Here is a 72089-nt window from a genome sequence, read left to right as displayed (position 1 = left end):
ATAATCTAAGCAAAGTTTTCACTATTGAATTTTGGGGGAGAAGGAGAAACTCTTGAATTATTTTCTGTTGACTCTATGTTTGATCAACTCTATGGCTGGATTCAACGCTTCTGAGCAACACTGAAGGGCGTTTCAAGGCTAGTACCTTTCCAGGCCAACTTATCCAGAGAGCCGGAGGAGCAATGGCTCTTGTTCACCCCAGCCATGAATTCCTGGACACCCAAGCTGAGAAGTAAAATAGGCCAGACGTTGCATCATTCTTCTCCTGTACTGACTTGAGCAGAGTCAGTGAAAAGACCAAGAGGTCAGTAGCACTCAGAACTGAATACTTATATTCACCTTTTTATACAGACATCAAATTCTTAGCCTTCATGCTGTCATTCTTTGTGGCACAAACCTCCACTACACATTTCCCAAGATCTTTCATCAAGTTTTTAGGCCAAGTGTTTTGCTGCCTTGTATTACTTGTTTATTCTATTTGCCTATGGTTTTTCTCATTATAATATCACAAATATGCTGTCATCATAATGGATAAGGATCCCCACATTGTATCTTGGGAGGATAACATGAGCAGCTTATCCTCAGTTGGGCTTTCTGGTTTATTAGATAAAAAATCTTGACTCACCCACTTTGGTGATTACAAACATTCTGTGGTGTAACCGTCCTTACTCTATATCTCCAGTAGGTCTTATTAACTTGACACGTAACCTCAAATTCACTCTTTTACAACATCTGTAGTGGCTAACCCCCTCCCTCCTTTATCCCTTAATGAATTCATCCTCAGATGAATGATGCCTCTGTCTGATAAATGATTTATTAGAAAGTGATCTATTCACCTTATGACTTTAAGGAGAGCTGTATTGTTCAGGGCAGGGAGAGGATTTGGAAAGGTCTGTGAGTGAGGGCAAGTAGAAGAATTTGAGTTTTTCTATCAAAATCAGATAAATGAGTACAGTTCCCCCAGGTGATTTAAAGGGTGCATTGCCACTGCCTGAGGACCTAGAATGGAAGCGTGCAACTAGCGGTTGCAAAAGTAACCTGAGATCTTTTTAAGGGAAAAAAAAAATGCTATTTTAATATGCAGCAGTATCCTCCTCTCCAAATTCTATTTATGTTTTCATATTATAAAAGGGTAAAACATGACTTTGAATTTGGGCAAAAGAGCTTCTCTTACTTATGTAGGTCAGGGCTATTTCCTACACTGGATACTTTATCATCTGACAGACTGGTTGTTCTCCGGCAGGCCCTCATTTGTTTCCTAATTTAACATGAGTCTAATCAAATATTGGTGTGTATCTATAAAAAGATCGCAAGAGAGGTTTGTAACTTGGTCACATTCAGCTTAGTAAAACAGAATTCTGTTAGCATAATTGGTTTGTTTCCTCACAATTCGATATTCTTCCAGAAATTTCCAATGTGATTTGTTGCTCATCTTTCTACTTAAAGATGGATTGATTGTCTTGTTTGAAGCTGTTTGCCTAGATATCTAGAAAACAAAGTGAAAGAATCAGGTTGTTATCATCACAATTGATGAATCACTGTTTATTGGTGTTAGTACTGTTTTCTGACATCAGGATCCTAAAAGGGCCACCACACATAATATGGGTGCTTTAAAAGAGGTGTGCTGTTTTTCACACAAAGGCAGTTGAAAATAACATTAAAAGAAAGTGCAACTTTTAGCAAAGTGTTTTATATATAGCCCCATATTTATATAGCCTTATTTTTCCTTGATGATACTAAACAATAGGTTGTATGATGTATTTTGATACCTTTGTTAAGGAGATAAATTTGAATTATCCTCTTACTAGTTCACTAAAGTCTCATAGCATAATCTTCATTAGAAAAGCTAGTTACACTTGTTATATCTTTGTCACACCAAATTCTGTTTGCTTTCATAAAATGGATTTGTATTCCTGTTGCATATTTAATTTTGTGCATATTATAAACCTAAGTTCTGCATTTTAATTGCCTATTCATAATAGCTGATTGACTAAATAAATTTCCCCCCAAAATCCATCCCACTAATTAGCTACTTTCCTGCTTGTATAACAAGTGTACACATTTATGCTGCTGTGCAATGAATATAAAAAGATTTATTTATTTTCTACTCACCTGACATAAATTTGCTATGAATATAATTGAGTGGAGATTATAATAAATGATGTTTTATTTTCTAAATCCTAAAATTTAATTTGTCGTCTGAAAAAACTTTTGAGTGGAAATGCTGGGAATGGATTTACTTATAGACTTCATCAGGGAAAATAGACCAGAACTTTTTCTGAAATGTTGAACAATAAATTAAATCTTTAAAATTGATCAGTAACAATTAATCGATAATGACTTAAGAAAACTTTTCTTTAGACTCTACAAGAAATTTTATGAATGGAAAAAATTGTCAAATTCTAATATAATATACTATAAGGCAACAAAATATATTAGAAAGAAATGTTATAATGCATGTCATATTGAAATTATATCCATAATTTTGGATATATGAGTTGAAATTGGGTTTACCAATGCAAAGCAAATCTCAAACTCAAAGACAGTATGACAGGAAACATAATAGTTTTGGTATTCCTGTTATCATTCTTTCACTAGGTCTTAGAATTTTCTGGAGGGTTTTATCAGGATGGAAGAAGAAAGGAGTAATTGCCCTTGTCACAGGTAATAAAAGATTATTTAACCCTTCTTTTAAAAAAAGAAAAGAAAAAAAAGAGCACATTGCTCTTAATCAAACCCTTTCTAATAAGATACAAACCAACATTTTCCTATTGAGGTCAGAACTGTATTTTATGTATGTATGTTAACCATGTATTTATTCTCCCAAATTAGTAAATTATAAGAGCATTCAGATGACATAAGGTAAAGTTAGAAGTAGATATGATTTTTATTTTCTCTACTTCTATACTATTTGTAAATTTAACAAGAAACAATACTTTTAGAACCAGTAAAAATAAAGATAGTAGCATTTCTTTAAAAAAAAAGGAAAGAGTAATTGCTGCTTAATAGAAAAATGGATGACCTTTAAGAACAAGTTAGCTGAACTTTCTTCCTCCTTCTGTGATGCCATGAAATAGCATAGCATTTGGGATTTTTCTTTAGAGCTAGAAAGTGGCTCCTGGACAGAGAGCAAGCACCCCTTTTGCAGCAGTGTTCATTGTAAAAAAAAGCAGAAAATATTTATTACAAATCACACATAGGTAATGTTTCGTTTCCCAGAACCGTGTAAAGGAATTGATCTCTATGTATTTTTTTAATTTGAGCAGAAAATACCACTGATGAACTCTCTGTTTTATAGTGATTAGTACTACTGTACAGATAAGCACAAATCTGTTTGTTATGATAGAAAAAGATCACCGATGAATATATGTTCTACATTATAAAATAGCTATCTCATTCTTGCTCTGTGGATTGGCATCTAGGAGTTATCATTGTCAACTAAAGACATGACAATGATTTTGATATTTTCCTCGGCAATTATTTGAATATATGGCATTTGCAGTTAGATTAGCTTGTGGAAAGATTAAACATGAATATTCTAAAATAACTGCTTTTCTTATGTATGGATTATTTTAACATTTCTTAGTCTGTTTCTGTCATGTAGCCTATGTGAATTGTCAACAATTATGGTGTGTGATTGATTTTAAGGGCTTATGTTCTGGATAAAGATTCTAATATTTTGGAAATAAGCAGATAATTAAGTATGCCAAGTCATTTCGATATTTATTGGAAATATAAAAACTTCATTATTTAAAAGCACAACTTCCTTTTAAGGAAGATGGACCCTTAAATAAAATCTGAAGGTCATTGCTGACTGAGCTGCTAATATAGGGCCTTCATGTGAACAGTGGATCATTTGTAGATATTCAAAAGTGTTCCTGGGACTGAGTTCAAAAGATGGGGCCAAAGAAAGATGAATATTACAGTGAGGAGAATTTGGCATTAGAAGCAGCCTGGGAATGATGGAATGGGTCACAGAGACAAAATGAGGGTGAAGGATGAGGTGAACAACAATTCTACAGAAGCCTGGGTGGTCCTTGGGGTCACGTAGCTAATGAAAAATTTCCAGTTATAATAGGCCAAATGAAAGGGGTTTCGGAACAAGAAAACATAGCATTCAATTTTCAGTTCGTGGCCTTGTATACATTTTTAAGTAATGACCAAGATCAAGCACCCTTTGTATTGATACAGTAAAGAAAAGCATAACACATAAGAGACAGCCAAACTCCTCTTAAAATAATTCTATAGCAGCAAGAGCTAACTAAGGTCAGAGGTAGCCGTGGAAAACGTGCTCCCTAGAAACATGCAGACATCTTTGGAGGAACACTCATCTTCCCTCAAGGCATCAATAGGGAAAGGGCTTCAGGCAATCATCCTTCCTTCTAAAAAGTCTGGGTAACTGTAGCTGACACTTGTGTTTCATAAATATTTAAAATCATAAGGAATCATGACATAGGCAGGTTGATGCAGTTTGAATTCCACTCTCTGTAGTTCTAAAAATCTAAAAAATTCTAAAAAATCCCTCATATAAGACTTCTAAGACCAATATCTTATTATATCATGCTAGCACTTTTATTAGACTATGCACTCCTTCATCTGTTTGTTAAATACTGTAATGTGCTCAGCCTCCACCAGTTTACACTGCATTAGGCCCCGGAAATACAAACATGAATAAGATCATTACTATCCTCATAAATCTCATCATCAATTTAGGAGAAAAACAAGTGCATAATTACAATTCGATGTGATAGAATAAGAATAGAGTTATATAAAAACTGTGGTAGGATTAGATGGAATAGAAAGTAATTTTTGCTGGGACCATTGGTAAAATCCTCAGAATAAAGATAAAATGTAATGGAGACTTCAAATTCAAGGTGAGGGACTGAGCACATACCTTTAATCTGTTCTCAAATCTCCTTGAAATGACATAAAGAAACCCACAGAAATCCTGAAGAACTGGGAAGGATGCCATCAACAGGTCAGAAACTGAGAAAATGAGAAACAAAGAACAGACCCATCGGGATTGACATGGGGTGGGGGGGTGCTATAGTGGTTGAAAGACCACCAAAAAATCAGTGTTGCTTTCCCTAAAAGAACACTGAGAGACTCTAAGAATAAAGTAAGCACAGCCCGATGTTAAGCACAGGAAACTTTCAAGTAAATCTCTGAAAGATTTCCAGTTAACCACTCATATTTTCCAGAACACCTAGATTAGTTTCTGCCTCCAGATTATATCTACCAAGAATAGATCTCTAAATGAAATAGAGTTTGCAAGAGTGGACTTCCAGCCAGGGCATTAGGGTTGGAGGAATAAGCAGGACTAGTAACTCTTGGCTTCTAGAATTCATGTCAAGAAAGCGTCATGAGCATGAAAGGAAGCTCGTCTGTCTGTATGTTCCATCTCCCTCCCACCATATGGCTCATGCAATTTTTGAATCATATTCACTGAAAGGAGAAGAGTGGTTTTTCACAAGTGCTGAGGAAACATAAGCTATCAAACCCATTAATTCCAGACATTCATAAGTAAAATGAAGAGATAACCAAAAGTCACTTGAAGGAAAAGAAGGCAGTAATGTGAACAAACAAAAGATCTAATCTCTGAAGAAACTGTTACTGCAGGAAACAAAATAAATTCTTCAAACAAATCTATTTAATATTCTTAGAGTGTTTTTTATGGAGATACCACACCCATAGAGAAATAGTAGGTTGTTGGGGAAAAAAAAAGAGAGAATTGAAGAATAAACAAAGTTTGGGGAAATTAAAAGCATATTATCATTTAAAGAAGTCAATAGAAAATTTGAATTGCAAAAGGAACATGACTGACAGCTAAACCCTTAATCTGGAAGCTAATGTATTGAGTACAAGTGCAATAATAAAAAATGATTAAATCATGAGAAAAGAGACAGAGAACAGATCTAAAACATCTGAAATCAGCTTAACAGAAGTTCAAGAAGAAAATGTAATTTAAAAAAATAGTTTATTAGAAGAAAATTTTCCTAAACTGAAGAAATTCAGGTCTTTCTTCACTCTAAAGAGCCCTTCAAACATTCTAAGATAATATTCTGAATCAGGAGAAAAACACAATTTTGATAAAGCTTGGTAAAATTTTTGAATTCCAAAATGCAAAGAAAATCTAGGAGAAAAGAGGATCCTTACAAATGAATTATTAGTTGTTAAGCTGGATGCTAAAGGATTGTGGAGCAGTGTTTACAACTTAATAAAAGGATTTGATTATATAATTCTATGCCAAAATATGACAACAAAATAAAATCAATATGCCACTAGGTGAGTACTAGAAAAAAATTATTTAAGGTAATGCTTCAGCAAAACAAAAAAATGAATTCAAGGGGAAGACCTCGAATGTAGAAAGCCCTGGCTAGAGAAGTATTCAGTAAAACTTCTAATTGAATGTAGGCAGTTGCTGATACTATAGTTATGAAATTTAAAATGATTGTTAAGAAGGAGCTCCTGAAATATGTGAGGGAGAATAGACAGTAAAATTACAATCAATGGGGAGTTAGAATTCTATGTGAATTTAGCACAATGGTGGAGAATGGGGGAAATGAGCTTGTTGGCGTTCCTGCCATATAAGATGGTAAGAGACTATGCATATGATTGGCTTTGCAATTAAGAGAAAACATTTTAAATATATTTTTATAAATTTAAGATGCAATATATAATGCTATAAAAATAATATAGAACTGCCCTATCACTCAAAGTAACCAGAAAGGTAAAGGAAAACTTGATCATAATCAGAAAAGTTTGGAAGGAAAAAGAGAAGCACAATGTTGATAATAAAACAAGGCAGAAAAACATCAGAGTAACCTCACCTATGAATGTAGAGGTAAAATTTTAAATAAAATGTTAAAAACACATATTAGGCATGAATTAAAATTAATAATACAGTATAATAAACCATGATTTTTATTTCAGGAATGCAAAGTCAGCTCAACAGTAGGAAATGTATTACCATAATTTCTCCCCTAAAAGATTAAAGGAGGATAGGATCATTTATGTTAACGTCTTGGATCACAAAGACTTTTATGTTTGTACTTCTGCAAAGAAACCACTAGAAAGTTACATAGTTACATTAAAAATATCTTTCTCAATAGCATCAGAACTATAATTATAAGCTTAAGAAATATTTATGACCTATATGAACAAAACTGTAAAACTATGCAAAAAGACGTTGAAGAAAGACCTTAATTAAAGCCAAATATTTTGTTCCTTAATAAATTCAATATTGTAAAGATATTATCTATCCCAAATTACCACATAAACTCAATGCAATTTCAGTTAAAATTACAATGGGACCTTTTCTGAACTTTGCAAATTGATCGTATTTTTCTGATAGTGTAAGCATTTATAATAAAAATTTAGAATTCATCAAATTGTTTATTTTAACATTATGTATAATAGCAACACCCCAAGATTGATTAGCAAATTATGAAATATGTGGAAAGAGAATATTCATCAGTTATTGGGACATATTATGAATCCTATAAGACAATGGAACATGGTAATGATTTTAATGCTACATGTGAAAGCAAAATGTCTGTACCTGATAATGGCAAACGTAAAAATATGAATACATGAGGACAAAAAAGTCAGATGGCATGAAAAGTAGTGTGTCAGAGATAAAGAGAACACTTCTTACTCTTAAAATGTCTAGTAGAGTTGATGTATCATTTTTCAATAAAACACAAATAAAAAAACAGCAAGTAGGGTCCTAAATAATTTATAAACTCAGAAAACATTAATCAAGTGTTTATTTTTCTTCTAACATCATGTATTTTAGAATGCTTTATTTTCAGTTAGAAGAAATAAAGTGATAAAAATAACCATGAGCTTATTCTCCCTTACAACCATCCCACACCCTTAGCCGAGAATCATGGAGGCCTCCCATATTTCTCTTGGGGGTGAGCTGCTTCATTACTAAGATCCTCTGGCTCTTCTATTGTATATGGAATTACAAAGGCTTAAGTTCTAAAAGAAATGCTGCAGGTATTTATGATTTAATCTTTTACCTAATGTCTCTGCTTGAAGATTTACTTTTAAGTCTGATTTGTGAGGCTGACCAATCCTTTCAGGATGGTTCTAATTACAATTTTCTTCCATGTAATGAACCAAATCTTTGCCTCTGTAATTTGTGCCCACTGGACCTAGTTTTATCCTTTTAAAACAGAGAAGAATTACTTCATGTGGCAGGCCTTTAGATGTTTGGAGCCACTTTGATATTGTCCTTTGTCTTCTTATCTCCAGTCCCAACATCCTCAACCCCTTCAACCCTTTCTCATGTAACACCTGAACTGAGCATTTTCTTCATCTTCCATGATAGAACCTTAGCTTAGCCAACCCAAATCAAATATGCGTTCCAGATGTAGACCAGCCACTATAGAGGCCAGTGGGAATGTTGTAAGTTCTATACGTAATACAGTTTAAATTGCATTTTTTTAAGAATAGTTTCTGGCTCATGTTGAGCTTGCTGTTCATAAACATATGTCGATTTTTTCACATGAACTACTTAAGTTATACTTCATCTATTCTTCAATTGAGTGAGTTATTTTTTAAGGCTCAAGGTTGGATCTGTAATATATCTCTAATGTAATCTTATTACTTTTCAGTCTGTTGAAATAATTTTAAATGTTGATCGCTACTCAACCTGTTACCTGGTTAACTCAGTTTTTAATTACCTACAAATTTAAATAGCATGTAACTTATATATGCTTTCAGTTTGGTGACAAAAATATTGAACTGGCCAGGATCTCATTGCCATATCCCTAGAGAACACCAGGTTGAAATGGTAGTCGAGTCTGTCTAGCTAGCATGACCTGGCTGACTGTCCTCTTGTCCAATTCACACTTTATTTTCATAGTCTCAGAAGTATCATGAGAGACTTTATTAAATCTCTTGCTGTAGGAAAAATACTTCATCAATAGGAAGGTTTTCTGATTGCTAGTTTTTTTTAAAGAAACAAGATTTCTTTTTAAAGATTACAATCTTATGTGGAATAATAATTTATAGCACATAAAAAAGTGGAGCTACTGTAGTTGAAATGTGCATGTAAAGATGGGACACCACATCACCCCATTCCTCTCACACTCTTCCTAAGCCATGGCTGTCCACACACCTCAGGGCTCCAAGGAAGACATTTGAGGACACAGATGACATCCTGTCATAACTATCAGTAAAGTCAGCCTCACCGTGAAAGACATGAGACTAATTCAATATGGCATAAACAAGACTAATACATGCTCATGCTTTGGGGTCCACTCTTCTATTTGAAGTTACTTCTTAGAATCTGTTTAATAATTTTATTAGATAATACAATGTCTAAGAGAAATACTTCCAAGCTTACTGGTCTATATGTTCACCTTTTATAATCAAGGAATTATAGTTAATGCAGAGGTCAGATCCTGGTATATCCTCTTCCAGTTCTCACCTAAATACTTAGGTGAGAGAGCTTGATAAAGATCAATTAAGGGACCAAAATTGCAATGGCTTAGGAAACTAAAAATATGAAAAGGCCATATGGTGTTGTGTGAAGGGAATTAGCAATGACTTGGAATACACATTCTGGTGTAGATATAGTCCATTTACTGTACCAGCATTGCATAAACAGCTGTATCTCTAGGGTCTGCTCCTAACCTTGTGACTTAAGAAAATGTAGGCCAGAAAATCTGGCAGCCAACTAAACCCTGATGCCTCAAAACTTCAATAGATTCTCTCTCTCTCTCTTTCTCTCTCTCTCTCCATCCAGCCACATTATTCCTAATGAACACATTGCTGCAGGTCTAGATTGAAAAGCAAGAATTCACCAGTATGCAATATGCTGAGTATCTAGATAGGAGTAGTATATGTCTTCTGTATTCTGCAAAATAAGCATCAGCATGGAAGTATCAAATACGAGTAAACCAGGTAGTATTAAACAGCATGACAAAGGGTTTATGGAAAAGTGTTTCAACATAAAGTCAAAGAACTATCCTGAATATTCAAAAAACAAACTTCAAAAGTAATTTTTATAAGAATAAGTAGGAAGTGCTTGAGAATATTTGCCTTACTCTCCTAGTAAAAATCTAATAACATGACCACTACAAAGAAGAAATAGAGACAGTATTAATTAGCATGTTTTTGCCTACAAGTAACAATTCTGATGTGGGATGGTTTAAACAATAAACACATTCTTTTCTTTTTTCCTTTTTTTTTGTTTCAAGTTTTTTTAAATTCTAGTTAGTTAACATATAGTGTAGTATTAGTTTCAGGAGTAAATTTAGTGATTCATCACTTACGTATAACACCCAGTGTTATATCACAAGTGCCCTCCTTAATACCCATCACCCATTTAATCCACCCCCCCCCGCCCACCTCCCTTCCAGCAACCCTCGGTTTGTTCTCTGTAGTTAAGAGTCTGTTTTATGGTTTGCCTCTCTCTCTCTCTCACTCTCTTTTTTTCATCTCCTATGTTCATCTGTTTTGTTTCTTAAATATGAGTGAAATCATATGGTATTTGTCTTTCTCTGACCAACTTATTTTGCTCAGCATAATATACTCTAGCTCCAACTACATCGTTGCAAATGGCAAGATTTCATACTTTTTGATTGCTCAGTAATATTCCATTCTATATATATACCACCTCTTCTTTATCCATTCATCTATCAATGGATTTTTGGGCTCCTAAAGTAATTTGGTGGGCTCCTGGGTGGCTCAGTTGGTTAAGCATCTGCCTTTGGCTTGGGTCATGATCCCAGGGTCCTGTGATCTAGCCCCATGTTGGGGTCCCTGCTCAACAGGGAGTCTGCTTCTCCCTCTTTGTCTGCCCCTTTCCCCTGCTCATTCTTGCTCCCTCTCTATCTCTCTCTCATGCATGCTTGCTCACTCTCTCTCAAATAAATAAATAAAAATCTTTTAAAAAAGTAATTTGGCTATGGTTGATAATGCTGTTATAAACATCAGGGTGCATGTGCCCCTTTGAATCAGTATTTTTGTATTCTTTCAGTAAACACCTAGTAGTGCAATGGCTGGATTGTAGGGTAGCTCAATTTTTAACTTTTTGAGGACCCTCCATACTGTTTTCCAGAGTAGCTGCACTAATTTGCATTCTCACCAACAGTGGAAGAGGGTTCCCCTTTCTCTGCATCCTTGACATCATCTGTTATTTCCGTGTTGTTAAATTTAGCCATTCTAACAGGTATGAGGTGATATCTCATTGTAGTTTTGGTTTGTATTTCCCTGATGATGACTGATATTGAGCATCTTTTCATGTGTCTGTTAGCCATCTAGATGTCTTCTTTGGAAAAATGTCTATTCATGTCTTCTGCCCATTTCTTAACTGGATTATTTATAATTACATTATTTTCTTACATAACTAGAATATGAAGGCAGAGTGGATTCTCATGTAGGGTCATTACAGAGGTCAAGTTGTCATCAGGGCCTTTGTGTTCTTCCAACCTAATCGTGTTGTTTTTTGTTTGCTTGCTTGTTTTCAGGCTGGCTTACCTCAAGTCTCAAAATGACTGCAGCAGTCCCATGTGTCACATCTATGCATACTAATGTGCACATGATAAAAAGGGATGAATCTTCCTAAGTCTCTTTATTAGGAGAGAAATGTATTGTGCAAAAGCTCCTGGTCAGCTTCTCTTCACATTGATCTGAATTGAATTATATGAATGTTCCTTAGGCAATTAACTAAAATGTGAAATAAAACAACTATGACTGGCTTAGACAAATTACTTGGGAGATTATCACATCCATAACAGGGCTCTATAGAGAGAAAAAGATGGTATGAAGTAGTTGGTTATAGAAGGGAACTACCTAAAGAGAAAGTTTAGAATGCAAACTGGAAAAAATAAAGAGCAGGAATGAAATTGAGAACATTGGATTGTCAATAAGAAACTTAAAAAGCCCTCTTTGTGTGCTAAATAAAAGGACCTAGACATTTTAGAAAGTTAAAAAAGATATGGAAGGAAGAGAAGAGGGACTAAAAAGTATGCTTATTATGATAAATAAAGGGAAAAAATTGGATGAAAGACTATCAAAGACTTCAGAAGGAACATTTTCATGGGTGAAAATTGACTTGAGCCTATAGATTAAATGTGACCACATATGTTCCAGGGAAAATGAATAGTAAGAGACCCATCCTTTAACATTGTTAAATCTTACAAGTATTGTCAAGGAAATTAAAAACTACATAAAAAGGGACAAAAAGTATACTAGTCTTAGACTTTTATTGTGTGGTACTAAATTGTAAACAACGCCTGTAAAATTTTTAGAAGAAAAAAATGTAATTTAAGAATTCTATGTGTAGTACTATAGTCAATCTAGTTTGAAAACAAAAGAATAGCTGTGTTTAAGAACTCTGAAAATATATTCCTTATTTTCCTTTCCTTGGAATTGAAGATATATGTAAGTGGATAACTCAAGCTAGAAAAAATGTGGTATTGAATTTTTTTGAAGTTAAGTGGTAGGGATACAAGATTCAAATACTCATCTAAGATGTCATTCAAATGTAAAGACAACAGAAGAATTTTCTTAGGTATTAAAAGCCCCATTAAACACAAGACTTATGTATTCTTTCAGAAAGAGACATTTCTTAGTCACTTTAAGAACCTAAGAATAATAATGTAGTAACATTAAAAGACTGGTTGTTGGATTGTAAGCAACCTAATTGGATGAAGTATAAATAGCTATGGTAGTGATTATTCAACTGAATGCAAAATACAAAACTATTGAAAGTGGTGTTTTATATAGTAGAACAATATATACTAATAAGCAGTTTCATAACTCTCATTCAGAAAAATTAAAATAAATAAAACTAAGAAGTGGGTAGGAAGGGAATAACAAGGAGTGATAAATTCCTCTAGCAAGGAAATGACTCAAAGTCATCATTTCTTTTTGCCCTTGAGAAATAGAAAAATACAAGTTTGAACATATAAAAGTGTTATCACTGGTAAAATTAAGAACAAAAAATAACTTCCCAAATGACTATGAAATAAAACAAAAAACAGACTTGCAAAAATAGAAATAAAAACCAACTGAAGTGTATGGAAGCACATCAAATTAGAAGGTATAAAACAAATTAAGAGGTATAATTCAATCATATCATAATGGTTATAAATATAAAGGTTACGAAAATGTTCTCTATGTTGCTTAGAACAGGATGTCTACAAGAAGACAGACCAAGAATATACAGAAATAAAAAGAAGATACTCAGTTACTGATAGCAGACAAAAAAATCCAAACAAAAAATAATGGATATCAGATTTTTTTGCATTGATAACCTTTTTTTTTACCCTAAAACAGAATAAAAATTTCTAGCCTCGTATAGAGATATTTATCAAAAAATGATGATTAACACAAAGAGATAATTAATGACAGGGGAAATATAAATGGTTAATAAAACTATCAAAACTCTTCTTCCTCACTGAGATTCTAAGAATGCAAACCAAAATAACAAGATTTTGTTTTTACCTTTAAGTTGCAAAATCTTATGTAATTGTGATAGTCAATTTTTTGAGACTAACATGGCAAGGTATTCTCACATATGTACATTGAATCAAACTCTGGAAAGCAGCTAAATAATGCACAGAGAGACATTTTACATAGTCATTTTACTCCCAATTATAGTAAAGGAATGAGTGCGAAGGCAAAAATCTAAAAAGGTAACATATTTATATGTAATGATGTTCATCACACTTTACAACAGTCTAAAATTAGAAACAAATATCACTGAAGAAGAAGAGCACTAAATAAATTATGTATAATTCAGTAACCACATATTATGAATATTAATATAATTTAATAATTACATATTACATCATATATATGTGATATGATATATACATGATACAGTAATTAAGAGATGTTTTTGAAGAGTTATCATTGCATTGGAGAATATTTATGATTTAAAGCTGAAGTCAAGAAAGCCTGATGAACAATTGTGTAATCTGTATTATCACAACTATATAAAAATGGATTTGAAATTTCTGAAAGAAAATATGCCAAAAGGGTATAATTATAAGTGAAATTATAGGTGATTTCTGCTTCCTGTGACCTTTCTGTAGGTTCTCAATTTCCTATTTCCAACATGGATTATCTTAATAAAGAGAAAACAAGATGCCAGTAATTGGAAGAAAAAAATTGCTTTTCTTCCACTTCCAATTTCTTCCATTTTTAGGTGTTTTTGAAGATTGTGGTGGTTTTGTAATCAAATCGCTAGCTCTTTCACTCCCTGAGATGTAATTTTTCTGAGACTGGAGGATTAAAACGGCTCTATATTTTCACACTATATCCTTGCCTATCTTGGTTTTCAATTTCCTCCTAACCATGTTTGCTCTCCTTTTGCTACTTTGGAGATCGTTTGCCCGGTTGGAGAAGATGAAAACTAAACAGGAGTTAGTTGATTAGCCTTGTTTGCTTTTTGTCGTCTGTTAGCATTGTGTGTGCCATCTGTTACCAGCAGATTGCCTTCCTTCATCTCCTTCTTGCTCAGACCGTAGCAAAAAGGAAAACAGTCCACCATTTTGTCTTCAGAAAGTTTTTGCAAAGTTGAACTCACTTTGAGTATTCAACCTCCTTAGGGATACTAACTGATCTTCTGATTTAATGTTTAGTTTTATGGCCTTTCCTTCGCTTTGAAAAACTTTCCGATGTTCCTTTAGAATATGACCTCATCAGTGTCCTTTGCAACTACAAAGGGTTTTGCATCTGTGGCCCTTGAAACCAGGTCAGTCCGCTAACCCATCACACATGCAGGCTACAGTTGCTAACTGTTTTTCTCTTTTTGGTACCTTTTCCTTCTTTGCCAACTGCTTTGGGTATCATGCTCTTTTCCTTGAATCCCAGTGTTTGACCATGCTTCACAAATTCAAAACCTGCAGTGCCCCAGCTAGTAAAAAGTGAAGAATTGGAGAGCCCAGAGCCCATCTACAAAGAGGGCAGCTGTTACTCATGTACCTCCAACTGATTGCCTCACAGGACTGATGGCCCATTCTGGTAAAATCCTCTGATTTTTGGAAGATGCTGAAAATATAAGTGTGTGTGTATAACAGAGAAAAAGAACTAAAGTGAGAGAGAGATATCCCCAGAATTTTAATGTAAGTAGTTAATTTTTTTTTAATTCAGGTCAATACCCCCATGTAAATCACACACACACACACACACACACACACACACACACACACACACAATATGTAATGAGATAAATTCAATTGGAGACCTCCAGTGTTCATTCTTTATTCCATATCCACTGTCATTTCTCAAGGTTCTCCCAAGAAGCAGAACCAGTAATACATATAGGAAAAAATAAGGAATTGACCCACACAGTTATAGAGGTTGAGAGGTCCCTCAATCTGCCATCTGAAAGTTGGGGACCCAGAAAAACAAGTGGTAGTAATTCAGTGCAAGTACAAATGCCCAAGAACCAGAGGATCCAATGGTGAAGATCCCAGTATGAGGAGGATTGGAAAAGATGAGATGAGATGTCCCAGCTAAGCAGTGAAGCAAGAAAGAGAGAGAATTCCTCCTTCCTCTGCCTTGCCTTTTGTTTTATGCAAGACCTGGGTTGATTGGATGGTGCCCACCCACATGGAGGAGGACGATCTACTTTGCTGAATCAACCAGTTCAAATGAGAATCTCCTCCAGAAGCACTCTCCATAGACACACCCAGAAACAGCTTTTAATCTGGGTGCTTCATACCCAGACAAACTGACACATAAAAGTAACCATCACACCTGTAATGAGTTTATTTTTCCATTTCATCCCCCAAGTTTGCCATTTAGATATCAACTTTTGTTTTTAAAAAATTTGTTTATTTACTGGAGAGAGAGAGAGAGCACACGCAGGGGAGGCATGGAGGGAGATGGAGAGAGAGAAACTTGAGCAGGCTCCATGCTGAGCACCCCACCGGGGCTCAATCTCACAACTCTGAGGTTTTGGCCTGAGCCAAAACCAAGAGTTGGACACTCATCTAACTGTGCCACCCAGTTGTCCCAATTTCAACTTTCTTAATAAGTATCTTCCATAGCTCTAAACCCTGCTGTCACCAACTTATAAGGTGGATATGTGTGTGTTGGGGGTGTGGTTACAGATGTATGTGAAGTAAAAAGCAGCATATTTTGTATTTTGCTTGTTTCCCAACAGTGGCCTCCACTCTGTCTTGGAATCTTTGTGATCAGATAGTAAGAATTTATTGAGTTTCAAAATCTACGTGATCCTTCGTCACACCATGTGGCTAAGGACATAAAACAGACTCTGGAAACATGAGGTCCCAGGTGTTAGTTGCATGGGCCCTTTAACTTCCTCCCACCCTTGCTGTCACTTCTTTTTCTACTCCAGAGTCCACTCATTTCTTCATCTTTAAGCTTTGTCCCATGCCTCTACCCCAACCTTGCCCCTGAGACTCATTGACTGAATTTGATTCCCTCATTTTGACATTTGGTCCCTTGAAAACACATGACTTTAAATCAGCTTCTGGTGCTCACTTCTCTTGACTACTGCAGGTTACCACACTAACCCTGGGTCCAGTGCCGGATGACCTGGATGGTGTCATAAGTGAATATCCCCTGAAAACTTCATCACCCATCTTCCGTGCATTAGAGAATGCACCTTCTCTACAAATTTTTCAAAAATAACTTTCCTGAAATTTAAGGTACACATCAGTTGATATCATTATTGTTATTATGAGCTTGCATTTACTGAATATTTTTATTGTGCACTGTCCTAAATACTTTGTAAGTAGTAACTTATTCAATGATCACAGCAACCCCATGAATTAAGTACTTTGAGCATCCCTATTTGCAAAAGAGGAAACTGAGGCATAGAGTGATTATGTGCACACTTCGGTCTATCCAGCTGGTGTCAGAGGTAGAATTGAAACCCAGCAAGTTGCACTTCAGAAGCAGACCCTTAATAACTGCACAATATTATTTTTCTCCTACATTGTTATAAACTTAAAGATGACATAATCATTTTCTCGCCAGGTTCCCATCAGTTCTCATTGTTGATCAGAATTAGGTGCCAATAGCAAGTCCTCTCGTTCTGCCTTTATCCCTCTGCCTTTTGAGCCATGAAACTATCAGCAGGGCATGTCAAGAACTTTCTGATGCTCTACCTTTAGCACAATAAGGCTTCCAGCAGCTATATTGATAGTTGAAGCTACTTTATCTTGCCTCAGCACCAGTTTTGTGATTTATTGATCATTTACTTTTTATCTCAAAGCTCTGAAGTGTGCTTCTAAAACAGCATCAATACCTTTTTCTCCCCTCATTTTCAGCCAGATCATATACTTCCACTTTATAAATTGTAAATTTCCATGCAGGCTAATACTATGTTTATCCATAAAGCTACTTCCCTTTCCCTTTACTTCTAAGTCTCTCTGACTGACCTTATATGCTCACTCGAGACTTAAATGAACATTTGTATCTCTGTGATGCAAAGCCCTTTATCTCTTCAACTCTAGGTCCACCATGAATCCTGAGCTGCAAACAAACACGGGCAGGCGACTCCTGGACATCTCCACCCTTGGGCACTGCAAACACAGCCTGCTGTTACCTGAACTCATAGTTTCTCCCCATCACTGCTCCTTCTGTTGTCCCAAATTTGCCATCTATCCAGTTTTTCCAGCTTGAAATATTGGCCCCAGTTCTCTGCTCATCTTCACAAGAAAACACATTTAAATAGTTTTTGGTCATCGACACACACATTTACTACTCACACACCATTCTTCGCTCACGTAGGTTTCTGTCCCCACCACTGAAACTGAAGCTATACCAGCGAGCATCACCCACCTCCACACTGAATCCAATGGCCACTTTCCTGCCTTCACCGTACTGTGCCCCTCTTGGGTACATTTGGTAACAGTCACTCCCTTCTTTCTCTTAGTTTTCATGATGCCACCCTCTCCTGGATTTCTTATTCTTTTATTGGTTCCATGTCCTTGGGCTTTTTGGTCGGCCTCTAAAATATTAGAAGTTCCTAAGACCAAGTCCTTCCCTATATTTCACTTTTTATTGTTGCCATACAGAATTACCACCAATTTAGTGACTGAAGGTGGCAAACTTTATTATGCTACCGTTCAGAAGTTTGACCCAGTTCTTTGACTAAAAGCAAGGTGTTGTCAGGGTTATGTTCCTTTCTGAAGGCTCTTAGAGGGAACCACTTTCCTGTATTTTCCACCTTCTAGGGCTGTCTGCATTCCGGCTCGCTGATGTCTTCCCCTGTCCTCACAGCAGGCAATGTCAAATCTGTCATGAAACCTGCTTTTGTAGTCACATTTCCCTCAGATGATACCCAAGAAAAGTTCTCCACCTGGAAGGCCTCTTGTGATTACATTGGGCATACCTAGGTAATCAAGGAAAATCTCTCCATCTCAAGGTCTTTAATTTATTCACATCTACAAAGTCCCCTCTCGTAAGGTAACATATTCTCAGATTCTGTGGATTAGGACCTGGAAATCTTTGGGGGCCTATTATTCTGCCTTTCACTTTCCTCTATGGAGGCGATCTTTTGAGTCCCACATTTTCAAATGCCATCCTTGTGGGGATGATACCTACCTAAATCTCCAGCCCTGATGTTTCTGAGACTTCAACATATATGTCAAAATACTTACTTAATTTACACTCTCCATAACCTTTCTTCCCCAAATCTTCATTATTTCCACAAATGGCACCATCACACTCCCAGCAGATCTAGAACTAAATTTGGTGGCATGTCTGGCTTCTCTCTTTCTTTTATCCCCAACCATAAGTAACAGAAGGTCCTCTAATACATCCTTAACTTCTCTAAGTCACTGTCTCTGCTGCCACCTTAGACCAAGCCACAGAGTCTGTAGCTTCCTAACTCCACTTGCTACTTCTCTCTTGATCCCCTTACATTCACCTAACATTTCATTTTAAATTCCCACAAAGGAATCACAATAAGATTTAAAAATAGTCAATTGGATTATGTTATTTCCCTGTTTAACACCCTCCAGTGGTGTTAGGAGAAGCATGCAGGTAGGTCAAGTTCCTCGGGACCTAACACTTTGACTTCATCTTCTACTACTCTTCCACTTCCACTAAGTTTCAGCCAGACCACCAGCCTTCAGTCCATTCCTGCGGCATGCCAAACCTATTGCTGCCTCAGGACCTCTGCACTTTATCTGGAACCCTCATGCTCAGATCCTTGCATTGTTGGCTGATTGTCATGATGTGGAGTTGACTCTAGGCCTTCCCCGGCCATGTCATCCAAAGTCAATTTCTCTACTTCCCCTCCCCTTCTCTATCCTCTGACTCTCTTCTGATTCCTTCCTAGCACTAATCACTGTCTAAAATTGTCTTGTTTGTTTATTTATGTCAACTTCACAGAAATGAAATTTACATTAAAAAATACACATATTCTTCGTACACAGTTTGCTGAGTTTGGAGAAATACATACACCTGAGTAGCCACAACCTCAGTTAAGAAGTAGAGCACTTTCATCACTGCAAAAAGCTCATAAATGTTCCTTGGCAGTCAGGTCCCTATGCCCACACAGGTAGCCTCTGATCTGACTTCTTATAGCCACTGATCTCATCAGTTTTCTTGTTCCAGAGCATCTCTGTCAAATAGAAATATAATAAGAACCATGTAGGTAATTTAAAATTTTCTAGAAGCTTGCATAGCTTTGTCCTAGAACTCCATACAACTTTACATAATTCTGTAGTGTCTGCTTTGGCTCGGCATAATGTTTTTGCGTTTCATCCTGGTCGTATCAGTAGTTCATATTTTTACATTGGTGAGTAGTATTTGATTTCATGAAAACACAATTTGTTTATCCATTCTTCTATAAATGTTGTATTATTTCCATATTTTAGCTGTTTGAGAAAAGCCACTATGAACCTTCATGCACAAGTCTTTTTGGACATATGTTTTTATTTCTTTTAGGTAATATAGTAAGTTATTATTTAATTTTACAAGAAACAGCCCAATTGCTTTCCAAAGTGTTTGCACCATTTTGTCCTACCTCTAGCTTTGTATAAGGGTTCTAGTTGTTCCACGTCACTAATACTTCATATTTTGTTCTTTTTTATTTTAGCCATTCTAGTTGTATCCTATGGAGGTTTTTATTTGCATTTTACTGATGACTAATGATGTTGAATATCTCTTTTCAAGTGGTATTGGTCATCTGTATATTTTGTGTAGGGTCTGTGGCAGAATCTTCCCTTTAAAAAATGTTTTCTATTTATTGAATTGTAAGACTTTCTTATGTATTCTGCAAATGAATCCATGTCATAGATACATGCTGCAAATATTTTCTCCCTTACTGTTGCTTAATTTTCTTAATAATGTCTTTTGAAGAACAGAAGGCTTTAATTTTCCTGAAGTTCAGTTTATATTTTTTCCTTCTATGGTTATTGCTTTTTGTGGCCTCTTTACAAAATTTGTGCCTACTCATGGTATCAAAGAGTTTCTCCAGGGTTTTCTTCTAGAAATTTTATGATTGTAGCTTTTATGTTTATAGCAGCTTCTTAAACCACTCTGGTGATCTTTTTTTCCTCTTTTTCCCTTCTCTTCTCTTCCTCATTTCTTTGCTCTCCTTTCTCTCTCATCTGTTCACATGAAAGATAGAGCACTCTGTCTGATCTCAGTTTCTGACCTTATTTCTCTTCTTCTCTAATGCCAGTGAGCAAAATAAAGGTTAGTAGTGGCAAAACCTGAAAATGATGTTTCCCCTTTTGAAAGGCAGTAAGGTGGAGTGGCAGGAGGGGAGGGTGATATATACTTCTTCCTTTTTTTTATTTTTTTTATTTTAACCTTTCACTCAAGAAATTACAATTCCATTTCAGAAAGGGTAGCGCTTAGACAGCAGTGGGCACAGAAGGGTGTGAAAAGATGCTGAAAAGCTGGTTGGTGAAAGAAAAGGGTGTAGGCCAGAGCTGGAGAGACATTTTTCCCAACTTATGTCCAATAACCCCAAGAGAGAAGGAGAGGGTTCTCTGAAATGCACTCTATATTATTTGTAGCTTGTTTTCATATGCAATTCCGTTTGCCCATGGTCAAGGTAGACCAACCTGATGAGTAAAAAAAAAGTAACATTGCAATGACAGTATGGATGTCTTTTGTTCTGCCTTCTTTTTTGAGGGATCTCCAGCCACCGTCCAAGTCTCCCCATTTTCTTGTAGAACTCCCAGAAGTCACCTCATTCATTGGGTTCACAGGCCCAGTCCTCAGGAATACACTGTTATCCTCTTTTGCTATGCCAGTTCTGCCTTTGTTAGGTGATGTCTGTTGCCTTTGGATCCCTTTGAATGTGCTGCCACTATTATTCACACCATTTTCCACTGCGGCTTGTCAAAACAATGCTATGCCAACACCATGTTGTTCTGAAGCTGTTCCACTCTGCCAAAAAAATATTGCTGTGCCACTGATGCATCAGTTCTCCTGATGTACAAGATCAGCCAGCATTTTCTTCTAGATAAAGAAGAATTCCTCTTCCTACTCTGGGTACCACATTCCTGTGTATGGGTTCTAAAACACCTCATCCCATGCTCCCTGTAAAGGAGAATGGTTCTTTCCATCTGACTTGTAGCTTTCTCTCCCCAGATAGGGCTCCTTCACTCAGAATCTGTAGACCATCATTTTTCGTTTTTGTTGTTTTTTGTTTTGTTATATTTTGTTTTTATTTCTGAGGCTCCAGGTTGGGAGAATAAGCTGAGGGACAGATGATGTCCTGTACTGACAATTATCCTTCCAGAATATGGTGCAGTGAATGAGCCACATGAATATGTCTGGGTCCGTCTCTCCTTACGAAGAATTCTTTGTCAGAAAGCACCTCAGCACCAAGGGCTCATACTCTCACCCTTTTCCATTCATGCTCAGCTATTCTAGTTCATATCTAAACCATTTAAAAAGCTGCATGTAATCCTCATTCTATCATGTGGGATCAGTTGCTATCAAGTAATTAATCCCTTTTGTTTTCTTGTAAAGTACTAAGTTAGCAGATGATTTACGGTACTGTTTTGGGTAGATGCTTGGCTCGGATGAACTCTGACAACTGTAGACAATATTCTGGTTTTACTGAGTAAATGGTGCCTGCTAAAGAATAATGCTATCAGCTTTTTCCTTCCTTCCTTTTTACATTTTTTTCTTTTCTGAAGAAGTTGTTTGTGGAAGGCAACAGAATTCCACATTAGCCTTGTCAGCCATATGAATGGTTAACATGGTTGCCTCAATATGGAGTCATCTACCACCCTGTGAGTTGCATTTGCCTTGGTTGGTGATAGATAACTCCCATATGCTAGAATCTGTGGGTCATCACTATTGTCTGTGGCAATGCTGAAGGAAGTCTGTTTCTTTTGACGTTGAACTTCACCCTCTATGATGTGTTTCTCAATCTCTCTCTTTATTTATTTATTTATTTTTTCATTATCACTCTCCCTTTCCTGCCCTCCCCCAACATCACCAAGAGCCTTTTTAGGATTTTTTTCCTAATCATTTCCTTCATCCCCAGTAATATTTTAATATCACAGATATACCTTCCATCTGTTTATGCACCATGGCCCTCCAACCATTGTAATAACTAAGGTTTTTTTTCACCCCCTCCTAGGAATCAGTTTTTACCCTTGCAGCAATCAGCATCAATCCCCATGTAAAATGCGTGCTCTGTGAAAAGAATGGCATGGGTACTGGACAACTCTGATAGTGTTTAGTATCATTTTCTTTCTTCTTTTCTTTCTCTCTCTCTCTTTCTTTTCTCTCTTTCAAAGATTTATTTATTTATTTATTTATCTGAGAGAGAGAGAGAGAGAGAGGGAGTGCAAGTGAGGGGAAGAGTAGAGGGAGAAGAGAGAGAGAATCTCAAGCCGAAACCCCACTGAGCAGGGAACCTAATGTGGGGCTTGATCTCATGACCCTGAGTTCATGACCTGAGCCAAAACCAAGAGTCAGATGCTTAACTGACTGAGCCACCCAGGTGCTCATTTCTTTTCTTTACTTTCCTTTTCTTTTTTTTTCCTTTTTTTCTTTTTCTTTTTTTTTCTTTTTCTTTCCTTTCTTTTCCTTTCCTTTCTTTTCCATCCCTCCTTTTCTCTCTTTCTTTCTTTCTTTCTTTCTTTCTTTCTTTCTTTCTTTCTTTCTTATTTCTTTCTCTCTCTTTTTTGGAAGGAGGCAATTTGATATAATGAAGGATTGGTGGCTTGGGAGTCAGAGAAGTGGAGTCCTGATTCCTCCACAACTAGCTGTGTGATCTTAGGAATATATCTCTGAGCCTTATTTCATGAACAGTAAAATATAGGAAAGTATACTTTGTTCATAAGATTGGGGATTAAATTTTAAAATCACTGTGCAATTCTTAGCACGATGCCTCTCATGTAAGTTTAATTCTCTGGTTATTATTTTAGTTTATATTGGTCAACTCATCAATTTATTGATACCAATTACCTTCCATCTTCTTAGAGTCATATTCTTCCTGGATTATTTCATGCACTCTATCTTATATTCATCTCCATAAAATTGCTGCAACTTCTGCAGGCATTCTTGAAATGAGTTCATTTTCTCTTCTGGAAGGAAAAATGGTGTATATTTATGGCTCCCCCAACCCAAATCACATCTGGTAGAAAATCAAACAAAACATAGGTAGGTAGGAAACAGTTTCAAAGGTGTTCATATTTCCTGGGCCTCAAATTGAACAATAACTTTTCGGTTTCCGCTTGAAATTATGGAGTCTGTTTAGTAAAATGCATTTTTTTTTATACTTCAGATAGTTACAGTATTTTTTTATACTTCAGATAGTTATTTGAAGTAACTACTTACCGGAGGTTCTTGGGAACTTTCTTTTAAACCTTTTAAACCTTCTTAATCCTTGCTACTCAAACTGTGATTCAGAGACCGACAGCTGGAGTATCCTCTGAGAACTTGTTAGAAATGTAGACTCTCAAGTCATACCCAAGAACGACTGAATCAGGCTCTTCATTTCAATAAGATCCCCAGCTGATCTGTATGCACAGTAAAGTTTGAGAAGTGGTTTGCATAATCACTTTTCTTCCTCTAACTGCATCCAATGACTGTTAATCTTTTAACAAGATATAATTAACACTATTTGCAAATACTGTTATTACCTATTCATACTTATCAACACTATTACTAAATGCTTTGCCTAGCTTTCTTCAGTAAACATAGTATTACTCACTGACCACACCCATAGAGTAATTCTAAACTTTATATGTTTATATTTAGCATGTTTAGGAAGTCTGCCAAAAATACAGGAGACAGCCCACGGAGACTAGGATTCATTAGCTCTGAGATGACGCCCAAGAATCTGAATTTTCTGCAATCATTTGTTTTCCTTATGTAAGTGGTCCATGGACCATAGTTTATGAAAAATGGTATTACACTCTTACATTAAGTCACTTACCCTTTCTTATCCCTTTAATCATGTCACTTGATAGGAATTTCTGGACACTATAGAGTATACATTAGGCATTAGGTATGCAGACAGCCCAGGCAACATGCACAAAACCAGGCTTTGTGAAACATTTACTGGTTTCTGATGTTCTTCTCATTCTCTCTGATGTTGTAACTCCTCTGGAAAAGAACATGTGAGAATGCTGCTGCAAAAGACGTATTGTAGTGTATTGCAGTAATGAGGGAAGACAATGAGCACTGCAAAGATCACTGTTTATTATGCATGTGTAACTCTTTTTACAAGTGTGAAGAAAGGAGGAGGAAAAGGTTTAAAAAAATCAGGTGCCTCACAGTGCTTTGAGGAGAATTTTAAAGTGATTATTAAGCTGGCAGTATATACTATTTTGCATATGTTGGGCAGTAAATAGTTAATTCATAGCCATAGCACCCAGCTTATTTTTTCCACTAGGATTAAGGTAATAGATGAGATTCCTCAGAATTGTTTCAGAAGTTGATGCCCAAAGAAAACACATTAATAGAAGTACAATGCACAATTTAAAAGATAGCAGATAGTCTTTCCCATCTTGGTTGAGAAATAGATGCTGAACAGTCATCACCTCACACAAATCTCCTTCAGAAAAACTAAATGTAATTAGCAGTGGCTGTTACTTAGAGATAGAAATAGAAATATAACAACGAAAGTTGGTAGCATGTATTACATGGAAGGATTAAATGATCCTCTATGTATTCAATACTACATCAAAGACTTTTATATTCAGTAGGTGAGCCTATCAGGTAAGAGGTCTAAGTCAGTGAACTACATTGGAACTACCTCTTGGGGTCAGATACTGCAAATTTGACTTAAGGTGTTAGAACTACCTTTGGGGATTCTTAGCATCTTCTTTCATACTAGACTTAATCCAAAATATGGAAAGATTGTATCTATCTAAGTATCTATCTGTCTGTCTGTCTATCTATCTGGAGGAAATGAATGTATCTTAAAGGTCCCTTCCCCATTTAAATCAATTTGATTCACAAGATTCTATGGCGTCATTCCTGGAAGCTATTTTGCAGTTAAAGTGGTAGCAAATAATGAAGGTCTGATGACACCACAGGAAATAGAGTAGAGCAGAGTAAAAAAAGCTAGAGGTCATGAGGAAGCAGATGGGCTATTTGAGGACAAATCTAGGAAGAAGACTATAAGCCCTGAGAAGGTATTTGTTCCATTATTAATTATTAATTGAAAGCATGTTAAAAATATATCCTTCATCATCCCTGTTCCTATGATCTGGTCTCTTCAGGAAACCTTGTTTACCTTTTCTATACATGAATGGTTATAAAAAGTACGATTACTGGCGGTACATTGAAGTGACTACAGCTGGTTTTCCTTACTCCTTGAATTGTGATTGGTAAACACCAAGTAGAGTTGGGGAAATGATTAGATTGACTGTTTCCTTAGGTGCAACTTTATTGTAACTTGTGGATCAGCTTTAAAGGGATTGTCTTTACTTTGGCTAAGCAGAGAGACAGTGTTTTTTGGCTTTTTTCCCAGTGTTTTTCCTTGTCCACATCTGGTCCTACACAGAACAATTACTCATATCAGCCTTTTGGATTCTCAAGACATGATGATTTATACCTTCCAAGAAACTCTTTATGGCACCAGTTGTGTTTACAGCTAGACTAATGGGGGAGTTGAACATTGAGCTTTTTCACCGCCTCCCCGCTGCCCCTGGACCTCAGTTATCAGAGATACCTAATGGACCCCAATAGACTGTGCTGATCCAGCTTCATTCAAACTGTGGGGATGAGAAATCTCCATGAGCACACCATGGTCACAGCAATTTACAGATCTGAACGTCTGGTGGATCAATGCAGATGATAAAGCAACCCCTTTTTTTCTTTCTTTCCTTTTTTTTTTTTTTTCTGAAACATACGGGTAAGATGTGGATTTAAGGAAGCTTGGATATGAGAATGTAAAGTTGGGTTTTTAGTTAGATTGGGTTTGTTTAGAAGGTTCTTAGAATTAGAGTGATCTACTGAATGAATTTAAAAATAAAAGTAAGATAAGATTGGATACTATACAAAAAGAAACAGAGCAGTGAGATTGCGATTCAGAGAAATTAGAACACTTTGCTGTTACACAGGAAGTAGCTTTGCAAAAATAGTTTCGCCTACAGTTACTGGCACTTTTCCAAAATCAAACACAAACAGTTCTTTGAATTTCAAGAGAGAGGATCATGTAGGGTTATGGTTGCAGTGAGTACTTTGGGAAACAGGAAAACTTACCTTTCCAAACAGGGAGTGAGATGGCTCTGAGATATCCATCTGTAGTTAGGTATCAGTTTGTTATAGAGAATACTTTAAAACAGTGACATGTAGTAAGGAGGGCACGTATTGCATGGTGCACTGGGTGTTATACACAACTAATGAATCATCGAGCCTTACATCGGAAACCGGGGATGTACTGTATGGTGACTAACATAATATAATAAAAAATCATTAAAAAAATAAAAAATAATAAAATTAAATTAAAAAAAAAACAGTGACATGTTGAAATGAGCAGTGGTTCAACCTAAGGTATGGGACCTACACATGAAGTTGATTAAACAGTTTGGAAGAGATAAAAGAGAAGCCAAACTAAGACCAGTAAAAGCAACTGAGGCTGTAGAAAGGCCCATGGATTATAAAGAAATTAAGAATGAGAAAGCCATTACAAAATAAGTGCATTGTAAGGCAGCTCAATTAGGTATGCAAATGCTATTAAATGCATGGGGGTATTTTATGTAATATAGAAATATTGCATGCTATTATTTAAATCTAATATTATCGCCCACATTTAATTGGTAGTTTTCTGCAGGGAAGATCAGCAGTAAATGCTTAACCCCTTAGTCCTCAGCAAGCCAGACCCATTGAAAAAAAATAGTTGGGTCCTTCCATAACAGTTAAGGAACTAGGTAAAACCCCAGAATGCTTTCACAAGAAGCAAGCATAAGCCTCATCGATAAGGACTACCCTATTAATATAAAAAGCATATTGCATTCATCTTTACTATGTTTGGTACCTAGTGCAATGCATGGCATGTAGTTTTTGTTTTGTTTTGTTCTATTTCTCAATGATTTTTTTTGTGTGTATGCCCTAGGATGAATCAGCATAGTGTTTTCTTTTTGTTAACGCTAAACTGAAATCTTAGCATAATATCCTTTAAAACATTCTTTAGGTTGCTCCCCTCCCCCCAGAAAAAAAAATCTAAAAGGGGAAAAACATAAATGAAAGAAAAAAATATATTAGAGTAACAAATGAAAAGACGAGAGAAAGCCCAAATATGAATAAGTGTGTGGATAGGGAAAAAACCCATATGAATAATAGCAGGAACATTACATACCTAATTAAACATACTTAAAATTGGGACAATGGGTTAAATTGGAACATTGATGTTCGGCAAAAGGAATTCATTTGCATGTAGAAATCAGGTTGTCATCAACTGCTCTTATAGTTTTAGTAAGTCTTTAAATTTCCATCTTTTCCCTTTGTACTTTTCCATTACACACAGCACATTATAACCAGATCAGTGGGGCAGCCAAGAGAGCAGAATTTATATTTCAAAATGAAAGTTGATAGTTAATAGCCTAGCAACATAATGAGCCACATTTCTGGTGGAGAGTCCAAGCTTATACAGATCGTTCAAGTTAAACAGGGACCCTCCCAAGCCTGATGATCTCCACAGTAATCCCAGATGGCCTATGTGAGGCCCTTCAGAGCAAGCCTAGCTATCACTACTGCTGGGAACACAGAGAAGCAGCCATGTAGGGTTTCCTCAGTGGTAGTGAGGGAGGCACTGTGACCCCAATTTAGCTTTCAACATGATTCCATTCATGGAGGAGTTGGGTGTATTCAAATCACCTTTTCCTCTTATTAACATTGGAAAGCCAAATCCATGTTTTAAAACGAAGCGTTTTGCTTTAGCACAATGTAGGGAAGAGGAATATAGTAGTCGAGGGTGGAATCCCTGGTAACGACCATAGCTTATGTTTACTAGATGCTTTCTGTGAGCAAGGCATTAGGTTAAGCCCCTTTCGTGTACTATACCATTTAATCCTAACAAAATCCTAATGAGGTAAGTGCCACTATAATCCTCATAGTAATGGAAAAGAAACTGAGGTTTATAAAGGTTAAATAACTTGCTCAAGTGGCACAGCTGAGATTTGAACCCCAATCTTGTCTGATACCAAATCCCTTGCTTTTTACCATAGTCTACAGGCTTTTCTTCAAAATGTAAAGGAGCAAAAGACCTCTCGAGGCTTTGTCCCTGGGCAATACTTGTAATGTCTTTGGTTAATACAGCATGCTTCTTGTGGAATTCAGGGAAGCTAAGACTCATTTTGTAGAATCGCTTCTGTTCCCATATGGAAAGGAAGAGATCGAGAATGAGTGCTCTGCAACAGTGATGATTGTCCTGGCCTCTCAGCACTTCCCCCCATCGTCAGGCTCAAGTCACCTGTCTTCTTCTCTGAGGAAACTTCCAGAAACACCCTCCACCTGCAGTCGGCAGTAAGCACTCTTTCTTGCCTGCACAGCCCCACCATGCTTTATGCATATCATCTCCTCTTTCCTGTGCTCTTCTCTGCAGATTTCTAGAGGGCAACATCTATATCCCACTTGCAGCTTCATTTCTAAAGCACAGTGCCAGGCTGAGTTAAATCTCATTTAAGGCATTCGGCTTCTATTTCATATATTTAGACATTTTTGTTTTCAGTTTTAAAATGCCTAAAAAATGAGAAGGAACAAAGGCTACGTTAACGGATCAATTTGTATAAAATAACTTGAGCCCTGACCAGGTGCCTTTACCCAGGTGAGCCATTTGTCCCGTGGTTCCCAGGTGAGAATACGCTGAAGAGTATGTTCAAATTCACAGCAGGGTAGAAAATATCACAGGCACAAGGTTTGCTGTGGCTGATGGGCCAGCACCTCATCTATCATTTTAATTAATTAGATTAATTAATTAAATTAACTCAAGCAGTCATTTAAGAAACATTCCTTGTATGTTCAACACCAGGTTGGGTAGAGATCTGAAGACTGAGGGGGTTTTCAGAGAGGGAAATTACAAAGATAAATATGATGGCAAATATGTCTGTTTTCAGAGGCCTCACTTTCTATTAGAGAAAACACACAGAATTCTGCTCTCACCTATATTCAGTGCTTATTTTGTTCTACCACAAAAACAATTTTTATTTGTATACACTTGACAGTTTACAAAGCACTATCACACTCATTTATTGTTTCGTTTTTTAAAAGATTTTATTTATTTATTTAACAGAGAGAGATAGCACAAGCAGGAGGGAGCAGCAGAGGGAGAGGGAGAAGCAGGCTCCCCGTGGAACAGAGAGCCCGATATGGGGTTCAATCCCAGGACCCTGAGATCATGACCGGAGCCAAAGGCAGACGCTTAACCAACTGAACCACCCAGACACCCCTGTTTCATTTCGTTTTAAAGATAGGTCCCCAACCAGCATCCCGCTGATGGTAAAAACCAAACATACTTTGTTCTTTCTTGCATCTAGTTCGTGGGAATTAGAAGCAACCAATGGAATGTCGTGGTAATTTAAGATCATGCTGACAGCATAAAGAAGAGGCTGATCTTTTGTTATAGACATTAAAAGCAAATGTCCTAGACTAGACTTCTATCTTGTATTAAATCAGTTCCTGGGTTCATTTTTAGCTCTTAGCCTAAGGGAAAAAATAAAAATAAGTCCTACCTTAAAAAACACTGGCATTGAAACCATACCAACTCTTTCATGCTAGATCACAACTTCTCATCATGATGCTATCTCCCACTGAGCTGCTGCACTTCAGCCCATTCCTGCACTACTGGAGCCAACTGTCATCAAAAAGTCAAGAAAACAGGGCAGAAGCTTTGTATTGTGTCTATTGTTTTGTTTTTAAGAAAGAGAAGCAGAAGGCAAATAACTTTGACAACCAGAAAAAAGCTTTTACAGAGAAATGGCATGTTTACATGCATTATTTTTTTCTATCATAAAAGGCCCCAGATCAGTTTCCCTCTAACTGATAAAAGTTGATTATATTTGAGAGAATGACACATGGCTTCAAGGATCAGTTGAGTAAATTTTATTAAGGGCCAAAGGGGTAATAGGAGATTAATGTTTGCTTTCTTGGCAATATTTCTTTCTTGCTTTCTTGGGACTAGTGTCACCAGCCTCCTCCCAAGAAGGAAGCATGATGTAATTCATTGAGCAGACACAGCAAAGATGAATTCCTCAACCAGTTGGACCCTGATGGTCTCACACCCCAGTGATAGCTCTGTCAGTGCAACCATATCCCACCTAATAATAATACAGTCTTAAATTTAAGGATGGCTGCAGGCCCAGTCATTTCTCTTTCGAAATGGCGGCTGACTCACCAACCTCGGGGAAAAAAGAAAGATTTTGGAAGAAAACCAGAAAGTTAAGGTATATGCTTGCTCAAGGATGAATGTTCTCCTCCACAGTAGAAATGTCCCACCAATACAATGAGCACCAAAAGTCCGAGTAAAGGAGAAATATTGACAAAAGAAAGTGGTTCATCACCTTTCACTAAAAAAGCTAAAAGTGAGGACCCAGGCTTTTGATTGGTTTGTTTTCTCTTTCCCAGACTAAGGAAATGAAAGGAACCGAAATGCCATTATTTGAACAGATGTATAGATGTCTGTGTTTTCATCCTTTTAAACTGATCTGGTCTTTTGGAGTTAAGTGTTTTAAAATTTTGTTCAGATGCAAATTATCGATTTTTCCTTTTATGGTTCAAGTTTATGAACTCTTTATCTAGCCTTAGATTCTGAAGATTTTCTCTTATTTATTTTTCCTAAAAGTTCTACAGTTTAAGGTTTTACATTTAAGTCCATAATTCATTTTGAGTTAATTTTTGTGTAAGGTGTGAGGCTTTGGGGGGTTTCATTGTTTGTGTGTGTGTGTGTGTGTGTGTGTGTGTGTATCATATGTTCAGTTGTTCTGGTGCTATTTGCTGAAAAGACTATATTTCCTCCATTGAATTACTTTTGTAACCTTCTAAGGCTATAACTTTTAATGTAAAAGAAGCCACGAGCTTAGCTAAATTTCCTTACACCTAAGCAAAGCAATAATTCATGCTTAGAGAGTGCTAATTCTGTGCCTAGGCATTGTGCTCAGCTCTTTTCGTGTCTTTACTCCATTAACTGTCTCAGTAACTCACAGCTCATTTAATTGCCTTAATAATTCTTCAAAGTAGCTATTATTATTGTTCCCGTATTACAGATAAGGGAACTGAAACTTTGCCAGGTTAAATTATTTGCTCAAAATCATAAAACTGGAAAGTTGGGAGGCCAGGATTTGAACCCAGGTAATGTGCTCCTAGTGATTGTGCTGTTAACCTTTGAGAGAAATGCGTTATTTACAGGGTATCAGATGTTTAGCAAAATATTGAACATCTTGCCATTTTTCTCACTGTTATCCCAAGATATTTCAACTAGTGTAGGAATGAAAGACTCTCCACACATCACTCTTTTTAGGTTTCATGTGTTTGATGTTTTATTCATATCAAAACCCACATATCCATGAAAATACATCTTAAGAGTCAAAAAGCATCACATTATTTTCTAAATTTGGAGACTGTTTTACAAGCTGAAGCTCTTAGTGTTGACACCTTGACCTTTCTATTACCTGCCAACCAACCCTTCCCTAGAGGGGTCTAAAAAACAAAACAAACCAACAAACAAATCATGAATCCCCTGGGGAATCCCAGTGCTATTGTCCTTATCCAGTAACAGAGCTTGGGGTTGTTGACTAGAATCAACTCTTTTTTTTTTTTTTTTTTTTTTTTTTTTTTTTTTTTTTTTTAACATTTGTCCTTTCAAGTTTGTTTCCTGGCTCCTTAGGATAAACACAGAAAGTATTCATGAAAAATAAAGTCAATGCTAGCAATGCTGTCAGAGAAAAACGAAAGAAAAATGGCAACGCAAAATTCCCAAATGGTAAATATTTTGTTTCAAATGCAGGAAGGAAAATGGAATTTTTAAATATAAACAACAATGGATTATCCAAAAATTTATATTCTCAGTAAAAACAAGGTATTTTGTTTTTTACTGTAAGGGCATTTTGGAATCTTTATTTCAAAAAGCGTTTCTAAAGATACATAATCTGATGCAGATGAAAGAGCCAGTAGTTCTTCCTCTAATGTGAAATCAGACTGACTTGGGTTATAGGAAAGCTGTTAAACTGAGTTTGAAGAATTTCTCATTATTCTGTTTACCTATTCATGAAGTAACTTGTCATATTTTTCTCTTAAGTGAGAAGCACTGTCCTAAGATTTGTGCTTGTGGTATTTTGCCTTATTGAGAACAAGAAATGGGATAAAATCTGGGCAGAATGTTTTTGAAGTCCCAATATGAAAAGTAGTTGGTGTGATCTTAAAGTCACAAGATGTTTTAAAGTTGTCATCCTGATTTTCGAATATGTCTCAAACTAGATTTCCAAGCCTCCTGAGTTGTTTCTGTCACTAAAATTGGAAAGATTGTGCATGTTATGTATCTGAGAGATTGTTTAGAAATTGCAGGGTACTATGTCTACAATCAATGAAGCTGTTACCAGGTAGCAGTGAAGGGGTTTATGGATTATAAACCACGCAGTTATGTTCTTCTGAAGTTGTAAATAAGTGGTATAAAATATAGCACTTGGGGATCTTGAGTCTACTTCCTACCCCTTCTTTTCCCATTCCCACTCTCCTCAGCTCTTAGTCTTTCTTCTCTTCTTTGTTCCTTGTTTTACCTTCCATATGTGTAGAATTTGTACCATGTATTAAAATAATGCTAATATTAAAATAATTCCTATATTTAATTCAACTCTAGATTTATTTATATTTATATGTAAGGCAAATTCTGAATTACAAGTCTGTTAATTGTAAGGGTCCTTGGTGAGGCAGAAAGGTGGAGCGAACATTGTATTTTATATATTTTTAAAGGACTCCCAGAACTATAAAGAAAGCAAAGTCAACATTGTTCTTATTGGCTTAGGATGTAAGAAATTTGGGGCATTAGGAAAAGGCCCACTTTTTAAAAAAATTAGTTCTCTCTCTGTTTTTCTTCTCTTCAGATAAAAAGGCTTAGTATTGCAGCAAGACATTTAACTGTGTAGGTCATTTGTGTTTTGAATTTCATTATGAAAATCAGAAAGGGCAAAAGTAAAGTAGAGTGTAGTACATAGAATCATCAGTGTCTCTGAGACAGTGGTGAGACAACGTCAAGATAAAGAGTAAATCAGACGATTTACCTTTTTTCTATAACCACATACAATTATGACCTTCCAAATGGCCTACTTACTTTGGTCAAGTCTATTCTTTACAAGATCCCCTGAGTGGTCCTTTGGAAATGTAAACCAGATCATGTCAACCCAGAACCCTCCAATGAGTTTTCATCTCAGAATAAAATCCAGAGTTCTGCCAATGACCTTACAAGGTTCTATCCAGTTTGTATCCTCTGTTCCACTGACCTCCTTTCTCTTCTTAGCATCTTCAAATTTGCTCATCCAGGTGCCTAAGCTGTTTTCCCCAAAGATGTCCCAACGGTTTATTCTCTCATCTCCTTTGGGTCTTTGGTTGGCTATTCCTTTTTCAGGGATATCTTCCTTGGCCACTTTATGCAGCCACCCTCCACCTTGACTCCTATTGTTTCTTATTTCTCTTGGCTTTATTTTTCTCCTTAGCACTTTTCAAAATCTAACACTAAATATATTGCATATTGCTTTTCATTTGTTTGTTTTGTCTTTCTATTCCCTACTAAAATGCAAATCTAAGTGTAGGAATCTCTAGCTGATTAGTAAAGTAATGCATTTAGAACACATATAACAAGTTCTGGCACATAGTATGGTAAATGTTTGTTGATAAATGTTTAATAGATGAATAAGTCATCTGTCAATAGATGCTAAAAGAAACCTGCCATTTCTCCTTTGATATTTATAAAGAACTATAGTCCAAAGGAAGCAGAACAGGCAAAGTCACTGGTTGGACACCTAAAATTTATTTTTTTGAAAAATATTATTTATGTAGTTTCCTTCTTTGGGATATAATTATGAGAAAGGCCTGGGGAGATTTCCACAGATGGTGGTGTAGGAAATCCTGAATCACCTTCTCCCACAGACATACCAAATCTATAGCTAAATATGGATCATTTCTTCTTAGAAAAGACCTGAAATCTAGATGAACTGCTTCTCCACAACAAAGGATATAAAACCACATGGGGATGGCAAGGAGAGGCAGAGACAGTCTCACCAAAAACCCTACCACCAGTGCAGAAATACACAATAAGGAAGAATCTCACCCATCTGCACTTCTTCCAAAGGAGCAAGGGGTTGGTGCCCCAAATCAGGCACCCCAAACTCAGGGATCTGCACTGGAGAGACAAGTCTCCAAAAGTCTGGATTAGAAAATCAATGGGGCTGATGTCAAAGAGACCCAAAGTGCTATAGGAAACTGAGATTCTCTTTTTAAAGGACTCACGTGGAGTCTCACTTACTCTGAGACTCAGTGAAAAAATAGTAGTTTAAAAAAAGCACCTAGACTGTATGTGAAGGATATTCATTTGCTAATCTAAAAGCAACTGCTGGAGAAACACTTGAAACTCTCCCTGGAGACGGAGGAGATGGCAGAAGCCAATTTTGCACTCTCCACCTACCTTGCTAGCACCTGTGGGCAAACTAGGATGTAGAATCCCCTCCCCCAAGTGCCTTATTAAGACAGAAGGGGCAAGCAGTTACAGCTCTACCTGGCTACCTTGATGAAGGTGGGGAGCATAGCAGTTGCAGCATTCCACCCTACTTGGCTGGGGCAGGCAAGTGTGAACGGTCATTCTCTCTCCCAGCCTAAAGCCGGTATGTGCCCACAGACAAGGCACCCTCCCACTGCATTCCTGAAGCTCATGGGCATGTGAAATCAAGACATTTTCCTGTTGCCTTTCTGATGCTGATGAGTATGCCCTGCCTCCTACACTCTCCAACTGCCTAGTTAAAGCCAGCAGTCACGCACAATCCACCAAGGGGGATACCCCTTGATTGGTTCTGGTGGCCAAGGTGGCTAGTGTACCTGAGCTCCACAAGAATGCAACAGTCAGAAAGACCATTCTTGGCAGGCCACCACCCACAGAGTCCTGCACAGACAGCAGACTGAAACACACACCCAGTATTCCTGTGAAAAAGGCCTATTATGTTGAAGCTTTAGCCTAATGAACAGGCTTTAGGTTTCCCACACATCTAGAGGAGAAGAAGGCACTTCCAGGGAGCGTAAGGAGGGAGACACATCATCCTTGTGCACCCCTTTGGCTTTCGTATAGCCAATGATACCTGCCAGAAAAGAACTTATGCACTCATGTGGAGCCCAAATACTTGCAAGTATCATTCAGGGGGCATCTCTAGATCCCCCTGTTCTGGAGGTCAGGAGGGATTATAATTGTATATATCACATACTTTAAAAGCTGCCTCCTGAAGGTCTGGCTTACAATCAGCCCAAAACTAGGTGTTAAGTGAGATTCCTCTCCTTAGAACACTGACACGTCTTGGCACACCCTCAACAATTGGGCCGTATCAAGAATAAAACAAGCAATTTAGACAATCATAATGGTTTGAGAGACAACTAAGAGGACAAGATTGAATGAGAAGGATCATTACCTACTCAAGGCCACTCCTTCAAGACTAAAGGAGGTAGCTGTTTGGCATAACACACAAAACAAACACAAAGATTCAAGCCAAATGAAAAACAAACAAACAAACAAACAGAGAAATACATTCCAAATGAAATAAGAAGATAAACTTCAGAAAAGCAAAAGAAAAGTAATCTACCTGACAAAGAATTCAAAGTAATGGTGGTAAAGATGCTCACCAAACTCGGGAGAAGAATGGATGAGGACTTCAACAAAGAGAGAGAAATTATAAGAAAGTACCAAACAAAACTCGCATAGCTTAAGAATACAATAACTGAACTAAAAAATACACTAGAGGGTTTAACAGCAAACTGGGTGAAACAGAAGAATGGGTCAGCAAGCTGGAAGACAAAGCAATGGAACTCACCCAGAGAAGCCAGAAGAAAAACAAAAACAAAAACAAAAAATTATGAGGAAATTAAGGAAACTCTGGGACTAACATTTGCACTATGGGGTCCCAAAAGAAGAAAAAGAGAGAGAAAGGAGCGGAAAACTTATTTAAAGAAATAATGGCTGAAAACTGTCATAACCTATGGAAGGAAACAGATATCCTGGTCCAGGAAGCCGAGAGTATTCCAAGTAAGATGAACCCAAAGAAATCCACACCACAACACATTATAATTAAAATGTCAAAAGTTAAAGATAAAGAGAGAATATTAAAAGCAGCAAGAGAAAACAAATTGCTGCATACAAGGGAAACTCCAGAAAGCTATCAGTAGATTTCTCAGTAGAAACTTTGCAGGCCAAGAGAGAGTAGCATGACATATTCAAAGGCCTGAAAGGAAAACCATTCAGCCAAGAATACATGATCTGGAAAGATTATCATTCAGAATTGAAGAAATATAGAGTTTTCCAGACAAACAAATGCTAAAGGAGTTCATCACTATGAAGCTAGCCTTACAAGAAATGTTAAAGAGACTTCTTTAAGCTGAAAAGAAATAGCACTAATTAATAATAAGTAAACATGCAAACATAAAAATCTAACTAGAAAGGTAAATATACAGTAAAGGTAGTCGATTAATCACTTATAAAGCTACTGCAAACATTAAAAGACAAAAGTGGTAAAATTAGTTAAGACTACAATAATTAGTTAAGGGATACATAAAATCAAAAGATGTAAATGTGAATTCAGAAACATAAAAAGTAGTGGGAGGGTAGTAAAAATATAGTTTTGGAATGTGTTTAAATTTGAGTTGCTATCAACTTAAAATAGGTGTTATATGTGAACCTCACAGTAACCACAAAGAGAAAACTTATGGTCAATACTCAAAAGAAAATGAGAAAGGAATTTAAACATAACAGTAAAAAAGGAATCAAATCACAAGGAAAGCGACAAAGAGAATTGGAAAAGAATAGAGAAGAACTACACAATTGGCCAGGAAACAAGTAACAAATGGCAGTAAGTGGATACCTATCAATAATTACTTTAAATGTAAATGGACTAAATTCTCCAATCAAATGACATGAAATAGCTGAAGGGATTAAAAAAAAAAGAACACAAGATGTATCTATATACTGCATACAAGAAACTCACTTCAGAAGTAAGAACACACACAAAATCAAAGTAAAGGGATGAAAAGAATTATTCCATGCAAATGTGAATGAAAAGAAAGCTGGTGTAGCTATACTCATATCAAATAAAATAGACTTTAAAACAAAGACTGTAATAAAAGAAAATGAGGGATACTACATGGTGATAAAGGGTAAATCCAACAAAAAGATATAACATTTATAAATACATATGCACCCAACAAAGAAGGATCAAAATATATAAAGCAAATATTAATAGACCTAAGGGGAGAAATTGACAACAATACAATAATGATAAGAGACTTAAACACCCACCCCCCTCCCATCAATGGATATTGATGTAGATCATCCAGACAGAAAATCAATAAGGAAGTATTGACCTTGAGTGACACATTAGACCAGATGGATGTATTAGAGATATACACAACATTCCATCCAAAAGCAGGAGAATAAACATTCTTCTCAAGTACATGGACATTCTCCAAGACAGATCACGTGCTAGGCCACAAAATAAATCTTGGTAAATTCAAGAAGATTGAAATCATATCAAGCATCTTTTCTGACCACAGTGGTATGAAACTAGAAATCAATTACAAGAAAAAAACAAAAACTACAGATACATGGAAATTAAAGAACATGTTACTGAATAACGACTGCGTCATAGAAGAAATCAAAGGAGAAATTTAAAAATGCCTGGAGATGAATGAAAACAGAAACACAACATACCAAAATCTATGGAATGCCATAGAAGTGGTTCTAAGAGGGAAGTTTGTAGCAATATAGGCATACCTTTAGGTAGAAACAAGAGAAATATCAAGTAAATAATTTAACCTAAAGGAATGAAAAAAAGAACAAGTGAAGCCCAAAGTTAGTAAACACATAGGGCTACATCAAACTAAAAAATTCTGCACAACAAAGGAAACCATCAACAAAATGAAAAGGCAACCTACTGAATGGGAGAAGATATGTGCAAATAATATATCTAATAAGGGGCTAATATTCAAAATATATGAAGAACTCAGAGAACTCGGTAACAAAAAAAAAACAAAACAAATATTCTGATTAAAAAATGGCGGAAGGGTCTGAATAGACATTTTTCCAAAGAAGACATGCAGGTGAGCAACAGACACATGAAAAACTGCTCAATATTATTAATCATCACTATCATCAGGAAAATACAAATCAAAACTATAAAGAGATACCACCTCACACCTGTCAGAATAGTTATTATCCAAAAGACAAGAAGTAGCAAATGTTGGAGAGGATGTGGGAAAAAGTAGACCCTTGTACATTGTTGGCAGGAATGTAAACCAGTGCATCCATTATGGAAAACAGTAGGGGGATTCCTCAAAAAACTAAAAATAAAACTATCATGTGATCCAGCAATTCCACTACTAGATAACTAACCAAAGAAAATGAAAACACTAATTCAAAAAGGTACATGTATCTGTGTGTTCATCGCAGCATTATTTATAATAGTCAAGATATGGAAACAGCCTCTGTGCCCATGGATGGATGAATGGAAAAAGAGGTGAGATTAGATAGATAGATAGATAGATATAGATATAGATATATAATCTATAGAATATATAGATTATTAAATATATATTATAGAATTATTCAGCCATTAAATAGAATGAAATCTTCCCATATATGACCACATGGATGGACCCTGAGGATATTATGCTAAGTGAAGTAAGTCAGACAGAAAAAGACAAATACCGCATGATTTCACTTATATGTGAATTCTAAAAAATAAAACAAACAAGCAAACAAACAAAATAAAACTTGTATCTCTTAGGGGAACCAATTGGTTGTTACCAGAGGAGAAGTGATTGGGAGGGTGAAATGGGTGAAGAGGATCGAGAAGTACAGACTTTCAGTTATGAAATAAGCCGTGGGAATGTACAGCATGGGGAATATAATCAATAATATTGTATTCATTTTGTATGGTGACAGATGGTAACTGGACATTTTGTGGTGACCATCTTGCAATCTCTACAAATGTCAAATCACTATGTTGTGCACCTGAAACTAATATAATAGTGTATGTGAATTAAAGCTCAATAAAAACAAAATTATGAGAGAGGCCTACAGGTCTACCTAAATTAGTTAAGTAATTTAAATCTCTATTTCCATTTTGCTGCAGAAGACAATCCACTTGTAGCGTCTCAGCTCAAGAAACAATGCCCTATGGATTGAATAAAATAATTGGGCTTGGAAGGAGTTTTGCCTCACACATGAACACACTGGATGAGAAAAAGTATCTAAGCAGCTTTGAGGTTGGTCAGACTGGATTTGAGGCCAACTGCACCCATGATTTTTCATGTACACTTGGCTAAGTGGCTGACCCTTTCTCAAATTTCATTTTTTCCCCTTAATGAATGGGGGATTCTGTGGGGTTTTGTATTAGTTTCCTCTGGCTGCTGTAACAAATTAGTACCAACTCTGTGCCTTAGAAAACCCAGAAATTTATTGTCTCATGGTTCTGGAGGCCAGAAGTCCAAAGTCAGAATTACTGGGCTAAAACCAAGGTGTGGGCAGGACCACACATCCTCTGGAGTCTCTAGGGTAGAATTTTGTTTTTGTTTTTGTTTTTTGTGGTTTTTTTTTTTTTTTTTTTTTTTTTTTTTTGCCTCTTCCAGTTTCTTGGAGCTGTTGGCATCCTATTGCTTGTGGCAATGGGACGCCAACTCTAATCTCTGCCTAATCTCTGCCTCTGTGTTCATATAGCCTTCTCTTCTTTTGTCAGCATGATTGCCCTTGGCTTCTCTCTTATAAAGATACTTGTGATTGTTTTTAGGGCTCACCCAGATTTTCTTTCTTTCTTCTTTTTTTTTTTTTTTTCAAATTTTTATTTAAATTCTAGTTAGTTAACATACAGTGCAGTATTGGTCCAGATTTTCAAAATAATCTCACCATTTCGGGGCACCTGGCTGGCTCAGTAGGAAGAGTATGCAACTCTTGATCTTGGGGTTGTAAGTTTAAGCCCCACATTGGCTGTAGAGATTACTTAAAAAAATAAAATCTTGAAAAAAATAATCTCACCATCTCAAGATCCTTAATTTAGTCACATTTGCAAAGACCCTATTTCTTAATCCTGCAACATTTACAGGTTCTATAGATTAGGATATGGATATATTTTGGGGGAGGGACATTTTTCAGCCCACTAAAGGTATCCTCTTCGGGTTTCTATTACAATGTCTAGCCCTGTTTTATGAATTCAATAAACTTCCCTTTCCTATTCCTTTTCCCTCTCTTCCTCCAAGTCTCCATATCTGTCCTCCATAGCACCTCCTTCCACCTCCAAGCTAAGTAAAACTATAAAATAGGCGTGCCTTCCAGTCTTTCCTTCGTAATTACTCAAAACCATTGGGGCACCTGGGTTAAGCATCTGCCCTCAGCTCAGGTCATGTTCTCGGGTTCCTGGGATCAAGCCCCACAGTGGGCTCCCTGCTAGGTAGGGAGTCTGCCTCTCCCTTTCCCTCTGCGTCTCTAGCTGCTTGTTCTCTCTTGCTTGCTCTCTGTCAAATAAAATCTTTTTTTTAAAATCTTAAATAAAATAAATCTGTAAATTCACTTAAAAAAAAAAAACCAACCACTTATGTAGTGAGTCTAAGTGCAATACCTTAGACTTCGGGGGATTAAAAGAAAAGAAAAAGAAGAAGCATTCCCTAAGCACAGTAGCTTACTCTCTGGAGTGGGAGATGGATAAACAACCACTTGTAATGTAAGGGAGAAGAGTATATGACTTACACAAAAGTATCTGCAATGCACAATAAGGTAATAAAGAAATTAATGATTGTTATTGAGAGGTAGAGGTTAGAGAAAGTATTTTGGAGCCAATTAAATTTGAACTGGGCCATGAAGATAAGAAGGATGTCAATGGGTTAATAATGTTGGAGGAATTTTACGGGCAGGAGGAAGGCACAGAGGAAAAAGAGCTCTCTCTTTTTCTCTAGAAAAATCAGTTTCTTCTCACTTCGCTCTGGCTGCCTTAAACATTCCCCCTGGGTCAGCCTATCCAAACCTGCTTTCTCCTCAGGGCACTATGTGGGAAAATATCCTCTTCTTTAAATCTCCCTCCAATTAGCTGCTTCAATCTAGGTGTTGAAAGGAAAATAATATGATTAATCTAATTCACTATATGGTGCATGTGGCTGATAGCTCCTAAAATCCCCTAGAACAATAAGGGGAGTTTCTTAACACCAATAACTTTCTGTTGGGATTTTATGCCATGTGTAAAATTATATCCGGGAAGAGTGTGTTCCGAAATCACTTCTATTAAAGAAGATTACTCTAAACGAAGAAAATGATAAGCATAGGAAATATTCCAAGTGGTAAAAGTGCCTAATTAAGCAGCAAAGATTTTGAGCTGTAGAAGACCACTTCATTATTTTTTTATTCTCCATCATGCCAATGTTGTCAGAAGAATTCTGCCTCCCGATCTCATTCCTACCCTACTCTCCAAAAAGAGGAAAGAAAAAAATCTTATTTTTAATTTTCTCTTTGCATCTTCTAAGAGGCAACTTGGGAAGCAATGGACAGAAACAAATCAGGCAACCCTCCCTTTTTTTTCCAGCTAATTCAGAATGAATTGGATTTACACAAGCAACAGTGCTTAAGCAAAACCGTTCCTATGGTTACACAGAAGGCTTTCTAAATGTGGCACAAGATGCAGGCAGCCAAAATGACTTGACTGTTTATGTTAAATATGAAGTCTATTCCCTATTGAAATTTAATGATCTACTAGCTGCATTTTACCAGCTTGCACCCTGATAAAATTAACATTTCGAATACATTTGGAGAGATAAATTGCTTGAGCAATTGGTGAGTATTCACTCATTTTTATTTGATCACATCAGTGATTCCGATGAAAGCATTTCGCCCGTACTATTAGAAATTGGGTCTACAAATTATCCTCATCTCTGGGCCTGCAAGTCCCCAAACACGTTTTATTATCTTTTTGCAGGTTTGCTGGTGCCAGATGTTAAACTTAACACTTGGCAAGAGAGCTCAGGAAAAAAATCTGTATTTTTACTTTGATAGCAACCAGGCAGAATAGAATCAACACTGTTTCCTGTGGCATCTCTGGAGCCACCCAGCAGTTCTCAGATATCCAACAAGGTGAGCAGTTCAGCCAGGGTGAAGGCTGCTCCCCACCTCCCCCTGCTTCTCCTGAATGAAAAAGACAATCTGTCTGTTTTGAAAGGCTGACAGGAAATTGGAGCCGGAAAAGATATATTCGCTGAATATTTTAGCTGACACCATTCAAATTTGCTACATAAGGGCGTTCCTTGATGTCTGTTAGTGGGAACCTCCCATTCAGCAAAAACAGAAAACGAAAGCAGCCTACAGGATGCCAACCTCCTGTATGTATTTACATATTTAGTTCAATTTAACTAATATTTATTAAGCATCTTTTATAGACTAGGCACGATGTAAAAGACTATGGTTATAGAAATACAATACATAGTCCCTAAACACAAATAGCCCTTGGTCAAGTAGAGAGATGGTCAATGAACTTTGTTATGCCAGGTCTTTCTTCTCAATAGCTGACTATGTGTATCTCCATCTCACCGTTATCATCTCATACCAAACACGAACGTCTCACTAAAGATTTGAGTTGTCAGAGAAGGCTTACTGTGTACATATCACCTGGAGTATCTCCCTAACTCATTTCCCCTAAATCACTCTTCAGTAAGGTCACCCACTGGAGAATTTCCTCTTCCTTCCCTCTACTTCTACAGAGCCCCAGTTCACTAGCATCTGTCTCTTTCCCCCAGGATCCCCCTGCCAAAACACATTCAGGCTCAGAAGAGGTGTGAGCTTTTCTATGCAGCGCTCAAGTCTTCATTTTCCAAACCTGAGAAGTATGAACACTGGGATCTTAATAGATGAGTTATATGAGATTCAGCTGCAATGCATTTAAATCCTTGCAACACAAGTTTATCAACACTTCTCTAGCCTTTGCTCGTGAGAGGCAAACTATTTCATTCTAAATCACACACCAGACAAGCTGGACATTTAATAGTGGTTTAATTATAATTTATCTCTTGAGATGAATGCACTTAACAAATTTGACACTTGAGAATTTTAATCTGTTTGGGGAATTTATTTTGAATTGGCAAGTAGAAATACATTCATCATATATTGATTCCCTTGTCATGGTAATTCCCAAATTCAAGTTACCTCTTAGAGCTCTAATTGGTCATTCTGGAAGTGATTCATTATGGTCATTGTTATTAATATTTTTGTTGAAATTTTTAGTAAATTTCTCCCTGTAGAATGTTCATTGAATGAATACAAGATGCAAATTTGTCCTTTTATTTTTGAAAAAATAGCTTCAAGATCTCTTCTTTCAGAATAAGTTTCGAGGGACTGGTCTCCAAAATACGAGAGACTTATTGATATATGTGTGTTTGTAGACTTTACAGATGATGTCCTGAAGTCTGACAGTGGTTTGAGTTTCAAAAGTGATCCATACCTTTTAAGAGAGTAAGTTCTAACAACTGAGTATAGTTCAGAGGAAGTCTACTCTGCATTTCATAGCTTGGGGCATATTTTGGAGGAAAACTGCTTTCTTCAAACCTCATTTCTCTAAGAATATGGGGGTTCCTGAAAAGGACTTAGAGTTTGTTAGATAAAGAACTGAATAGTCTCCTAAAATCCAGCTTCCACATCATCAATTATTCACCAAAGTTCTACTTTTTTTTTCTGTTCCTAACAAGTCCACAACTCCATTAAAATATTGTTCTGATGAAGAAGAGAGTTGAGGTAAATGCAAATTTCTTTTTCCTGAGAGACTAGGTCTTCATAGAGAGTTCCATAATGGTAGAACTTGGATATAAAACTACAGAGTTGGATTTTCATTCTGTAGGAATGGCTATTGTGGGAGATAAACACTGAACATTTTTTAGTAGAGGAGTGAAATTATCAAACTTGATTTTGGACAGATGAGGAGAATATTACAAAGGACATCACAAACTTGACAGCATGGGGTCATAGACATGAATGTTACGCCAAATCAGAGAGCCACATGGTTTTAACTGCAGGAGACAGATCATTTCTATGTACCCAAATGCCAAGAAGAGCACTGGTCTGCAAAAACTGTTTTTCCAAGAAATGATGAATCATTTTCCTGTCTGAAATTCACTATTTCAAATTCAAACAGGAATGTTTATTATGCAGTATCTTGGAATACATATTTGCTTTTTCCATCCTTGTTCTCTTTGCCCTTTTTATTAAAAAAAAAAAAAGTGGGGTGGGGGAAGACAAATGATAGCTCTGAGTATCAAATGGATTTTAAAATAATGACTCTAAAATATTGATGTCTCAAGTACAAATATAAGGAACTTTAATAATTGTTTTCAATATGCAATTAAGGAGATTTAAATAATATTTTCATGGAGTAGAAACAGTTAATTTTCCAGGGCTGATTTCCAGTGTTCACATCAACAGTCCATGCATAACATAATGTAAGATGTATTTAAATACCCGAAAGTAATTTCATCGGGCAATGAACCACAGTGTTTTTCCCGTTTGTTCTTACTGGGAACACACTCACCAGTTCACTCGGCATCCATCACTTTTATTTTGTATCAGATACTCATTGTCTGAAGTAATAATGGATGAGTGATCCAAAGAAGAGTGTATTGCTTTGAACTGCTGACACAGTGAAGAATGCAGCATTATGCAGGGTTGTACTGCTAGCCAGAATACCCACGTTTAGCTCATAGCTCTTTCCAGAAAGCATGCCATTGCTCCCCCATTTCTGTATAATAGGTATTCTATAGTGGGTGATTAAAAATGGAAGGTTTTCTCGTTTTGTTCAATAGAATGGGAAATGGTATACAATGTATTTAATTTTAATCATAGCACTCCATGGACACATTTTTCATGAACTATGTTTGAAAGCCTGCTTTTCGTTTCTTTAGTGTAAAATATCTTGACATAGTAACCAGTGTGAGACAAAAAAATGAAAGAGTGCTTTTATATTTTTATGTGAATTGTTTGGGATGCAAACTTGCATTATGTAAAGTTAAAGTTGTGGGGGGAGGGTGGAATCTATCTCACCAAAACACGACAGGCTAACCAAGAAAACATAGAATCAAAGTAGCACCTTTCATTTTGCCATTTAAGCAAGATTCTGGATTTGTGATTGTTTTCTAATGACCCATATTCAACGCAATGACACAAACCCAGGAGATGTCTATCTACAACATGAGACCATTTGCATGAATGTTGTGGCAAAGTGGACATAGTTTACCACAGAAAAGAGAGAAGACATTTTTTTCTTGGTACCACAAAGGTGAAAATCTGTGTATGTTTTAGAATGCTGGAAATGTGTGAGTGTGTGTGTGTGGCTATCTGTGTGTCTGTGTCTGTAGATACAGATATGTATGGGTATCATTTTTAAGAGATATATATATTAAATGGAGTCTTAAATTCAGGGAAGAGGTAGTATGTTTTTGTCCATTGAATTTAAAAGTCACCAGATTGTTAGTGAGAATTTCCCTGGCCTTTCTGTGAGCACCAAAGACTGTGACTAGCATGGAGTTGTGTGAGCTCTTCCTTTGTACATGGTGAGATACACATTTTGGTTTTTTTCTACCATTTGATTGCATATAATATTGAGACTACGTCTATGTCTTTGATGATTTGGGAACTTGAATTTCTGCATGGTAATACAGTGCCCGATAGCCCAGATCCAAGTTTCACTTTCCAAACTACAAAGAAGACCCTGGAAATGGGAGGAATGGGGAAAAGGCCAAGCTACAACTGTTGTGTTGAGTGGATGGAATGGAAAAGGATGTGCAGCATTATAAAATTGTCTGGGTAGCTGAAAAATATTGGTCTCTAGACTTGAAGTTGTGGGAGATACATAAAATGCATGTTAACCTCATGGCATTATGCTTGACTTACTAAATATTAGTATTACAATTTGCCTTTCCAATTCTAAAAATTGAATGTGTCCATTATCCCATTGTGGTTTCTTGAAAGTTCTTTCTAGTTGAGTTATAGACAATTGATGCTATTCTATATTTATACTTATGAAAAGTCACAAACCTCCTTCATCACTGCTTTGAAATCCTCTGAATATCTTCTAGAAAATATCATTTGCAATAACAAAAGTCCTTAGGTTTCAATCATACAAACTTATTTCTTGACCTGTTACAATTTCAGTTGGATAGTTTGCTGCATGATAACATGAAATGAATATATTTGATGAATTTTAGTGTTGACCATGTTGGAATATTTGGAGGAATTTTCCTCTGAAATTAATTTACTTTCAGCACCCAATAGCTACTATTTTCCTTTCTAGTGAAGAAAATTCTACTGGCCTTTATAGTAGAAGAAAATGACACTATTGCCTTCCCTTTACAGGAGGATTTTTACTTGTTTCTCCATTAGTGTGAATAGATTCTCATTGATCCATTTGCACTCTGTTACTTTGACTCTCTCGTGGTTGAAGGCACGGTTTGTGAAATGTTGACCAGGGTAAAAGGAGCCGTGTAGATAGCTGAGTGCTGCCACATTCTCTGCTGGAAGTGATCTGGCTCTGATATTATCCAGTTTCTTGGGTAGGTCACTTAACCGGTCCCACCTCAGCTTTCTCCTCTCAACTGAGTTACTTGGACTAGATTATTCTTTGTCCATATAGAATTTTGAAAAACATATTTTTGTCTCTCCCCTGCCCCAATTTTATTAAGAAAACCTTCATATATAAAGACAGATAAAAGAACAATACAATGATCTGTTATTCACCCCACCTATATTTAAAAATTGTTAATATTTTTCCATTTGTTTAAATTTTATGAACCATTTAAAAGTAATTTGCAGACAACATGACACTTTACTCTTAAATATTTCATCATGAATCTTCTAAGCATAGCATTCTCCCACATCACTATCATACTTTCATCACAACTTAAAAAAGTAACAATAGTTAAGTTAACTGTGTTTCTTATCCAAATCAAATTCTAATGTCCCCATGTGTCTCAAAATTGAGTTTTCTATTCCCTTTGTCCCACCTTCACTTAGGATCTAGTTCTGTTTCTTACATCACATATGGTTGTTATTTGTGACAACTTACAGTGGCATAGATTGCATGGGCTTTCACGTGACGGTTGTTTTTCATTCCGTACCAGTTGATTAAGAAAATACATAAGTAGCAAAAATAAATAAATGAGTGAACAAGGATACCTAGTACATGGTAGGTATTTAACATTTCTTTGCTGAATACATGATTTTGGTAATGTCTTTAGGTGTCATTGCATTTTACTAAGCACAACTGCAACGGAATATATTTGCAAACCAATAAGACGTGTCTGTGTGAGAGGCATTTTTAAATTCAGTCCCTAGACTCCAGAAATTGCTAATGTGATTTTGATCATGGACTATGCACCTGGTGTGGAGCCAAAGGCTGAGTATTAGCTCATTTAATCTTCACAACAAGCCCATAGAGTACCATTTTATAGATGGAGAGACTGGGCATATTAAGTATTTTGCTAAAGATTTCAGAGTTAGTAAGAGAAATAATCTATACCAACCTGAGCTTGAGACCTTATCACAAATACTACAGTACTTTGCAAGACAACACTTGCTGCATGAGGGGAGTTCATCTGTCCTCTCACAATTCCTCCTCAGCCCCATCTAGCAGATGGCTTGGTATCTGTCCACTCAACTGTCCCAGCAGAAACACCGGCAAACACTTAGCTTAGTTATTGCTGTGGCTTTAAGGGAACTCATATCTCTGCAAGGAAGCCCTTTGAAATACAAAGGATCAGTGCACAGCTTTTTGTTCAGAAAGATCTTTGAGCAAGGTCATGTCTGTTTCCTGAATGAACAGGGTTAGGATAGGAAAACTGGAGAGTTTCCCAGCTCCAAGAGAGCCAAGTTTTCACTGTGTCATTTCATTCTTCTCTTTGAAGTAAATTCCCAGAAAATCAGACACACCCATATCCAAACTTAAGTACAAAACACATCCTACAGCCAACTGGGCATGATTCAGGGAGTCTGCCGCCATTTTGGATTGCCTGTATTTTTGTTCCCTTTCATTAGTGAAGATAATCGCATGTTTCCTATAACTTCAAAAAAGTGCAGATTAATCCAGCACAGGCATATCACTGTAAAGGATCCTAAATTGTAAAGAGGATAAGTCAGAAAAGGGAAGAGATCAACTTTACTAAACATCCAGTCCCATCACAGCTGCAGATTTAGTTTGGTCTGTTCTTTCAAACTGCCTGTATAGACTCTCCCTTATTTTTATGACTTCATTTCCCAGGAAGTGAATTTTTATCGTTGATTCTGTAAATTAGTGGTCTGCTAACTTAAAATAGATATATTCATACTCTTTTTTTTTTTTTTTTTTTTTTTTTTTTAAGAACAGACCAGGAGTGTGAGATTATCCTAGGGCCAAGTTCAAGGCATAAGTCATTTTTTTTTTTAAGATTTTATTTATTTATTTATTTGACAGAGATAGAGACAGCCAGCGAGAGAGGGAACACAAGCAGGGGGAGTGGGAGAGGAAGAAAGAGGCTCATAACAGAGGAACCTGATGTGGGGCTCGATCCTATAACGCCGGGATCATGCCCTGAGCTGAAGGCAGACGCTTAATTGCTGTGCCACCCAGGCGCCCCATATTCATACTCTTAAGGAGAGAATCCTTCCTAACAATCCAAGTAGATGAATTAAAAAAAAAAAATAGTCCCCAGATAAATGTCTGGCCAGCAGTTGGCCTTCTTTGTGGGATTAACTTCAAATCTGCTAGCACATTTTTTTAAAAACACGAATGAACTAAATTAAATGTCAACAAAAGTCAGAATTAATCATAAGAGTGATCAATACTCTATGTGAGAGAGACTTGTTCATCTGGATATAAAAACACTGTCTGTGAGACACATATTTTTAGATGCCTTATAAACGAAACTTACGGAGGAGAAATCACACAAGGTTTGACCACAGATGAAATGTGGATCAGTCCCACGACTTTCTAGTCACCTAATTTGTAAGTGCCCTGAATGCCTCTCATTCTGGGCACTCAATAAATACTAAACAGGGCAGCAATTTCCTTTCCTGTCTAGTCAGGCTATCATTATTTCTGTACAGTCTCTGAGCTAGTGAGCGCATAGAAAAACACAGTTCACCGCAACTTGAAATATGCCTTTTGCTCTCCCACCTCCTCTTTTCCGTGTGCCTTCCGTTGCTATAAAACCTACTGGAAATCTATGAATGTTAGCTCTCAGTTACCACTTATTAAACCTTAACCTTTACTCTCCCAAATGCCAGGTTCTAGCGCGTCTAATCAGCATATTTTATGCCCTTTTCAATCAGCCCTTTGGTGATGTTGATTTGCTGCTAAAGGAAGTTTATAAAAAAAAGAAATCCACTAGCTTTTGAACATGTCTCAGTTCCTTAAGGAAAATGGCATTTTACGTAACTGCTCGTCAGGATGTTTTCAGTAGTTGCTTTCTCCATTTTGGAGATCCTTGGGGAGAGTTCACTTGTACCTTTCACATCTCTTTCATTTATTGAAGTCCAAAAATCCCCAAATCATTAACATCCAAATATACTTAATACCCATGGCATTGAGCCACCTTTCACGCTGCTGGGCAGCCATCTCTGTCACTACACCCCATGATATAAGTCCTATGCCTCAAACATTCCCTTGCCTTCCAGGATGCCACACTTTCTACCTCACTGGCTTTTCCTTTGCAGCCTCTTTAACTGGCTGTCCTCTCTCTGTCCTTTAAATGTCAGAGAGGTTTAGTGTTCAGTTCTCTAGCCTCTCCCGTCTAGGGACATTCGCTCCTTGGGAGAGCTTCTCATCCCTCTAGCATTACGTATGTAAAACTTCTCAAGTTTTTCTCTCCATTTTGGAGCTCTGAGCTCCAGATTATAACACTCCTTATTCAACGTCTTAACTGAGTGTCTGTAAGGTTTTACAGGTTTACCACAACAAAAAGTTGAACTTTTGATATTTTCTCCAAAACTACACTTCCTCTAGACTTCCCATTTTAATAAAATGTGCTACCATTTGGTTGGTTGGTCAAGCCAATATCATATGGGGCATCCTTGGTTCCTTTATTTCCTTCCTTTTCCATATACAGTAAAGTGCGACTGTCTCTTTCTCCAAAATATAACAAGAAGTTGTTCCCTTCCGTCTTCACTGACAGGACCCTCACCCAAGCTACCATCTTCTCTTCCCATAAACTACTGAAGTAACCCCTAGGCTGCTTTCTAGCTTCAGTCTTTCCCCTCGACAGTCTATACAACTGAATGATTTAAAAACATAAATATGCATGTAAGATGATGTATCTTGCTGGTCGAAACTCTAAAATCGCTTCCCATTAGAAGTCAAGGAAAATACAGCTTCCTGACAAGAGCTTACGAAGCCCGGCATGGCCTCCCTGGCCTCATCTGCCGCCACTTTCCCTTCACTTACGCCGTTGCAGCCACTCTGGCCTGCTTGCTCCAAACACACAAAGGCCAACCCGGCCTTGTGGCCCAATACTTGCTTCTTTCTTTGCCCGGAACAAGGCTTCTCCTTTACATCATTCAGGTCCTTCCTGCAATACCATCTCAGAGAAGTTTCCCCTGCTCCCTCCCCCTTTGAAACTGCTCTGCCCTATGTCTCCAGTCTGGTTAAACTCAAACTCCACGTGCTGCTTTACTTTTCTTCATGGCATCATTATTGCTTGGAAATATTTATTTTTTTAAGCAGTCCATCACCTGCCTCCTCTACGAGAATGGAAGCTCAGTGGGGACAGGGACTTTTCCTGTCTCGTTCAGAAGTCCTGGGTAAATAAGATCATCTAAGTCATCCTGTGACTTGTTTGGTTCTTTATGAATTATGCTATTTGTTCATCTGTTTGTTTTGATATCAGTGGTCCACTAATTTAAAAAAGAAGATAGCTACACTCTTACAGAGAAACCCACCCCACAAATCTGGGTAGATACGATTAAAACAGCAGCAAGAAACAAAACAAAACAAAACGAAACAAAAAACTGTTGTTATTGCTGAAAATTTGGATTTATATTGTCACTTAGTCACCTGAAAGTTTTGTGTCCGAATCTCTAAACGATTATGGCAATGAGGCTTAAACTTTAATGTTCAAAATACTCAGCTAGGAGAGCTAACTTTATGGTAAATCTGGTTTCACTTCTAAATCTTGATTTGTTAATAAACCCCCAGGTGATGTTGACATAGCTGCTGCTTGAACGGCTTTCAGAAATACTGGGCCGTGGGTTTTGTAATTTCTTTCATAATTTTGAGAAAAATAGATACATACCTATCTGATTTACCTCTAATGGAGAGACAAATGTTGTCACTTAGGTGCCGGTGTTGGGTTCCCAAAGAGCACAGCTCAGTCGTGGGAGATATCTGTCAACCATCAGGAAGCCCAGGTGACGAGTAAGTTGAAAGCAAAAACTTCTGGACGTTCCATTGCAAGACCACATGGAGAGGATACGTAAGGAAACAGAGACAGAGACAAAGAAACCAGAAGACCAGGAAGACAATAACAGGAGGAAGAACAAAGCCTAGAATGGGAGCAGAGGTTTTCTTTCCTAAATGGGACCCAAGCTCTTCAGAAACTGCCTGGGGCAGGTTAAACTTGCCCAGGCGATAACAATGCGAACAGAGTTCTGCCCCCCACAGAGAGTGCACCAGGAACACGCTGTGACAATACAAAGTAGTCAGCAAGCCCTCCGCTAACCCTTCAATTCCCAGGTCGCTCAGAGTGGGAGGCAACTGGATAAGAGTTTTAGCCAGTGAGACAAGGTCGTGGACATTTTTTGCACCTCGCACACTTACTGTGATGTGCTACGCAAACTGGGAGGTAGGCCGGGGATCCCAGAAGGACAGTTTTTGAATTTGACATACATTCTGCGATTTCAGTTCTCGCCAGTATGCCATCTTAATGTCATTAATACCACACGTCATCATTTCCCATTCCCATACATTCAGAGGGATTAATTCTATTGTTTCTTATTTTTCTTTCATTTTATAGCGAAAATGTCCTGAGCACCTCTTTTGGGTCCTTTGAAGTGTAATAGCAATTTTAATCAAATGGTTATTACTGACATTCATTGGAAGCTTACAGATGAAGGAACTGAGGCTCAGAACTGGGAATTCAAAGGTAGGTCTGTCTAAACGAAGCCTGTGCCTTGAACAAACTGCCTGGAGTCAATGCTAGCAGTCCAGCCTTGCTTCCCCTCTCCCCAGCGCTTCCCCTCCTCCCTACCCCACAAGTTGGGGGTACCAGAAGCTCCAGGAGAAGTCCCACCCCGCTACCAAACTGGAATTCTAGGAGCGAGGAGGGGCTACAAATAGAGGTGCTGAGACTGTACCCGTTGGTCTTGGTGGTGAATATTCTGGTCTGGTTGGCAGTATTGACATCAGGCTGAGGCCTCCCATCTTCCCCATCAGTGTTTGACCAGTCTGCCCTCCTGGAAGTCTGACTGCTTATTCCTTCTCTGTTCCACTCCCACTCCCTGAAAAGTGAGCCTAGTCCAGAACTCCAGCTGTCAGACTTTGGTTACTTGAAACTTCTGCCTAGTTCTTGTTAGTAATTTTCCTTGGTAGTGGTCACCGATTCCAATATCATACCTATGATCCTACACTGACTTTTCTTACCTATATCTTGGACACCTGCCAATTGCCAATGAGTAGCCCTTCTAGAAACCCTGACACCACCACTGTCCTACCCTATCAGCATATGATACTACCCCACTGTGCCTAGGGTTCCCTGCACTCTCTCAGATACTGTGGTTTGCACTGGGGAGACCCATGCCTTTAAGACTGATTTGTGGGGGCGCCTGGGTGGCACAGCGGTTAAGCGTCTGCCTTCGGCTTAGGGCGTGATCCCAGCGTTATGGTTTTTCTCCTTTTAAAAAAAAAAAAAAAAAAAAAAAAAAAAGACTGCTTTGTGGGCAAGAGAAGCGAGAGAAGGATGAGATCTTCGTTAGATTTACAGTGAACTTGTCCTAGCAAATAGGCCAATCTCACTCCCTGTTTTCCGGCCAGAGGATAGGGACCTGGAACATGAAAGGATTTGACAATCAAGTTAAAGGTGAGTTCAGATTTCTAGATAAGATACGCTTCAAATGGTGTTTATGCTGTTTGGATATCAGGCTCAGGAAACTGAGCGGGGAAGAAACCTGTTTCCTTCCATCGCCTGGCTAGATAGATAGGACACAGGAGGAAATCCTGGTACAGAGCTATTCCTGTCGCAGGGAGGCAAAGGATCCTGAGTGGAAAATGGAGCAGACTTTTCCATTTTTTATCCCCTCTTGCCTTTTATCCTTTAGCAGAATTTATTGCAGTGATTTGCCTAATTGTCAGTCCTCCCTGGGATAGTGTGATCCCCGGGAGGACCAGCGGAGGCCCTTCTGCTCACCATCCTGTCCAGTGTTGGGTACAAAGAATGTGCTCAATCCCTGCCAGTTGCTGGAAGCAATGAATCAGTGAACGTTTAAAAGAACAAAAGACCCTCATATTAGCAAATAAACTATATTGAAGAGAACACAGGTCCCGACTCACTTCACAGATACTAGACGAGATACCCTTAAGTCTTGCTAAAGCCACCTCTGCAATCATTTTAAAAGTCAAGATTATAATGATAAGCAGCAGAACTGTGCTCTTCATATGCACATTGCACTTTTCAAGTGACAACTGCAAAATATCTTGCTACAGTCCTTAAAGCCCAGAAATAGTTCTATGTGAGGTCTATGCCAACAGAATGGATATATTTAATACACTGCTGGCTAAAAGCCATGTAAAACTTCTCTTTTTATTTCCCCCTCACCCTTCTCTCTCCCCACGTTAAGGGTAGACCTAGGCACCATGGTGCAAAATTCTACAATAATATCACTCCTGGAATTACGTGGCTTTGGTACATTTGTACATAACTGTTCTAATGTAACAGCACGAATTTTCCCCGTCCTGTTTATTTCTCTGAAGCTGTAATAAGCAATCCTGTGTGACATTGCCTGTGGAGCCGTTGCCAGGCAGCAGAAAGAGATCTACAGCGGGAGGCGGGAGAGCTGGGGGAGGAAGGGAGAGCAGGGAGAGAGGAGGAGGGGAGGAAGGCTGAGCCAGTGGGGGCTGGGTTCCCAAACTGCTGAGCCAGAATTCCATGTCCTCGTCATCCTTCATGTTCCTCGAGCATAATGAGCCAATAAGCTGAACCTTAGAGGGGAAATAAAGATGGAAAAGAAACAGTTGAATGTTGTCATTAAATAGGGTGTCAGAAATGTTTCTTATTTTGTGAAGAAAGGGTTTCAGATCAGGTTTGTGTTGTTTTTTTTTTGTTTGTTTTGTTTTTTCCTGTTGAACTTTGCTTCTTGGGAAATGCAGCTCTACAAATATCATAAAAGAGCCGGCTTCTCAGCGGGCTTGCTTTGCTCTAGAGCAACAAACAATTAGCACATAGTATCTCCCAGCACTGTGCATGGGGCACATACACATTATGACTTGAAAGGTTTCAACTTCTCTCGCGGCGTGGAAAAGTAAAACACAGAGAAATGGTACTCAGCCCTTTACAGATATGCAGTACTGGGAGGCACCGGTGTGCCTGTGAGCCAGGAGGTTATCCAAGGTGTTTCAAGAAGCTGGCTTTCTCGGTGTGAGGCTTTGTGTAGTTTGCAAAATTGGGAGCTACAGCTGAAGCCCATCTCTTGGCTTTATAAGAACCTTGCTCTAATGAGATTAAAATGATTGGACTGGGATCTGAGCAGAAGGGGTGGGGGCAGATGGCACACAGGTCCCTCCATACTGGCCTGGATGCACAATGCATCTTGCCTTTTGCCAGCCTTCCAAGCTGTCTGTGACTAGTTGGACACTCTCCAGTGGTAACAGACAATGATTTTTATTTAGATGTTTGATTATTCTTGTTAATCAAATAGAACCAGAACAGAAGGTTTGTTCAAAACAAACAATGTGTTTACAGATAGCTCTACTCGTTGGAGGCACACTTGAAGGCTCTGAAGTTGCTAGTCATTCTTCTCAGAGGACAGAAACCTGCCATCTGGGAGAGAAAATGGGACAAAACATGTTAAAATGGCAAGAGGATCCAAGTGAACCTGGAGTTAATGTAATGATGACCGGGTTCATTTTTCACTTTAGCGATGGGAACTAAGGAGGGGAGGGGAACGTAAAATGGGGATGATCAACCCCGAAAACTGTGAGAAGCAGCACATGGGCTCTCTCCCCCATTCCCTGTTGTATATTCAAGCTTATTTCTCCTGTCCAGTGCCTGGCCTTTTAGTCCCAACTAAGATCATGAATGAATCAATCAAGGATAATCAGTGATTTTCTGCACATTTTAGGGAAAAGGTAAAGTGTCAGGAGAAAAATACTCTTTAGCATAAACCACACAAAGAGATAAGAAGGAGGTACAGATATGGGATGCAGCGAAGTGGTGACATGACCGAAAGTGAACCAGCAAACCAAACCCACCAAGAACCAGGGCTAGATGCAGGCGCAATCTCACTCTGCTGGTTTTCGGAAGGCTAACAACTTTTCCTATGGAACTGCAAAATATTTACAGACACTTGACAGTTCTGTAGGTAGCACAGTTGGAGAATGGACACTCAAGCTCTATGGAATGTCCTATGCTTGAGGTTTTGTCTATACGGCACAGCAGGGGAGACCAGTCAGGGAAGCTGCTGGTTTGCCTGACCACACTGGTTAATGGCCTCCCTGGAAACGGGAGATGAAATATCACACTATTTCATGTGAAATTGCACTTGCAATCAAAGCAAAAGGGAAAAATACTCTGGAGTCAGTCTCATAGTTGTGCCACAATGGAAATTTCTACCAAAGTCTACCAACGTTTTTTATTCTTTATAGATTTTATCTCTTAAGTTTAGTTTTTATTTTATCAGAGTTATGCATGACATAGAAAATGTTAATGGAATTTTTCCGACCCTCTTGAAGTTGATAGTAATGGATGACAAAAGGCTCACATTCTAATGAGAGAAGATAGACCCTATAGGCAGGACTTGTCAAGAAGTAGTCAAAACATGGTACTGTGACCTTGAAACCATATCTACCTCCGGCTTAGTTCTAAGATAATAAAAGATAATGAAAGGCCATTTTTGTAATAGAGCTAAGTCTAACGTGAATGCTCTAGCATCACCCCTTCATTTCCTTATTCTTCCCTCTCCCCAACCATGTAGGAGGATTCCACAGGACTTATGTCACCACAGGAAGGAGCATGAGGGACTCTTAGGGGAAATGGACTTGTGTCTACTGATATTTAGGCAGCCATGGGTTTGAAGAACAGGAGCATTTGGCATTGAATTTGTCCAGAATGAAACAAAGGCATCATCCTGGATCATGAAGAAAGTAACACAAGAGGATAGAAATGTAAGTGGCTAACTTTTTATTACTAAGACAAAGGTTCTGGTCCAATTGAAATTCAAAGTGAAATACATCTGGTGGATTTAACTCAGTTGGAAAAGATTAGACAGATTCCATTTTCTACATGTTGATAATAATGCTTAGGGAAGGACTAAGGAATGGAAGAGATCAAACGCACAGCCTCCTTATAAACACACCTGTGCACAGCACTTAGAGTGTACACAGAATAGTCAGCATATCTTTCCTCGTGAGGTTTAGATTGTTGAAAAGGTGTTAACGCAATTCACAATGGGGTTGTGTTTTTTATTTGCAGTGCAAATAGGAAAGGACTTTTGATCCGAAGCCTTCCCAATGCAGAAGCAAGACATAATTTTCAGGGTAGGAAAGATAAAGAAAAATAGAATCTGCATCTCCTTTTGAAGATTCCAGCTCTAGCTGCCAAGAATAACAGAACAAATAGATCCCTGTGAGAGGATAAGCACCTTTTCAATCCTGGGAGCTCTGTCATTTTTCAAAACTAGCACATTTTTCATAGTTTGCCACAGTGATCGTCAAGTGGATAAATGGATATGGTCAGAAGCAAGTTAATTCCCATCTAGTCCCTTTTTTAAGGATAACGGATATCCTCAAAGAGAAGTGGCAAAAGGCAATGGTAGGTGAAGAAAATAAAGGCACAGTCAGAAAAGGAGTTGATTCAGAAATCAATTAAAATAAAGCACAGCTTTAAAAGATTCCTTAAACTATTCACATGTTGCACTACTGGAAAAGCACGGTTCCTCTCAGCTATTTCTTCCGAAATGTTTTGTTTTTGTTTCCAGAAATAACAGGTTTAATTAAATGTGCAGGATACATTCAAATGATCCAGACTAATGCACACAGGGATTTTGAAGTCACTTAGAAGATTTTAGAAAGGATTTTGATTTGCTGGGCTCAGATACTAATGAAGAAAGCTGGTCTTAGGGAAAGAGCATGAATGCTGTGTATGGCTCTGTTACCACTGTCAAAGCCACTTATTACATTATTGGGAAGGAATGGTTTTGAAAGTAGGAAACATTAAGTAAACTGGAAAGGAAATTAGCTTTATTAAGCTCCTTCTATGTGCCAAGGTGTTTTCACATGCACTATTTCGATTAAATCTTAAAACAACCCTGAGGAAATGGATATTATTGCCCCATTTTTAAGGGGCATGAGCCAAGAACTTAAGAAAGCCAAGAATTTAAGAAAGCCAAGAATAGTAGGGTATGTGGACCCAAGCCATCTCATGGCAAATCCAGTTCCCTTTCCATTACATTGACTTGTCCGCCATGCTAATGAAGATTCATGGTTAGTAAATGGTGCCCCTGAGCAAGAGATCAAGGTGTCCGGTAATGCACTAAAATATTCTACCCTTTGAATACAAAACAACAATATCCTTGAACAGCCCAGCTAGAACACATTTGTATGTTAAGGATTGTAATGCAACATCAAGCATTCAACAGAATTCAACAGAAACGCTCACAAAATGTTGACAGTAAGATTTACTGAACTTGAATACAAATGCTAGTTTCAGGAACACATAATGTGACCTCAAGAATTATTTTTGTATGAGAAAGGAAAAGAGAGAGTGAGAGAGAGAAAGCTGCAAATCAATCAAGGCCACTGGAACTATCTGCAACTATGTTGCTATTTATCTGCGATTAGAAATTTGAAAACCAACTGTATAAAAAACTTAAGTTTTAAAAGGAATAAATGCAATATACATGTCACTAGTAGTACCGTCTTTTTCTATAAGCCACAAGGATAATGAATGAAGCTCAGCACATACTATAAGTAGGTCGGACGAGCTTATATTTTATTACTACACAGAATAAAGAGCATAGTACCCTGGCAAGTCACATGGGTGTTTAGCACTGGACTGTAAGTCAGGGGACGTGGCCTCCAGTTCTATTAACTATTCACATGAGATTTTTTTCAAGTGAATTGGTCTTTCTTGGCCCCAGTTTCCCAGATGTCATATACAAATAGACGTCAACACACATCAGCACTTACGAGGATGTATAGTAAGTGGATTCGTAGCATGTATTTTTAAATGAATTTATAAAATAAGGAGTTGGGTTAGATTTTTTTCTAAGGTCTCGTAATAATCTAACTTTCTATTAACTGGGATTTATTGACATATCCAGATACCAGATTCTTCCAGAAGTTATTCAAAATAAAATACAAGGATAAATGAGCTTTCCTCCGAGTTCTCTGCCGAGGACACAAAGCATGTCAGACTTTTTCAGCTAAACAAATGTGACTGGAAATAGGATATGAAGTGTGAAGAGAAAGGAGGATAGATTTACAAAGAAGCTAGAACATCTACATAAGACTCCCCATGAATAATGTGCTATGTCGTAGGAAGGAGACAGGAGCCAGCACATAGATCAGATTCATTTCTGGTTCTAGCACTAAACATCTCCATGCCTTTGGCTGTCATTTATTCTCTCTGGTTCTTGGTTTCTTCAGCTGTAAAATGAACTGTAGCAGCATAATGTAGAGGAAAAATGAGGGATGGGCCAAAATGCCAAATAGCCAGGAAAAGCAGATCTTTGAGGAAAATCCACATTGTGAAGAAAAGCACCATATTGAACCAAACAGAAAAACTGATGCCATGTAATCATATCGGTGTAACAGTTAGAAGGAAATTTCCTTATTATTATTATTATTATGATTTTCCAGTAATTTCATGTTTATCCACAAAACAAAGATAAACTAGTATGAAAAATATCGAAATTCTTTGCAATTAGAAATATCATCCTCCAAATACTCTTTTCAGTCTGTTTATTTATATAAAAAGTAGGGGTCTGGAATAACTAAGTTGCAGAAAGCTGGGTAAAGAGAAAACAGAATGAGATGGCAAATACAAATTTAAATATTATTCAACTACTACAAAAAGGAGTGGGTCTGAATGTACTGGTGTTAAAAGATGGTTTTTATATTGCATTAAAAAACAACTTATAGAGCAAAACATGGATTTGTTTTAAATATGTATATGGAATATATATATATATATATAAAAATGTATTTAAAGATTCTGAAAACTGGTCCCCACTGGGGAATTTACCAGGACTGGACACTGGGTGAAAGAAGTGATGTGAAAGCAATTTTCACATTTACTGCTTATACTTCAAATTGTATGGACTGTACCCAGTGAGAATATATGTATGCATTACACTGTCATTTAAAAAATAATTTTAGGGACACTAATGAAAAAAAGAAACAAAAAGAACATGGTCTACAGAGTCAGATAGTGCTGGGATTTATCCTAACCCTATTCCTTATTAGCTCTTATATTTGAATAAGTTAATTAACTTTTCTCACTGATGTTGTTCTTATCATAGAACAGAGATAAAAATAACCGTCTCACAGTGTTGTGATAAGGATTAAAGATAATGTATGTAAAGCACCTGGAACATATTCAAAATTTAATAAATTGTAATCATTATATGAAGAAGATAGATGAGATCATCTGGTTTTATTTTATGGATCAATGAAATAGATTCTCATTAGAACCCTTTATTGCCTGATACAAACCCCTCTCCTCCTGCCCACTTGGTTAAAAAAACATTGGAGGATGGGAAAGAGAGACTAGAAGATGAGTGACAGAATGGATGCAGCCACACAGCCTTCTGGGGCAGCTCTCCAGAACATGTGCCGATCAAAGCGGAAAGGAGAGCATTGCACGGGTCTTTGCTCCTGAGAAACTTGCCCCCGTGTGGCACATGAAAGAGATGAAAGGATGAGTAGAGACTTGAGGACGCTTCCTTTGGCCGCATTCAACATCCCATTGCACAATTCTGTCTCCTTACGGCTTTTTTCCTCCTTTCCACACTCCTCCTTGGAGATGTACTTGGCGGGAAAGGAGAGAGGCTGTGATTTGAGGCAGCTGGTCATCCGACCAACCAGCCTCAGCTAAACCATCAAGATCAAAACATGGAAAATGCCTTTCAGTCTGTGAAGCTTTTCCTAGCAGGAAAAGCAAAGCAGCACGACCAACACAAAGTAAAGAGTTGCGGGTACCCGGTTTTCTGCAAACTGATGTAACCATGGCTCAGAAGAAAGATTGGAGCTTGGCAGAAGGAAGGAAAAATGGTTGAAATATCAAGACCTGTTTAATGTATCAGGGGACAAATACGTATTTTTGCTTTTAGTTTTTAGAACCAACAAATGAAAATGGCTCAGAGGCCCTGGACTTAAGGAAAGGAGATGATCAAGGAGATAATGGTGAGTGCCCTCTGGAACTCTATTCCTCCCTGTTTAGGATTAGGGTCACAGATACACTTAGTCAAATTTCTTACAGTTCTTACTTATTCAAGATCACCCTTAGCTCACATAGTATGTAAAGAAAAATGTGTTACTTCCTCTGGGCAGATGAACATATGCCAGGGAAGATGGCTGTGCGAACAGAATATGGGCTGGTCTTTAACCTCACTTGCCCCTTTGGGCTGGCACCCTTGTGCAGTGAACAACCTGCACAACACTATGCAGCAGCCCTACTCTCATTTACACAAAGTGCCAATCAACCTGGAACACATGCTGTGTTTTGTCATCTTCTTACCTTTGTTTATGTGTTTTCCTTCCTCTGAGCTTGAAACTGGCCAGAACTATGGTAACTGCTTTGAAATTAATCCCCCCAACAATCCCAAGAGTTAGGCATAGTATCATCCATTTCTTCCAGATGAGAAAAGCCAAGCTTCAAAAATGAGTTGAGTTAGTCACCCAAGGCTGCTGCATGGTTCATTAGTAACAGAATTAAGTTTGAACCCAACTTCGTATGGCTCAGGAGCCCATTTTTAACACTGAACCTCAGTCCCTTTCTAACCACAAGGTTGAATTGATATTCAAGCTCTTTGAAGTAAAATAATTAAAATTTCACATATTTAAGTATAAGGGAATGTCCTCTCTCTAAATATTGTTAAGAATTCCTTTGAATTGCCTAAATAAAGGTCATTTTTGGAAGCAATCCTAACACACAGGCATTTTATTATATAGCTATTAAAAGGAATTCCTATGGCCTACATCAGTGATAGTGATGACAAGTGCACCAGTCTCCAGTTCTGAATTCAAATAATTCTCTCTGCCGTCGTCTGAGTCTCTCAGTTGAATTGACCTCTTGTCCCCAGTTGCATATTTCTGTGTGTTAACGTATCAGCCCCGTGCTGGTGCAGATAGAAATAACCCATCATGTGAGCTGTTTCTTAACTCCAGGTCGAGGAAGGACAAAAGACTGTAAAGTGAGCTGCTATAGATGGAGGAGAATCTCCTCCACACCTTAACTCTTTGTCAAAACGTACTCCTGACACTGAATTATTAAATAAACTGTTGGAATATGAAGAGCCTTGGGGGAAAAAAAAGCCCAATTTCCAACTCAAGATCAAAGAGGCTCACTCAGCCAGAAAACAGTCAGATTGCTAGGACGATGCTTTAAAGCCATTCTCCATCTGGTCTGCTTTTGAAAGATTAGCAAATTAATCACATGGAAGTATGAGCAAACAAAGTGTAAAGCCATCCACAACAAAAACAAACAAACAAACATACAAAAGACATTCGCAACACAAAATACAAAGCGAAAGGAATGAAGATAACTGTAGTCCAAACTCTATACCCTAAAATACCTTTCCTCGCATAAAAGGGAAATTTTTAGAAAATACAGGTGAACTTATGGCAATAAGAAAGCGTAAGGAGAGAGGACAATCACTAGTGCTACCCGCCGAACATTTTCAGTCCTCTACCTTTCTGTGTATGTGGTACGACTCTGTTTGCAGTCCCTTGTGGTTAGGTGGAGTTATATAACTACTGTGAACCAATGGATTCTGCTCAGAAGTAATATGCATCATTTCAGGGCTAGAGCGTTTAATTGACATACCTTGCAAAGTGCACATTTGCCTTTAGCACCAGACTGGCAATGTTTGCTGATTCATCACCCTGAGTCCCCGTGTGGCTACTACGAACAGGACCCCAGTGGCAACCCAAGACGATCATGGACAGTGGCCAAGGAATACATTTTGTCATTTTAAGCACCTGGAATTTTGCTATTTGCTACTGTGGCATGAACTAGTCTATCCTAACTAATCAAACATTAAGCAAGACCAAGCAATAATGAGAACAGCAACTGAACCACTGACATAATTGTTGAATTTAGTAGTTATTAGAAATATGATAATCAATAAGCACAAAAGAGCACACTAAAATGCAAGACCAAAGAACAAATATGGAAGATGGAACCTGAAAACATTATTTGTGAAAAATAAGAATTCCTAGTAAAGACAAAAATAATTCAACTAATCTTATTAAGTATAAGAAATTAAGACTTTGAGGGGATTAAAAGCTCTTCTCATATCAAAAGAAATTACTAAATGTAACAAAGTAAGAATATAGGTTACTAGAGTCACATATTAACAAACCAAAAAAAAGAAAAAAAAGGTGGGGGTAAAGCTAAAAATCTGAGATTGGGAAAAAGTTTATCAATAAAACATAAACAAATTTAAACATTTAAAACAATCTAGGTATTTAAAAAAGAGAAATGATTAATTATGGTGCTTCTACTTTATACAGTATTATATATACATTAAAATTATCGTTTTAAGGATTAGGTGAAAACAGGATAAAATATGTATCATATAATGTAACACTTAAAACAATGGAATCCCTAGATTTTAGTTTCCTTATAAACATAGCTTTTCTAGATTTTGCATTTCAAATGGGCAGGAAAGTGAAATTTTAAAAATTGTTATACTAGAGCAGTAGAAATAGAGATTATGAAAATATTTATTATAACAATTAACTATAGTAAGCATTTAAGTTAATGCACCAAGACTGAAGAGCATAAAGAAAGGCCTCTTTATTTTTTGAATAGTTGATTTAAACGAGACAGATTTTATGCCTGAGTACTCATACGTAAGCAATATCATAAAGCCAAAAATTTTATAAGAAATTATCTCCAACTTTTCTATCAGAGATATAGTTTTTGACTGTTTTTTTTTTTTTAAGATTTTATTTATTTATTTGACAGAGAGAGAGACAGACAGCAAGAGAGGGAACACAAGCAGGGGGAGTGGGAGAGGAAGAAGCAGGCTCCCAGAAGAGAAGCCTGATGTGGGGCTCGATCCCAGAATGCCAGGATCATACCCTGAGCCGAAGGCAGACGCTCAAGGACTGAGCCACCCACGCACCCCTAGTTTTTGACTGTTATCATTTATTCTGAGTTAAAGAAATATGGAAGTGTAAGGATTTACTATAATAAATTAATCACTTCTAAGAAAAATACTTAATTGGGGTGACACAATTTTAATCATTTTTGTAGTATTTCTATCATCATAATTAGTCTAATGCATTATATTTTCATTACAGGGTGGCGTAATTCTTTTTTAGCAAGATTATTAGTTTCTGTTGGAGGTGGTGGGGCCATGTTCCACTGTTGTGTTTGACCTATGTCAAAATTCTTTCTTATTGAAGAGTAAATCTTATTGTTGATTGACAGAAGCTGACAAAAAGACATCAGAAGCTTGATGAAGACAGTACTTGTTGGACTTTTAGATACCGAGGTCATGCATAATTTCCACATTTGCTTTAGGAATTTCGGTAGAGTTACATCCTTAAGGACATAAAATACATGTTACAATCACTATTACTGATAGTATCTTTAATGAGTACTGAGCACACAAATCCAGGACTGGCCAGATACAAAGATAAATATGCGTTGGTTTAGTAGCTATAATAGATTGCAAAGGCTGCCGGATATACTTCAACATAGATCACTGACTTCCAAAGCAAGGCTAAATGGCTCCTATGTTCCTAACATAATGTGATGCACATTCAACATCATTTCACTTCTATTGAAAAAATTATGTTATAAATTCATTACATGATGGAAGAAAATGCACTAAAATTTAAATATGGATATTACTGGGAAGTGACTTTTACTTTCTTCATTTATTTTACTAGTTTTCTGTAATCTCTATAAAAGCATGAATTATTTTTGTAATAAAAAAATTAAATTTAGGCTATGCAGAAAGTCACCTTAAAAAAAGCAAGCTAACAGTCCTATTTTTTAGAATTTATTTTATGTCATTTTATTTAAGTATATATGTGGTATAATTCTCATTCCAGAATGTGGAGCTAGTCTTTGTAAATAAATCATTTTATACATCAAATACCTTTCTAGTAGTGACACTCCCCACTGCACCCCTACCCCAAACCCCACCTTCGTCTGGTTGCATGGAGTGTTTGGTGTTGCATTATATCAAAGGAATCCCGGTGAACAAAACGACGTAGGTAGAATCCTTCACCATGTTCTGTCTTAGCGAGGCTTATTTTTTTTTCAGGTATGCTGTATAAATACACTGTCATTGGCTCTCTACCTCCTGCAGTCATTTTCAAGGACTTAGTATTAACTGTGACCTCTTCGCCCTGTGAATATGGAAAATTCATTTCAGATCACACTCTGTCATTTTCAGTGATTTTAATGAATTATGAAAGTCTGATCTTATAAGACTCGGCCACCTACATCCTCCCCCAGTTCTCCACACTTTGCATTTCCCATTGCCTCTAGGCCTGAAGTTTCATTCATTTGAAAACTATTCTTGGAAAGATCTCCCCTCCTGCAGCTGTTAATCTGTCATTAATGGACCATAAGTCATTCAGATATACTGCACTATTATGCAACCTCAACAGAGTGGAAAAAATCATTTGCTTTACTGTCAATGTAAAAACTTTTATCTTTTTTGACAGTTTTATTCAGAAAACCTCAGCTTTATTTTAATTTGATTCTAATGATGGTTTTCAGAAAATGAGTAAGTAAAAGTTTAGTGCAATGACAGCTGTCATGATTTCTGTGGTGGTTTCTTTCAGGGGTATTTACTGAAAAGATGCATTCCAAATTCAGTGCATTACTTTTTGGCACAGTGGATGGGAGTTAATTATTCAGAGCTGATAATGTGGTAGTATTTACACAGTCAGGAATTTAAATGAGAAAGGCCCATTCGTTTCATCTCCTCTCTCTTGTCTAGCTAGAATTTCCTTGAGCAAAACTTAGATTCACAGATATCCCCATAGCTTTGAACTTATAGCAATTGTTGTTAATTGTAAGGATGAGGTAAAATGACCTTCACATTTTCTATTCATAAAAAGAATGACTGAAATGCAGTGGAAATGAAATGGCGTTTTGCTCTTTCTTTTCTTTTCCTTTTTCTTCTTTTTTACCTGTGAACTGCTGTATTGAAATCAAGGGTAGAGGTAGATGCACCCATCTGAGGCTGCTCTGTTTTGGACAGTCATGACCTGAATTGAGCATAACTGTGGTTCTGTCCTTTCAAACTCATTTTCATTTAGTGGGGAAATATTAACCACACCTGAGTTGACAAGTCTGGAATGAATTTATGCTTGGTTGGTAGTGGTTAAAAGAGACTAAAGCCTCTATTCTAAAAAGAATTTTATTTGGAAATATTTACATCAGCTTTTCACAAAGTAATATGACCAGCTGAAGTCTACATTTGCCCACGTAATGGAGTATCTAATGGCAATTCATTTGGTTATCAGTAATTCTGCTGTAGAATATCATCCTTCACAGAAATTATGGCAGTGAGAGCTAAGGAAACAAAGCTATGCACGTTTTCAGGAAAGAAATCTATGTATGAGCAATCTGAAAAATCCATCGCTGTACAACTGCTAAATTAATAACACTTTTAAATGATTTTAACACTTCATTGTGGTTTCAAAGAACAGCCAGCTAAGGTTAGCTCAAGAATGAACATTTAATATAAAATCGAAGGTGGACTTTTTCCTTTCAAAACTTAATTTTATTCAGAATTGCAATGACGTGAAACAGGTAACAAATAAAATACAAGTCAAAGAGGAATAGTTCTTTTGTTTGTTTAATTTGTTTTATTTGTTTCTTTACCTGGATAAAGGCAAAGGTGGGCGATAGCTGCCATGGAACAGGTGTAGAAAAAGCCTGGAAGAGGAGTATCCTCAAATATTACACACAGGTGTTTCACACAGTTATTTGCAGCAATGCATTGTCCCTGGGGAAATTGACATAGCCCAATAAAAGGTAACAGTAACATCATGTTCTATATTTTGCAATTTTGTTATTTGGTATTAAGTGAAAAGGAACAAAGCTCTTTTCATTTTTCTTTCTTTCTTTTTTTTTCTTCCAGATTGCATCTTTAATGCTAAATTCCTCAGACTTCACTGAGGAAAAAACATGTTAGTGAGAGGATTATGTTCCCATTCCACCCTAATTATTTTAAACTGAAAAGTTCAAATCAAACAATGAAGCTTTTCTAAATCTGAAAATGTTTCCAATCTGAAGATCTAAAGGCCCTAATAGTTTATAAGCTTTGACTGCATAATTTAGGCAGAATGGTAAACACAGCTTCGAGAAATTTTAAGCCACGCTTTCTAGACAGCCTTAGCTTTTATCCTCACTAGATGAAATCTTATAATACCTTACTGAATTGCTCCATTGTATTTAAACAAAAAAACATACAGATTTAGCAAATGTTAAAAAGGACATTAATTTCACTGTACTTAAGAAAAGGCAATTCACTACTTAAGAGAAAGTTATACACGGGACAACCATCTAATTCTTGTAGGCATATATTTTGTTAATTAACACAGGTGAAAGTTTGCTTTGCAAACATCTAATGGGTGGGGTGGTATTCCTATCAGAGTAATCCTGGGAAGGAGGTACTCTGATGCCTGCTATAATTTCCAACGGCTTACATTTAATCACTTTTTGTCTATTTAGCTTGGGTGTGGGCCATTCATCATTGCACCAAATGTCCCTTCTCTACAGGAGGGATGGGCTCTGCAAAGTCAGTCCTCTGGACTTCATTAGCAGATGTCAGAAGGATTGAGAGGGAGGAGGGGGAATCATTCCTTCTCATGCACAGGCATGGTGATGTTGCCCAGCTGTAGTCCACCCAGACATCAGAGCAGACACACCAGTTCCCAGCTGAGGGTTTCCAGGGTCAGAGCCAGCAGACATATAAAAGAGAAATACTTATTACCCATCCAGTCCTTTGGGACTGATTCCATATTTACATGCACAGCAATCTCAAGCAATTATATTGTTTTGATTCATTCTCAGTGTGTTTTTTTTAATGTTACTTAGGGGTCCTGAGAGCCTGTTTAAATCCTTACAGATTTTTCAGTTCCATTTGCCTTCCATGATTTTTCAGAATTTGTTTTCAATTAGTTTGGAGAGTGAAAATCTGGTTTGGAATTTATGCAAGTTTGAAGAGACCACTCAGCTATTTACTGCCAATGCATATATTGTTTTTTTTTTTTTTAAGATTTTATTTATTTATTTGACAGAGATAGAGACAGCCAGCGAGAGAGGGAACAGAAGCAGGGGGAGTGGGAGAGGAAGAAGCAGGCTCATAGCGGAAGAGCCTGATGTGGGGCTCGATCCCATAACGCTGGGATCACGCCCTGAGCCGAAGGCAGACGCTTAACCGCTGTGCCACCCAGGCGCCCCAAATGCATATATTGTTTAAAACCACGAGATAAAAGTGTTTATTGGAAGTAGTACTTTTAAATAAACGGGTTATTTTCAATATCTGAATAAAATTACTTGGATTAACGTCTTTGAGGTAAGGCCATGTTCATTCTAGCCTTGATAATTCTCCGCTCTACCCTGAAGAACACTATCTTTCTTTTTTTTGCAGTTAGACCAAATGAAGACATATAATAAAAATTGTTACTATTTATTTAATAGGAGCTATATATACATTACTTAATTTAATTCTAATAACAAATATATTACCCTGCTTTTTATCCCTATTTCACAGATCAAGAAACTGAGTCTCAAAAATATTTGATGGAAGTCTATCTGGGTCTAATGCCAGGGTTTCTAACCAATCCACACCGTAATGTTTGAATACAAAGAAATATCCTGCCATTGGTTGGAACCACTCCATCTTTTCCTCTGTGAATTCTCTTCATGCCTGGTGACAGGTATGGCACTTTCACTTTCTTTTTCAGTTTGCTCCTTAAATTGGTGGCAATACCACATAGCAAATAAGGCCACAATGCTTGGAGTCTGGCTGAACTTGGGTTTGAATTCTAGCAATGATCTCATGAATATGAAACCAGAGGCATAAGCCACAAAAGCAAGAATAGACGCACCACATTAAATTAAAAAGCTTCTGCACAGCAAAGAAAAGAATCAATAGAGTGAAAGGCAACTTACAGAATGGGAGAAAATATTAGCAAACCATATATCTAACAAAGGATTAATATCCAAATTATATAAGAAACACCTACAACTCACTAGCAAAAAAATTAATGACCCAATTTAAAAATCAGCCAAGAACTTGAATTAGACATTTCTCCAAAGAAAACATGCATATAGTCAACAGGTATGGGAAAAATTGTTCCATGTCACTAATTATCAGGGAAATGCAAATCAAAGCCACAATGAGATATCACTTCATACCTGTCAGGATGGCCATTATCTGAAAAGCAAAAAGACAACAAGTATTGGAAAGGATGTGGAGAAATTGGCATCTTTGTAAATTTTTGGTGAATGGAAAAGGGTGCAGCAGCTATGGAAAACAGTGCAGAGGTTCCTCAAAAAATTAAAGGTAGAAGATATACGTTGTAATCCTAGAGAAAACACACACACACACATACACAGAACAGGCAAAGCAAAACAGAGAGGTATAATGAAATACCAATTAAGAAGTGAATGGGAATAATAAAATATACTTAACTAATGCAAAATAAAGCTATAAAAGAAGGAAAATAGCAAAGAACAAATAGAAAACAAATAACAAAATGGCAGGTTTAAACCAATCACAGCAAAAATTATATTAAATGGAAATAAATAGACTAGGTGCTCTTCTGGAATGGCTGAGTAGCTCCTACAAGATGGTAGCCTCTCATAGATAACCACTATAAGGTCTAGACAAAATACTATATAAACAAACATAAAACAAACCAAAAACAGTGCTTGAAGGCAATGAAGAACTAGTAACAAAAGCAGTCAAACTCTGGAGGCCAGGAGATATCTGAGAAAGGCAACAGCACAGGGTGACTTACTGGGCTTTACATCTTTTATCTTGAAAGCAGGTGAAATTTGGAACACATGGGGTGACTAAATTTTAAGTAAAATGCACAGACTTTTTTTTTTTTTTTTTAAAGATTTTATTTATTTATTCGACAGGATAGAGACAGCCAGTGAGAGAGGGAACACAAGCAGGGGGAGTGGGAGAGGAAGAAGCAGGCTCATAGCGGAGGAGCCTGATGTGGGGCTCCATCCCATAACGCCAGGATCACGCCCTGAGCCAGAGGCAGACGCTTAACTGCTGTGCCACCCAGGCGCCCCTAATGCGCAGACTTTCTAAACTGAAGAACTAAGGGATAGAGTCTGGGGAAATTCCAGCTGCTTAAAAGAAAGTATGCATTTTGGAGCCTCTGGGTGGCTCAGTCAGTTAGGCATCCAACTCTTGATTTTGGCTCAGATCATGATTTCAGGGTCGTGAGATAGAGCCCCATGTCAGGCTCCATGCTCTGTGGGGAGTCTGCTTGAGATTCTCTCCCTCCCTCTCCCCCTCGCCCTCATGCAGGCACTCTCTCTCTGTCTCTTTAAAATAAAAAAACAAATAAATCTTAAAAAAAAGTATGTATTCTGATAAGGAGAGTGAGAGACTGGGAGTGCTAACTTTGTGTAAACTCTGCCCAAATCTCTGATTTTTCTCTGAAATATGCATGTGTGGGACAGACGCCAGTTAAGGGGGGAGGGGGAAAAAAGTAAAAAACAAAAAACAAAAAACAAAAAGCCACAAACACACACACACACACACACACAAAAACCAAAAAAACTAAACTAAAGTTTGAGATGCTATCAAGAAAGTTTGGAGTATAAGACCAAGTTGAAATTTCCAGATTCCATATTTTCTACAATATGACATTCAAATGTCCAAGACACAATCCAATTTTCTCATTTAATAAGAATGCAGAAAAACATACCCATTTCCAAGATAAAACAGCAATCAAAGGAGACAAACCCTGAGAAGATCCAGCTCTTGGAATTCACATACATGGATTTCAAAGCACTACTATAATTAACATCAGGCTGTTTTAAAAAATGCTCAAGTGAATGGAAAGAGGACATCTAAGCAGGGAAAAAAAGTATATAAAAAAGATCCAACTGAAAGTTGTAGAATTGAAAAATACAATATGCTAAAAAAAATGTTCACTGGATGGGATGATCAGTAAAAAAGGAGATGACAGAGTAAAGAGACACTGAACTTGAAAACAGATAAATAGAAATTACAAGTTTTGAAGCCTAGAGAAAAAAACATGTAAAGAACAGACCTTCATGGACCTCTGGAACAGTATCAAAGGACTAATAAGTGGAACTGAAATTCCAGAAGCAGAAGAGAGTGAGAAGAGGACAGAGAAAATATTTGATGAAATAATGGCTAAAAATATCCCAAATTTTGTAAAAGAAATAATTTATAAATTAAAGAAAACTAGCAGACCCTAACCAGGACAAATACAAAGAAAAGCATGACTAGAAACTTCACAGTCAAACTTCTAAAAACCCAAGATAAAGAGAGAATTTCGAAGTAGCCAAAGAAAAATGACACATTAGAGAGGGAGCAATAATTGGACAAATAAAGACCAGAAGACAGTGAGGAAACATCTTTAAAGCGCTAAAAGAGGGGGAAAAATCCAAAAATTACCTGTCCACTCCAAAGTCTATATCCAACAAAATACCTATCAAGAAAGAAAGAGGAAAAAAGACATTTTCATGGGGAGGGGGGGCAAAACCTTTTAAAAATTATCCTCAGTAGATCTACACTACAAAAAATGATAAAGGAAATTCTTCATTATGAAATAAAATACAGTTGACCCTTAAACAACACGGGTTTGAACTGCGTGGGTCTACTTAATCACAGGTTTTTTTCTTTTCTTTCTACCCCCTCCTCCCCAGCTCTGCAAAAAGCTTTCTTGTTTCCATTTGATTTGGGCTCCAGGGTTGTTTAAAAGTTGCCACGTGGCTGCGGGGAAAGGCGAGGCAGAAGCCATGATACCAGGGGGGTGCCAAGGCGATGTCAGGGGTGCCAGAGGGGCCCCTCAAAGGCG

General features: G+C 37.3%; 1 long non-coding RNA gene across 1 annotated transcript; it reads left to right on the top strand.

Moving 5' to 3' along the window:
* The first annotated feature begins 56809 nt into the window (after nt 1–56809).
* Nucleotides 56810–69026, top strand: LOC103676129. Its single transcript, XR_572017.2, has 4 exons — nt 56810–56975; nt 61142–61214; nt 66899–67041; nt 68786–69026. It is a non-coding gene; the product is annotated as an uncharacterized LOC103676129 (long non-coding RNA).
* Nucleotides 69027–72089: the final 3063 nt, after the last annotated feature.

This window comes from Ursus maritimus, unplaced genomic scaffold (genome assembly GCF_017311325.1).
Source record: "Ursus maritimus isolate PB19 unplaced genomic scaffold, ASM1731132v1 scaffold_4, whole genome shotgun sequence".
NCBI classification, from domain to species: domain Eukaryota; kingdom Metazoa; phylum Chordata; class Mammalia; order Carnivora; family Ursidae; genus Ursus; species Ursus maritimus.
Note: the sequence above shows the minus strand (reverse complement) of the source record. Positions and strands in the feature narration are given on the sequence as shown.